This window comes from Amblyomma mixtum, chromosome 8 (assembly GCF_055824585.1).
Source record: "Amblyomma mixtum isolate Tamu chromosome 8, ASM5582458v1, whole genome shotgun sequence".
NCBI lineage: Eukaryota > Metazoa > Arthropoda > Arachnida > Ixodida > Ixodidae > Amblyomma > Amblyomma mixtum.
Genome location: NC_143019.1, coordinates 78,730,798 through 78,794,852, shown reverse-complemented (window position 1 = coordinate 78,794,852; position 64,055 = coordinate 78,730,798). Strand labels below are relative to the sequence as shown.

At 47.9% G+C, this 64,055-nt stretch overlaps 1 protein-coding gene across 1 annotated transcript; it reads left to right on the top strand.

Annotated features, from left to right (window-relative positions):
* Positions 1–33,701: 33,701 nt before the first annotated feature.
* Positions 33,702–62,359, top strand: LOC149333124 (arylsulfatase B-like). Its single transcript, XM_089557650.1, has 10 exons — positions 33,702–33,800; positions 37,792–37,951; positions 45,508–45,620; positions 50,434–50,544; positions 52,637–52,762; positions 52,885–53,011; positions 56,893–57,186; positions 58,382–58,815; positions 61,443–61,562; positions 62,160–62,359. The coding sequence occupies exons 1-10, from the start codon at positions 33,702–33,704 to the stop codon at positions 62,289–62,291; spliced, it is 1,716 nt and encodes a 571-aa protein (XP_089413776.1). The 3' UTR covers positions 62,292–62,359.
* The last annotated feature ends 1,696 nt before the right edge of the window (positions 62,360–64,055 follow it).

Genomic DNA, 64,055 nt, shown 5'->3' with positions numbered 1-64,055 from the left:
AGAACTGGATCACTCGGCGGCGGCGTAGCAACAAGCGTGCTCGGCGGTCGTCGAACAGAAGGCCTGCCGCTGTCGGCTGTGCTCTTTTTAAAGCTGATAGCGAACTTTCGAGATAAAGCTTGAGAAGTTACTAGAACATTCTGGCACATTCTGGCTCTGCCTGGATGCGATCAAACGAGACAATTCTAGGCGCGTCTTGCGCCACAAACGAAGCGATAAAGCGGCGTTCCGGCAGCTTTGAAGATTGAAGAAAATACAACAAACAAACGCTACAAAGATTCGCGGCATTACTCCCCTCTCAAAGAAGCATCGACTCGATGCTTTAGAACATAATGCGGCTATAAACAATGAAAAACGGGTTGTGCAAAAATAAGCACCGAATGTGGAAAACCGCGTCCTTTAGCGTGCATGATAGGGCTTTAGGCGTACGACATGGACTACTTCTGGTCGTACGCGGCGTCGCTGGGATGCAGTCATTTGGTCAGGGACGACTTCATAGTTCAATTCACCTAGCCGACGAAGAACCTTATACGGGCCGAAATAGCGGCGCAAAAGCTTTTCACTCAATCCTCGGCGGCGAATGGGCGTCCAAACCCAGACTCGGTCTCCTGGCTCGTATTCCGCGTTGCGTCTCCGTAGGTTGTAGTGTGTGGCGTCGGTCCGCTGCTGGTCTTTGATCCTTAATCGGGCAAGTCTTCGTGCTTCTTCTGCGCGTTGTAGGTAGGCGGCGACGTCGACGTTATCTTCCTCGGTAACGTTCGGCAGCATGGCGTCCAGCGTGGTCGTGGCCTCTCTGCCATGGACGAGCCTAAAAGGCGTCATCTGGGTGGTCTCCTGCACTGCGGTGTTGTAGGCAAAGACTACGCAAGGCAAGAACGTTCCAAGTCTTGTGTTCTGCATCGACATACATGGCGAGCATATCGGCGATGGTTTTGTTGAGGCGCTCGGTCAGTCCATTGGTCTGCGGGTGGTATGCAGTTGTTCTCTGGTGGCTGAAACATTGCGATAGCAGCTGTTTTCTGCGGGTCTGGGCATACTCCCTCCTTGCTAACAATGTGGCCTAGAAACAGCAGCTCTTCATAAGCAAAGTGGCACTTCTCTGCTTTCAAGGTTAGCCCGGACGATTTGATTGGGTCTAGTACTGTTCGAAGCCTTTTCAGGTGCTCCTCAAAGCTCAAAGCAAAGACAACGACGTCATCTAAATATACCAGACACATCTGCCACTTCAGGCCTGCCAGCACTGTATCCATTACTCGTTGAAATGTCGCTGGCGCGGAACAGAGACCAAGCGGCATCACCTTGAACTCGAAGAGGCCATCTGGAGTGATGAATGCGGTCTTCTCGCGATCTCTTTCATCGACCTTAATTTGCCAGTAGCCGCTCTTGAGGTCCATCGATGAGAAATATCTGGCGTTGCAGAGCCGGTCCAGTGTGTCGTCGATGCGAGGGAGCGGGTAGACGTCCTTCTTTGTGATGTTGTTTAAGCGCCGATAATCAACGCAGAATCGAAGTGCACCGTCTTTCTTTCTCACTAGAACAACAGGTGCCGCCCAGGGGCTCTTTGAAGGCTGGATAACGTCGTCGCGCAGCATTTCTTCCAGCCTCAAGTAGCGACCCTTGAGGAAATTGTACGCGAAGAAGTGAACCATGCGCTTGGCTCTCCGTCATCTTCGCCTCCAGCTGAAGCTCCAGCCTTAACCTTCTCGTGATCTTCGAGATGGCTCGGGCTGCTCTGACGGCTCCCAGGGGTTGAGGGCGACAGGGACATCCGTTAGCACCTCCACCAGATGTCACGTAGTGGTGACTGAAGTCCGGCGAACAGGAACACAGTGAGGATGTCTTCGAAACAAAACTCTTTATTCGGGCTGACTTGCGCCCGCAAAGAACTGAATCACTCGGCGGCGGCGTAGAAAGAGAAGTTTATTTTTTCTTTTTTAACATAGAAAATACAAAACAAAACATATGAACTTAATGCTCTGATCAGTCAAGCACATGCTCAGTGACGCAGCACTGAGCACGTCAGTAATGCAGTAAAAATGCCGATACTCGACCGCCGCGCAGGACGATAAAGTATGTCGACCATTTGCGCAAGAACTCAGCCTCGCTCATTGACAGAGCGTCCATGCATGCTTGTTCAAAGAGGCGCGTGCGCAGGCGCTGCAACATTGGGAACATTGTTCTTTGCTGACGCCCATTTAAGGATGCCACTCCACGCTGCCGCCACAAAACGAACATGCCGACACACAAGAGCATATTTTGAAACACTTCGGGAGAACTAGTGCGCGCTTCCAGGCGGGTTAAATACATGCGTGACACTAATGTCCAAAAGGTGCGCGCAACTACACACTCAAACATTGCGTGCTGCAAAGTTTCAAGCAGACCGCACTGCGGGCATCGGGCGGAGGGCGCCACGCCCCACGCCGCAAGGCGGTCTCTTGTGGGCAGGACCCGCCAGCCTCGCAGCCAGCCGAAATCCCTGACATCTGCAGGAAGCGTAGCTGAGGTCAGTTGGCGCCAGCGTGCCCGTCTCGTTTTCTGCAGTTGTTCGCGGGTCAGCGCAGCGACCGTTAGTGCTTCACACATCCTGGAGGGCGGGGTTTCATCAACATCCAGATCGGGCACGCTGGCAGTCAACGACGTCAGTGTGCGACGCACATTAACGAAAAATGCCGGGGGCTGCTCGGCTGTAGGGCCAACCACGTGTTGTGAAAAAAACACGTTACGCGCTGTACCCAGAAAGTATGTGAGGAGTGTTCTCCCGGGATAGTCTGGGTTGCGTACAAGATCTCGTACTCCTCGCAAGGCGAGCACATTGCACATGGTGCGGATACAAGGTATACCAAACCCACCCATGTACGATGGAAGGCGCATGAACATTCGTGACACAAGTTCGGTTTTGCCCGCCCAAACGAAAGAGCCACAGGCCGAGGTTAGCCTGCGCGCAAACGTGCGCGGTGGGTTTGCGACGCGGGCGACGAAAAAACATGCGGCTAGGATTTTGGACTTAACTATATAGCAGCGCTCTGCCATTGAAAGGCGGAAAGTTGACGCCACCGAGAGGAGTTTCTCAGCGTTCGTGCGGAGGTTAGTCCAGGTTTCGCGGGCTACTTCTCCGCTGGCGAGGAATACTACTCCCAGGACTTTCACTCCCTGCACCCACTCCACATCGCCCGCAAGGTTCGGTGTGAAGGTGCCAAACCTTAGTGCCTTGCTTTTTTCCCTGTTCAATAGGGCCCCAGATATCTCGCTGTACTCGAGAAACAGCCGCGAAAAAGCGGCGTAGCTATCCTCGTCCTTGAGGGAAAGCGACACGTCATCGGCGTAGGCGGATACCTTGATTTGGCCCTGGCCAGGCAGAGGGAAGCCGCGTATGGATGGGCTGTCGTTAATGCGGCGGATGAGTGGATCCAGGCATAACACGAAGAATGTTGGGGAGAGAGGACATCCTTGCCTTATGCCCCTGGTGACTGAGAAGGGAGCGCTCTGGTGGCCGTTTACGGAGAGACGAGCATTCAGGTCTGCGTAAAGTAAGCGCAGCCTGCTGACAATTTGCGGAGGGAATCCGAAGGCTTCAAGGACTCTGAACAGATACGAGTGTGCCACCCGATCGAATGCTTTCGCCTGGTCTAGTGAAACAAAGCACCCGCTGAAGCCCGTCCTGCTGGCAAATGTGAACAGGTCTCTAGTGAGTGCCAATGCATCAAACACAGAGCGGTCAGGGACGCTGCTGGTTTGAGCCCGGTGGATTAGGTGAGGTAGGATCGTCCGCATTCTTGTGTTCAGTAAAGATGTGACTATTTTGTAATCTGCGTTTAAGAGGCTTATGGGCCGCCATGCTTGCGGGTCGGAGGGGTCACCGCCCGCTTTCGGAATGAGTATGATGCGACATTCGCGGAAAGAGTTTGGACGTAACCCATCCGCGAGGAAGCCGCTGACCATCTTCAGGAGCGCTCCTTGGATCTCGTAAAAAAAGTTTGTATAAAAACTTGTTGGAATGCCGTCTGGACCGGGGCAGAGGCTGCATTCATACTCTGCAGGATGGCGTGCAGCTCTTGGCTTGTGGCTGGTGCGCAAAGGTTTTCATGCAACTCTTCAGCTACTCGTGGCAAGTTTCCAAAAAAACTTTGTAAAAGCCCGTCATAACCATATTGAAGATGTAGCCAACTGTCCGTAGAGAACAGGTCGAAAAGTGGCTTGCGAAGACCGTGCAGATATCGGCCGTGGTTTTGCTTTGGGTGCCGTCTGGGAGTGTCACGAAAGGCACAGTAGCGGGAGCGAATTCCTCTGCCGTGCCTGCGCCTACGTGTCGTAGCACAGCCGGGTCTGATATCGGCCGCCCGAGCTGCTGTGCACGACTAGCTGCCCGTGATGACTGGCAGAGCAACACGTGGTAACGTGCTTTAAGTAGACTCAGGTAATCGCTCATGGCAAAGGTTAAGGGTGCTCCCCTTTGCACTATACGGATGCGCTTGAGGGTGTCATTCAGTGCATGAGTTACCCGGCGTCTGCGGTCTTGACCGGCCGCCACCAGAGTTCCCTGCCAACGAGCCTTGAGTGTGTCCCATGAATCAGTCACAACGAAGCTCTTGCACGATGCTGCCAACGCCGTACGCAGTGACGCCATGCTTTCCGGGTCCGCCAGTAGGCTCGTGTCCATGCGCCACGTAACAGTACGTGGGGTGTCCTCACCAAAGTCGAGCCTGACTGACTAGGGGTGCTGATCGGAAATCACCGGCGTGCCTGCAGGGAACGCGAGAACTTCGCAGCTAACGACAAAAGAAGCGAGCTCTGGTGGAAAATAGAATTTGTCTATCCGACTCGCTGACTGTGCTCTCTCAAACGTCGCTCCAAAGGCATCCCCGTGAAGCTGCACCCACGCGTCAGACAAGCGGAACTGAGTCACGAGATCGCGGAGCGCGGGGGCACCGCAATAACGGCGACCGTGACCCTGTCCGCTGACGTCACGGTCGATGTTAAGTACACAATTGAAGTCACCGACGATAAAAGTGGGGTAGGGATCAAGGAGGAATGAGTCGAGGCGCTCAAAAAAATCAGAACTACTAGTCTGCCGTGCTGGCGCATATACAACCAACGCACGTACCCGCCGCTGGTTTAGTGTGAAATCGACCGCAAGAGTGCGGCCGTCCAGCCCGAAAGTGCAATGAGCACCCGCGCGCAGGCAGGGGTTTACAAAAACGACACCAACACCGCACATATGAAAATCAGTCAACGAAAAATAAGCAAAAACAGAAAACCGGGTGGTGAAATTCAGCACATCAAGTGAAGTACGGAAGTTGCATTCCTGTAAAAACAGGATGTCGACGCCCCTAGCCCTGGCAAAGTGCATCACCTCTCTCTGTCTGTCTACGGATTGAAATCCCCGAACATTCAGGGAGAGGAGATTCACAACCGCCATGACTGCCAAGAGCACCGACGATATAGCATACAACCTAAAGAGCGCTGCCATGGGCGGCGCTTGGCGCGCGCGGCACTTTTTTGCTAGAACGTTCGTTAACAGTCCCTTCGGATTCCGATGATTGGGGGTGGGCACGTTTGAAGTCTGGTCGGGAAAAGTCCATGTTTTCGGGGCCGTCGGCGCTTGTGGCCTCGCTCACCGGTTGCTGCGTGGTCTTGGCGACGCTCGCAGCTGAAGCCGATGCCGACGCCAGGGTCGCCGTTGGGAGGGTGTGGCTGGCTGGTGACGGGAAGCGCGCGTCGTCCGCACCTCCAGGAGTCGTCGGTCCTGACACCTGGCCGCACGTCAAGTCACCTGTCAGGCGAAGCGGCGTGACTTTGTCCGGTACGTCCACCAGGTCGCCCGACGCCACGCTCGACTCATCGCCGCTGCTGCTCTCGGTGTTGAAGGAAGCTGTGCGGGGTAGCGGCGGCAAGGGTTCCGCGAAAACAGCACCGAACGGCTCCACCTCGTTTGAAGGCGTCCCCTCGAGCTGCTCCTTCACGGGCACCTCCGCCGCGGGGGCGGGCTCGGGCTCCCTCGGGCTGCTGGTCGTAGGGACCACGTCGGCAACAGGCGTCCGGAGGGTTGGTGTGCTCCGTGTTTCCGCGGCCACGTTGTCTTTGCTCGGGGCCTTCCTCGAGGCGGCGGCCGCCGCATACGACCATGGCCGCAGGCAGTCCGCTGTGGCGTGGCTTCCACCGCAGCGCCTGCAAGCCGCTCCACATCCTGCCGTGTCGTGGCCGAACACCTCGCAGCGAGCGCACCGCGGCGTTCGACACGCCGCGCCGATGTGGCCGTCCTGCCCGCAGCGGGAACACACCTTCCGGACGCCTCGGTAGTCAAACATGACGCGGTGGCCCTGGACGGTCAAGAAGTTCGGCACCGCCTGCTTCATCTCGATCCGGACCACGCGCGTCCCGTTGCCGACGTGACGACGGCCCTTGAGGACGGGGTGGGTGATGTCAAGCACCTTGCCGTAGGAGCTCAGTGCCGCCGCCAGCGCCGCGTCTCTCACGAACAGCGGCACACGAAAAGCCGTCACGTGGACCACGGCAGGACCCACGCAAGCTACTGGGACGGAAGTGCCATTCACGTTGAAGGCGCCTTCCACTAGCATCTTCTCTGCCGCCGCAGCCGAGGCCATGGCGACGCAGAACTTCATGCCTCCATGGTATTGGAGGCTCTCTAGCCCATTCGGGCCGACAACCGACTCGATGCCGTCGGCGATGTCGTCAGCCGTCGCGTCGGAAGTAACTTCGAACTGGAAACAGTGCGCCTTTGGGGGCGGCGCACGAAACACCGGGGGGGGGGGGGGGGGGGGGCAGCAGGTCCCGGGCCTCCCATGACGTCACGGGTGGCCGACTGGGCTGCTGCTTGAAGGTCTCGACGTTGCCCGAGCACCGGCAAAGGCACGGCGCCTGGGCTGGGAGGCTGGTTGCGGAACCTCGGGGTCACAGTGGATCCGAGGCCCGCCTGCACTTGTCAAAACTTCTCAGCAAGCCAGCGCCGAAAATACTTCGCTGGGTCTGGACGAGCTCGGGCAGCAACAAGCGTGCTGGGCGGTCGTCGAACAGAATGCCTGCCGCTGTCGGCCGTGCTCTTTTTAAGGCTAATAGCGAACCTTCGAGATAAAGCTTGAGAAGTTACTAAAACATTCTGGCACATTCTGGCTCTGCCTGGATGCGATCAAACGAGATAATTCTAGGCGCGTCTTGCGTCACAAACGAAGCGATAAAGCGGCGTTCCGGCAGCTTTGAAGATTGAACGAAATACAACAAAGATTCGCGGCAATATCAAAGGCCACCTAATCAAAAGCCATTATTTTTTTGAAAAGCATCGGACAGCTCAAGCATACTGATATTTTCGCCCCCAGAAAAGTCTTTGCTTCAAAGTTTCACTTCAAATAGCTTAGCTTTCTTTGAATAAGTTACCACCGATGATCAAAACTGCGCTAATCGGGCACTCCACGGTACCGCTGTGTTGTCATCGATACTCGCTGAAAGGCAAGTGGATATGAAGCTCGATGTGACTCTAGGTTTCTAGCGTCGTATTTAGGAAATGCGCGTAATGCCTGCGCTGCAGCCCCTTCTATATCTCCAGTAGGATAGTTGTCGAACGCAAAACATTGCGGTCTGCTTCAGCATATTCTTGCTCTTTTGGATTCCATGTGGCTGATGCCAACTGTGGCAACCAAGCAAGTACTGTCATTATCTCGGCTAATACCACTAGCTCGGTGTTTGTCGCCCTCAAAGGAGAAGCGAAATTGAAGCCTGGCGCTGATAAAGAGACCTGACTGTCACTGCGTCATGGAACCAGTTAACAAAATGTAGGACTTTCTATTCAACAACAAGTTGACAAATATACCAATAACAGCATATAGAACTATGCTCAAATATGGCGTCTGCAAGTGAGGAATCGTACAGACAGCAGGCTTCCTGTTTTAAGGCTTATAATTTTTCTTTTAATTTTCGGGTTGCTAGGGGAGCCTGGAGGGGCCATAATTAGGATGTCAATTAAATCGCTGCAGCGGATAAATCGGGATAAATTCTCCATTCATAGATTGTCTATACATTCTTCTGCTAATTTATGACAGGGAAATGGTTCAAGGTATCACATTTATCCTTGTCAGTCAGCTTTGGAGAAGTGTTCCGAAACCAGACGTCATCTGCCTTCAGATAAAATACCCCCCCCCCCCAAAAAAAAATATTAAAGTACTTAAGGTCGCCCATAAGTGGATTACGCGCCAACGCTAATCATTATTTTCTACTTTCTTTCTTAATTATTACCTCTTTATATTTAAAAGCACTCATTAATCACATCAGTAGGCTTACTTGGAAAAGTGAGACACCAAAATTCACGCAAGATAATTCTCTAACCAACACGAACGAACGTCGCTCAATAGCCTAGCGGTAGCATATCGGATTTCTAACAAATTACAGAATTTTCCTTTCACCGTAATCAATTTAGTTTACGTCCCCACATGTCGCAATAAACGCTTCAGGCATGCTGAAACCCCCTAGTCACAATTTTCCTGTATTTTCATTCATTTTCATTCTCTTGCTTAGAGTGGGACGCCACAGCCCTCTCGACCAATCATAAATCTGTCTGACAACACGCTTGGAATTTCCCCTTAATGTCCGCACGAACGCCGCCGCGTTGAAAGCAGCACGCGGACGCGCGTGCGGTAAGCAGCCACAAAGTTTGTAACTTTCCGGAGGACAGAAAGCTGGGCGAGATTGTTTCAATTTGCCATGCTGTAAAAGTCAATGCGGCGTTCTAAGCTATCCTGATCAAGAAATTCTCAATACCGATGCTCGAATTTGCGGTATTTTAGCACGACAGCGCTTAGGAGCCCGTTTCCCGGTCTCGCGCCGTTGGCAGCATTTGAGTAACAAAACGAAGCAGTAGGAGGAAAGGAAAGGAGAAAAGCTGACCTGTGCTGAGCCGCCGATCTGGTCGCGTGCCATGTTCGCTTGCATGGTGCGCTCCGTGCGCAGCTCGGGAACATAGTGCTTGCGCAAATTTTTAATCCGAAAGCATTACTAGGCTATGTCGGCGGGGTCATTTCGTTAAAAGGTGCGGCAGCGGTTGTGGCGTTCTTAGAGGAGATAGCATAAGCGAATGATTGTAATTGATAGATCTTGATGCGAAGATGATGCGCAAAAAGTTTGATGTCAATAGCATTTTTAGTTAATTATTTAGAGCCAGAAATGCACAAAAACTGTCGAAATAGCATGGTGGACGATATAGTGAGAGGGCGGGAAAACAATCGCGGGCGGCAAAATACTGAAAAAACAAACAGGCAGAGAAGTGACAATAAAGCTTAAAATGAATTGAAATGTGTTTTTTGAGTGATAATTAATCGAACAAAAAGTTTGATTGAGATAGAATAATTAGTTAATCAATTAGAAGCAAAATTCTTTGCATGGTCGAATAAGTACGGCCAAACCGAACCACTAACAGCTTTCACTGAATAAAGCGCAAAGCCGGTAAGCTTAGCTACAATCCGCACGAATTGCAGTCACCAGTCTGCTTTATACACACAGCTCAATGTACGTCCGCCCTCGTTGTGCCAAAAGAAGTTCGGGCGCAGCAAAATCAAAGGAGTGTTTCACCGCGGTAGCGTTACAGGCCACATTACCCAGAAAATCTGGCGTCAGCGTTGTCGGCGTTGTGAGTGAAAAGTCATGAGCATGACTCTGGCGGATGATGCCCAGAGTGCAACCCAGGAGGCAGGTTTGCCACGTCGGTCACGTGACCCTGCGACGTCATCACAACCTGCCCACCGGATAGTGAGCAAAGTTCCCCCGTGGTAGGTGGCAGTTAATGATTGGTCGCTCGGGAAGAGCAACTTGGGCCGCACGCAGCAAACCGCTGGGAGCACCTGCCATCACAGCGTAGTGGCGGATCCCCTAACCGCTGCACGACTGCGCCTGAGGGTATATGAGGACTCTCAGGGATCTATGAATGTAAATTAGAAAATGACCTTAGGGCGGAGCTAATGTAATCTACAATTTTTTTCATTTATATTAAAAAAAAATTGTAGATTACATTAGCTTTTTTTTTTCCATGCCGCCGCGGTGGCTCAGCGGTTATGGTGCTCGGCTGCTGACCCGAAAGACGCGGGTTCGATCCCGGCCGCGGCGGCTGGAATTTCTTTGGAGGAGAAATTCTAGAGGCCCGTGTACTGTGCGATGTCAGTGCAGGTTAAAGAACCCCAGGTGGTCGAAATTTCCGGAGCCCTCCACTACAGCGTCTCTCATAGCCTGAGTCGCTTTGGGACGTTAAACCCCATAAACCAAACCATCATTTATATTCATGCCTCCCCCCCCCCCCCCTCCAAAAAAGAAACACTCAGCGACGAAGCGCGCACTAATCAAGGGCCCTGACTACGTTCACAGCATTATTTTAGTGATGATTTCATTTAACGACAATCTAGAAACGGTGCGCCGAAATGTGTGTTCCCTGGCCACCTCATGTTACGAAATAAGCTTGTTCCTCCACATCCCTCTCGTGGCTTTTGTGAAAATATTTCATGAAAGTTAGCCGCCTCAGTGTCACAGTGGTTATGGTGTTCCGCTGCTGAACCCAAGAGGCGGCTTCGATCCCGGCCGCTGCGGTCGAATTTCGATGGAGGCGAAATTCTAGAGGACCGTGTACTGTGTGATGTCAGTGCACGTAAATAACCCCGGTTGATCGAAATTTCCGGAGTTCTTTACTACGGCGTCCCTCATAGCTTGAGTCATTTTGGGACGTTAAACCCAGATAAAAAAACAAACAATTTTATCAAGGCACACAAGATTTTTTTACCTCACGATAATCTCAAAAATGTTTAAATGTCAACAAATCGAGGCAAGGAATTTCACGGTTTGGGTTGCGAACCTGGATGCAGCGGCTGCTCAGCCTACCAGTGAAGAAACTTGGCCGTTTGCGCAGTTGGCGGTGAAAATTCAATAACAGTTTTGGAGAGAATTTCATCTCAAATTTTCCTCTACAGACTGTGGGCGATTCCTCTGCGCGGGGACGCACAGGCAGTCACTCGAGGCAGGACTTTGTACAAAGGGTTTATTCTCACATCAGGGGGGCCGGTCGTCGTCGTGGCAGCTGGGTCAGGTGGTCCTTTCGCAGGGCTGGTCCGAGAGCGAGAGAGCGCGAGCCTTCCCGGTCTCGCCTTATAAAGGCTTTCTCCCAGCCTCGCTCCCCCCGCCCCCCCACTCGGGAAGAAGGGGTCCGAGGCTACCCGCGGTGAGCGGCGCGAGATTTGACTTGCCCGCGAGCAGACCCTACATCTCCCCCCCCCCCTCAAACGTCCGTCCCGGGGTCCGCCAGCAGGCGTTCGATGACCTCCGGGTCCGGGTCCATAGAGTCGTCGCAGGGGGGAGGGGTGCTCGCCGGGGGGCCGCTCACCGCTGGCTGGACGGGCTCCTCACGAGCCGCCTGGGGGAGCGAGGCGCCTGGCTCCGCTGGGGGCCCTGCCGGCAGCGCCCTCCAAAGCTCCTCGGCCGCCGGGGACAGCAGGTCTAGGCGGCTGGACTGGAGGATGCGGAGGGCCGCCTCCTCCGGGCTGCCCCTCTGCAGTGGCGCAGCGGGGGAAGGCGCTGCAGCCGCCAAGCGCTTTTCCGCCGCGAAGGGGCCGCGCCTGGTCCCGCCACCTGGACCGCGCGCAGTAAGAGATGGCCGCTCCGTTGGCGACCATGGTCCAGGTGGCCACGTGCCGCAGGACCCTGGGCCGCTTGGGTTGCGGCTGCTCGGCGGCCGAAGCGCCGGCTGGGTGCTGAGGGGGGCCCTGCGCCTGGTCGTCACTGGCCCTCTTGCGTTGTCCTGCACCACTGGGAGGTTCTCTCCAGTGGTCAGGCGCGCGGTTAGACTGGCGGTGGGGGCCACCGCGGCCGTGGAACCTGCGCTACTCGCGCGGCTCCTGCCGCCAGCCGGGTGGCGCGCCTTGATGGCGGCCACCGTTCGACGGTGGTCTGCCTTGCCTTCTGGAGTCCGAGCCACGGGCGTCGGTCCGCTGGAGCTTCCTAGAAGACATACTGAGAGGGCGAGAGCACTGCGAGTGATAATTGATCGAGAGACACGGGTGCTACCTGGTCCTCAGGTTGTAGCGTCGGTTGCGAACCGCACCGCTACCTGCTCGTCCTCCCGGGGGTGAGATCGCCGCATTGCGCTGATTTTCCACCGCTTCGCAGCCATCGTCCTTGCGAAGGTGGAAAGCCTTCAAATCAGCGACATGCACCGGACCGGCGGTTTCGCCGTTTGTCAACAACCGCAACTGGTAGGTGAGCGGCGTAGTCCGTGCCGTAACTTCGTACGGTCCAGCCCACTTGTGCGCTAGCGACGCGGCGAAACCGCGCGCTGCGTTACTAAGTGGGTGCGTTCTCTTGAGTACTAAGTCGCCCGTGTTGAAAACGACGTGACGGCGACCTTTGTTGTACTGATCCGCCTGCTCCATGCGCGCCACATCGAGGTTTTCGCGGGCTGCGCGCTGCGCTGCCTCCAAGCGCTCCCGGAGCCTTGCCGCGTACTGCGAAAGCGGAGGGGGCGCAGGCCCCGCCGCGTCGAGTAGGGCATTCTCTAGCGGAAAAGCGATCTCTCTCCCAAAATTCAAGTAAGCGGGTGTAATACCCACTGACCTGTTCACGGTTGTCCTTGTAGCGAACGCCAGTTCGGACAGCCGCGCGTCCCAATCTCTGTGCTGCTCGGTCGTCGCGACTAGCATGCTCTTCAGATTTCGATTCACCCGCTCGGTTATGTTGCTCTGAGCGTGGTAGGGACTCGTTCTCCTGTGGCGGATTTGAAGCGCCCGACAAGAGTCTACAAAGACTTTGCTTGTGAAATACGAAGCATTGTCTGTAATCAGGTCGGAGGGGAAACCGAAACGAGTGAAAGTCTCCAACAGGTTTTCCCAAATTCGTTCCGACACAAGCTTCCTAAGGGGGAAAACCTCAACCCACTTGGAATAGTGGTCCGTTATTACCAGGATGAATTGGTTTCCGCGCGCGGACCGAGGGAGGGGTCCCATGATATCGCACGCGACCACTTGCCAAGGGTAGTTGCTAACTACCGCCTTCATCATGCCAGCGGGCTTGCCCGCCCGAGGCTTGGCTACCTGGCATACCGGGCAGGTACGGGCGTATCCCAGCACATCCTTTCTCATGCCTGGCCAGGTCGCGACACGGCATAACTTCTCGTAAGTCTTACTGCCGCTGCCATGGCCTGCCAGCGCTGAGTCATGGAAGTACTGCAGGAACCGTTTCCGCAACCTTCTCGGGACCACGACTCGGAAAGGGGATGCTATCGCCTCTTCCTCGTCAAGTTGGGGGATGTAGCGGAGCAGCAAGCCATCATCGCCCAGCAGATACGCGTCGTACTTGCCCTCAGCGTTCCCGGTGCAAGCTGCGCTGCTCGCAAGCTCCTTCAGCACCCGCTGGCAAAGACCGTCTGCTTTCTGGGCCTCGATCAGCTCTTCTCTACTGACCGCTACTCCCCAAGACAGATTTCTTTCCGCCTCGCTCCTAGGCAGGCGAGCGGTCGCCGCCACGAGCTGCTGTGTTTCCCTTCCGTCACAGCACCGTGCGGGACCTTTGTCCGTCTCCTCTCTCTCCAAACCGGGCGCGACACTCCCGTCCGCCCTCTCCTCCTCTCCAACAGCGGTGACGCCGCTTTTTACAAAGCTGGGCTGCGCCTCTGAAGCGCTTTCGCCAGCATTCCATGGTGCGCGCGATAAAGCATCGGCCACCTTGTTCAAGCTGCCCCGGCGGTACTCGATGGCGTACGCGTAACGTTGCAACGTCAGCGCCCATCTCGCGAGTCTGCCTGCGGGGTTCTTGAGCCTCTTTAACCAAGACAATGCCTGATGATCTGTCTGCACGGTGAAGACCGCTCCGTCTAGGTACATGTCGAACTTCGACAATGCGAACATGATCGCCAGGCATTCTTTTTCGGTCACGGAGTAATTGCGCTCCGCCGATGTGAGCGTGCGACTAGCGAACGCGACAGGGCGCAGTTTGCCCTCGTGTTCCTGCAACAAAACAGCTCCAACACCGTAGTCACTAGCGTCTGTCTGCAAGACAAACTGCTTGTTCAGGTCGGGGAGGCGCAGACTAGCGGTATTCGCTATCGCGCGGGCCAAGGCAACAAATGCGTCACTCTGTTCCTTGCCCCAGACCCACTTCGAGCCTTTACGCAACAGCAGGTTCAGCGGCCTTGCAAGCTCCGAACAGCGCGGGATGAATTGCCTGTAGAACGCAACCATCCCCAAAAACCTCTGCAAGCTTTTCACATCCATGGGGCAGGGGTAGTTCAGAATTGCCTGCAGTTTGTCATCATTCGGTCTCAGTGTGCCATCATCCACGACAAAGCCCAAGAGGTTCACTCTCTTCGATGCCAACTGCACTTTCTTTGGATTTATGGTTAGACCGGCACGTCTCATTCTATCGAGAACGGAATTCAGGTGAATGAGGTGCTCCTCGAACGACTGTGAGAATATCACAACGTCGTCGAGGTACGCCATGGCGTAGTTGAACCTTGCATCGCCCAGCACGATGTCCATCAGTCGCATGAACGTGCTCGGGGCGTTAGACAAACCAAACGGGAGTCGAGTAAATTCGAAGAGCCCGCGGTGGCAGGTGAATGCGGTTTTCTCAATGTCACCTTCGGCCACCTCAATCTGCAGGTACCCTCTGCTTGCATCTAGGACTGTGAAGAACCTCGCGTTCCCTAACGCGTACATCACAGCCTCGATCGACTGAAAAGGGTACGCAACCGTAGGCGTCAGTGAGTTGAGCTTACGATAATCAACACACAGCCTGACCGATCCATCTTTCTTCGGCGCTAGAACCACTGGTGACGCCCAGGGACTTTGTGAGGGTCTCACCGCACCGGTATCAATCATCTCGTCAAGGGCACAGTCGAGAAGCTGCCTCTTATGCGCACTTAACGGCCTCGGGTTACACCTGAAAGGGCGCGTATCACCCGTCTGAATCTCGTGCTGAAGCAGGTCGGTTCTGCCCGGTTTCTCCGTGAAGCAATCCGAAAACGGGAGTAAAGTTTCCGCGAGCCTTCGGCGCTGACTACTGGGTCCTGAGAAAGACGCAATAATCGCTTCTAACGGGCCACCGTCTCTCAGCATCTCGAGGGAGCTCACCTGCCTTTCTGTCACACAGGTGTGGACAACCACCTTTTGTGCAGGACAGCCGGGCAAGGATGCGCTTTCGAAGGGAATGAGGGGGGCGAGCTGGCTGTAACGATAGCCATTCTCCCCCATGTCGAGCACAATGCCTTCGCTCGAGAGAAAATCCCTTCCCAGAATTACTGGTATCGACAAGCCAGGCAGATAGACGAAGCGATGTCTCCGCTTTCTGCCGTCAAAGCGCATCGTAAGACGCACCGCTCCCTTTGCCTTTGCCGCCCCAGCTGCTAAGCTTAACGGGGTTTGGGCCGGTCTGACACGGATGTTACCTATCCGGCAGGCCTCGTACACCTCGTCACCGACCAGTGACAGCGTTGAGCCCGTGTCTACGAGTGCAGAGTAGCATCGACCCGCTAACTGCACTAGCATAAAAGGGCTTGAGCGCGGAACGACTCCCTGAGCTCTACAGGCGAGCGGGACAAAGGCCTCCCCGTCGCCGGCGCGGGAGTTCTTTTCCTGACTAGCGCCTTGACAACCATGAAATTCTCCCGCTGACGGTGAAAGGTCGGTGCTACCAGACATCACCGCCAGCGCCTGGCGTTTCCCTGCATACGCCTAGCTTGGCATTCGCGTGCCACGTGGCCGGGCTGGTTGCAATTCCAGCAAAGCCGGTCATTCACCCGCCGCGTGGACGGAGGACCCCTCGTTCCACGAAGCGGTTGGGGACGGCTCTCCCCTTTCTCCGCGCATTCCTGACGCTCGCTCGGCGCGTGGCCTGTGAGACCGGCACGACGCCGCTGTTCGAATGCGTACGGGTCAAGCGCGCGAGGGACAACAGGGGGTTCCGCCTGCCTTTCCACGGCCATTACCTCGGCGCGCCGAGCCCTCATCGCGCATTCTCGGCCTCCATCCCATGCGCATCCCGGTTCCAGCGATTCGGCCGGCCTGGGGGGCGGCTAGTAGCGCAGTTCGGCGAGTAAATCCGCCTGCACGGTATTGGCCTCCTGCGCTAGGGCCTCGAGGTTTGTAAAACTGCGGCCCCGCAGATACGGCTTGAAGCGTGGATGGCACTGCCTAATCACACGCGCAACCTGCTCTCGGTCGGTTGCCGTCGGATCTGCCCTCTTGTACAGCTCTTGCATTGCGCGTACGTACTCGAGGAGGCTTTCCTCTGGGTGTTGGGTGCGCAACGCGAGCTCCTCCATCATCCGGCGCTCATAATCAGGCGGCAAGAACTCGGCGCGGAAACGGTCTTTGAAGTCCGCCATCGACTGGAAAGTCGGCTGGCAGCGCCTCCATCGCGCCGCGCTCTCGACGAGTGCTACAGGCAGGACCTGCCCTAGCATTACGTCATCTGGGGCGCCCAGAGCCGTCTGGTAGTCCTCGAGTTGTTGTAGAAACTCGTGGACTGATTTCGCGTCCGTGTACCCGGAAAAGGAGGGGACCTCCATATTTATCCGCGGGCGCGATGTTGTCGCCGATGCTACCGATGCTGCGGCCTGGCTGGCGCCAGCCACCGAACCGAGCTGACGGGCTAATGCGGCAAACATCTCAGTCACCTGCCCCATTACGGCCGCCGCGTCGGCCGTCTCACTACCGGCTGCCCCGCCATCCAAAGCCGTGGCTGAAACATCCTTTCTGGGAAGCATAGTTCGCGCTAACTGTCCGGCCGCACCGGCTAACTGCTCATGGCAACAAGAACATTCACATACACAACAATCTATCTACAAACACGCGGAAATACACAACAGAAAACGCCCGAAAACTACATAAATAACACAAAACCCCTAACAAATTTACAACACTACACAAGTCGCTACCCCGCGAACATTCCGCCTGACCCGCTCCTTAACCCTATCGGTCCGGCGTGGCCCTGAACAAAGAGGGCCTGCCACGAGTCTGGCTGCACATCCCAAAATCGGCAGAGAAATCGTCCACAAGGTATTAATTAAAGCCGCACGCTGGGCGCCATTATTTGTGGGCGATTCCTCTGCGCGGGGACGCACAGGCAGTCACTCGAGGCAGGACTTTGTACAAAGGGTTTATTCGCACATCAGGGGGGCCGGTCGTCGTCGTGGCAGCTGGGTCAGGTGGTCCTTTCGCAGGGCTGGTCCGAGAGCGAGAGAGCGCGAGCCTTCCCGGTCTCGCCTTATAAAGGCTTTCTCCCAGCCTCGCTCCCCCCGCCCCCCCACTCGGGAAGAAGGGGTCCGAGGCTACCCGCGGTGAGCGGCGCGAGATTTGACTTGCCCGCGAGCAGACCCTACAAGACACAGCATTGCTCACGCTACAATAAATTTTCTTTTGTGCGAACGTCACCGAGAAGCACATCGGAACGCAAGTATTTTTGGAAACATACAAAATAGGATGAGTTTTATTATGTACACCAAAACACATGTCCCTTGGTAATTTCAATTCATCTTTCTTTAAGTGATGACTGGCTCGTAAGTCGTTCACCTACGATCGAAGTTTGGCGCGTTCATACATCGACACTGATCCGCGCCGCAGTATTTCCACGACGCCTTAATGCAGAAGCCGTTTCTGCGAGCTCTAATTGCTCCTTAAGAAACCCTAATGCATCGTTATCACCATTATCTTTATCGTGATTGTAATATTAAAAAATTACAAAACATTTTCCGGGTCAATAGCCAAAGACTAGAGACAGGTACTACAAAAAAGTAGATACAGATAACAAATAGACTGTGGGAAAAGACATAAGAAAGCGTCAACTTAAAAAAAAGAAAACTTCTGGTGTGTTTTTTACGCCTAAAGCTAACGGCTACACAGATCTGCAAGAGCTAAACTAAAAACAGTCAAAAAGGCCTTTTCTCAAAAACAATGATTATACAAACCAATGTCACAGTATTTTCCTTGACATATGAGGAAGCAAAGCGGTGTCATGCGCTACACAAGGAAAGCAATGAAGTATAAAAGTGGTCTTGATTGAGAATGCAATACAACCCCAAAAATGCATTCTACCTTGCGTTGCTAACAAAATGGGATCTGAGAAATTTAAGCACAAGCAAATGAAATACTCGAAGTTCGTAATCTGCATGAAAAAAAATAATGCTGGATAAGGTAGCTGCAGATAGTGTTCCTTAAAGACGTTCGAATAATTTTAGAGTTCTTTAATATGGGTAGTACACAGTTTCATACTTCTACGACAACAAAATTCTACTACCCGTTGACAATAAATATCGGTACTATTAGCAAGGTTTAAATTATTTAATCGAGTATTTCCAGTGCAGTATGCTGAAGTGGCAAACAGTTTAGCGGGAAAGCGATGCTTAAATATTTATGAGTGCACTGTGTACACTCTCTGCTGTCCACAGCTCACATGAATTATCCAGTAGTAAAATTTTGACCTTAAAAACAACAGATTTCTTGAAAAGTCTTATTGAAAGAGCAGTTGCTCTAACCGCGCGTTTCTGTTGTATTCTGTCATGTCGAAAACATCTTCTCTATGTACATTCCCGAGTTTTAGCATGATATAATGATTGAGTTTGAAATTAACTCCAATTCATTACATGAGTGTTCATTATCACTCATTCATTATTAACAATACAGCTATTCCAAACTAGTTCTTCGCTTGTAAAAAGGTTTGGGCCAATGTACCTCACTGCGCCCTTAAGCATGGTATCGAAAACTAATCGCAAGCTCCTCAAAAGTCACGCGCTTTGGATAAAAATTGTTTTCGGCAGAGAAAGTAGTTTACACCACGATGGGTTGGACTGATCTGCATCGAACCACTACTTAACCGTCACACCCCTTGTGGAGCCATTCAGAAGGGGGACAGTTTTCATTTCAAAGCGTCTCACTTCCTTAAATTTGTTGTTCGTCCTCATGCTCACCGAAAGCAGTAAAAACTTAATGCTGCTATCCAGTGTATTCAATGTTCGCGTGGTGTGCATGGCTGTACCTCCTTACCTTTACATTTATAGCACAATTTTCGTGCTCAACGGTATTACTTTGATGACTACTACTTACACGCATAAAGAAGATAACCTAAGATCACGGTTTCTGGACGCAGAATTGCTGGCGGAGCCAGGCAGCTACGAGGACCCGAATGAAAAGTAAGATGACTGAAGCGCGAGGCATCCGGCCGCCATTACCGAGCCAATTAATCACTTCCGACACTATGTCTGTTTAGGTCACCAGGAACGCTTTCTTAATGCCAACATTGCGTAGAGAATAAACAGAACATCAATAATGAAATTACGCAACCACCAAATTAAACTATTAATTATATTGTGTCATCGAATTTTGTTATTTTTTTTAATTTAATACTTAATAGACTCTACGTACAGTAGAGTCAGGTGGTGCGGGAAAAGGCAATATTTCTTGCTTGACAAAGGACATAGCACCCCAAGCATTTATAAATTTTCCAGAAAAGTGTTTACTCTTTTCCGGAAAGAAGGAAAGGAAACAACAGCACAGCAAGTAGCGATTTTCATTCAAAAAATAAGGAAGGAAAACACAATAAACGGCATCTGGGAACGCCGGCATCTGGGAACGCAGTGATCTAGCAAGAAAGTCCAAACAAACAAACCGAAAATCTTTGTTAAACCCTTTTTAGGAAAATAAAACAAAATAAATGAGGATGTCATGTAAAAAAGTTTTGCAAAAAACAATTTTTCACACGTTTTATAAAACTCAAGTTAGAATTACATCTTTTCTGCAGCTCCTGTAGGAGATTCAAGTGATTCTTTAAAATGAATAGGTATTGAAAATTCAAAGCCTGTGTTCTGTAGTTGGTGCTTATTAGTGGTACAGAAATTGCTTCACGTCCAAAGTTTCATGACGTTTGTTTTGTGGCGGCAGTATTGCTAAAGTGTTCTTTGGCGTTCTGTCTGACACGAAATGCTTTGAGCGATACTGCAATACATACGACGGCGTTCAGCGACTTCGAAGTTGCATGCTTGCTAGCACAAAAAGAGCACCGCGCATCTAAAGTTACGTACGGATGCTTTGTTTTTTTTCAGTTCTCCATCGCAGCGGTGCGAGTAGAATGCACTCACTACTTCCCATAAAGTCTCAATTGCAATTGCAAACGCTGTCAACCGGAAAAACACTCAGAGGCTACCCATGAACAGTATAGTCTATGGGGGGTTTAACGTCCCAAAGGCACTCAGGCTATGAGGGTCGGCCTAATGAAGGGCATGGGAAATTTCGACCACCTGGGGATCTTTAAGGTGCAGTGACATCGCACAGTACACCATTCACTAGAATTTCGCCTCAATCCAAATTCGACCGGCGGGGTCGGGATCGAACCTGCGTTTTTCGGGTCAGCAGCCGAGCGCCATAACCACTGAACCACCGCGCCGGCAGGCTCCACAAGAGTAAGCCCGCCATGAGCGACCACATGTCAAGAACTGCTCATCACGTCGTGCCTGAAGAACCGATTCGCGTTATTTTCCACACCGTACTGAGTTCAGTTTACCAGCGAGCAGCGCTCTGAGCGCTGCGTTCAAGAAGGTGGTTTCTACTCTGGCATGTCAGCGCGTATTTTACTACTACTACTACTTCTTTCCAAAAGCTACCATGCTGTGGTGTTTCATCCTTAGCGGTATATCAGGCCTCTTATGGCTCCCCTAAACCTATAAATCTGTGTAAGTAAGGATAAAAGTTGTCATCTTTCGAGAACGTATGGTCCTTAGGAATGCCGTAAAAGCTACGCTATGCGGCTTAAAGACACACCCGTTGCTAGGTAACTTTTGGAAAATGTGGGACCGCGATAGGGGTGGTCGAGTAGGAATGGTGCAGTACGGGTGGTGTCGTGAGGACAATGCACAAGGTGCTAAATGCGGAGACACCAATTAGGAACCAAAGTGCGAAATCCGGATTCCTGCAGAAGCTGTTTCAACTGTACAAGAATACAAAGAAAATTACTAATGTCCCGGCGTCCCATCTCATCAGAATCTATAAAATCGTTGTATAAGTATACACGTAAACTTGACGGACGTCGAAAATTCTGAATAGACCGCCAAAATGCGCGAAAGCCCACACTGATCAATTACCCGTCATAAAAGTGGAGTTACCCGCACCGCTTTGTGCCTCTACGGAAAACAAGCATGTTTGATTACCCTCACGATGCCCATCCCGAATCAGTTTCGAGGCAACACTGTTTCCGCATGACGGCAGGCATCCATTAACGACAGATGACCAGTGTTCTGTCGGCGTGTAGTAAGATTTGTGCAAGCATTTTTTTCTTACACGCCTTACCTTAAGTAATCGCGTTAACTTCAGTCGTGTAAATCCACACTAGATGTAGTAATAATATCTGCGCGAATCGCAGCCTTATCCCACAAATCAGGATGTCTGCTGGCAGAACGTTCTCGCTGCCGTTCGAAGTTGTCGCAGATGCGGAGCCGCTTTGAGCACAAACAACGAGAGCAATGCAACCTTGTATGCTTACGCACCTGCTGTTATGAACGCCACCGCGATAGATCTAGGCGCACTGACGGGGTAGAGGGTATATGTCGAGCTCGCATGTACGATACAGGCTCGGTGCGGCAGCAATGGCGGCAGAGATTCCTGCTGCCATCCACGTACTACTACAGCTATATCATGCACATGATTGGGTAAGTTTCCTGGCCTTTTAGTGAATAGGTTACTATGCTTCTATGTGTTACTTCAGCGATATTCTACACTTCCTAACTGTATTGTAGGCGTCTATTCTTATTTGAGGTCATGCAACTCTATTATTCGCTTGGAATCGCAATTTACCGTAGGCGCAATATGAATAATCTAGGGTATGAGTAGTAAGTCTCCTTCTAACAAGGCCGCCAGTTGCGGCACTTTGATATTTCTGCTGTTCCCCCAGCATGAAAGGAAGCGCGTTAAAAAGGCATGTATGACTGGCACCTCAGAATGACTGAATGGTATTCCAATTCTTAACGCGATTGGCACATCTGCCTTCAGATTGTTGGTCCCACGTGCTATGGCAGCAACTAGCTTTTTTTTTAAGAAATCAATCTAGTGGCTATATTTTACGCAAAAAGTTTTGCTGTGTATATATAAGAAGAGCACTAGAAAAGCAAGCTAAAAGCGATCGAAACTAATTGTTTGTATTACTGGCTATTTTTTTTTCAGTGTAAGATCGCATGACATCTCATACTACAGTTGGTGTTCTGTGCCTTAGACTCCCATATGTGACCTATAGGCCGTGCAATATATTCTAAGAGGCATTGGTTATGATTAGATGTGATACTTGCATCGGCTTTTGAGTCCGCTCTCGAACTGTTGTGCTACTACTGCTTCCAGGCAAAGCGGCGACACAAAGTAGTGCAGCTGATACCTTTCTGCACACGTGCGCTGATCTACCTTCGTCGATGCATGAGCCTAAGAATTACAGATGGCGGTGTAGTTTATGCCAACGCATCGGTAACGCACGGCTGCTCGGTTGTCGCCTGGGGTGCCAACATAATAAGTTCCTGCTCTCACGAATATGTTTTACTTAAAAACGCGCGAAATACGGGACAAAAGAAGAAGACAACACAACTGCTTGTGTTGTCTCATACGTTTGTCCCGCCTTTCGGGCTGTTTTAAGCATCAACCTTCACCAACAAGCCCAGTTAGCCACACTTGTGAATCCATTATACGCTAAGTACGAGCACTCCGCTGTCGCTAGGATTGACTAGACACCGTCCTACAACAAGCTTCCGTGAGCGCTTCAGTTATGAATATATAATTGTAGTATATATAATTATATAATTATAATATATAATTATACTGCATCCAAAGAGCGGAGTGTTGGCAGGAATCATCTTCGTGAGAACGTGACGGCGCTGGACAGTCAAGTAAGGCTCACTAGGTAGCCTGCTTTGGTGAAGCAGAAGCACATAACCCATCTTGTTAAAGACGTAGTACATTCAGTACTTGTCCAATTATTATAATTAATTTTATTACGGGAACTCCACTCACTACAAACTTCGGATAAAAATAAACGCCATCCGCCCTAGCTTTATGTTCTTTATAAGTTGATGTAAGGGATGTCTTCAATTAATGTCCGAATAAACTTCTTTTCCCCTCTTATCTGGACTCAAGACCACGAGTTCCAAGCGCTAATCAGCACGCACGATGCAGCTAGAGGTCCTACTAACCGGGCCCCGACAAAACACTCAACGGCCCCTTTGCCGGTCTCACAAAAGTGCAGTGAGAACCTTATATTTAACCAGGTAAATCAGCGAATCTGGCCCCCGCAATACAAGATGGCGCAGGAAGTAGCCGTAGCTTGGAGGCAGCTGCAGACGAACACACGTCTACACCTCAGTCTCTTATACCACGTACACTTCATATACAAAAACACACGCCCGCTACGCTGGGAACGCCCTATTATGTATACTGCACAACATGGCCTTGCGAAAGTATGCAGGCCATCCCAAAAATTCCAAACCAATAGCTTGAGCAGCGGGAGCCTGGGCTGTCCAACTGACACCAAAAGGACCAAAGCCGCAGGAAAGAGCAAAGGGCGTTATGATCCCTGTATTGCCCTTTTTTGTTGAATGCTGAGTTTTTCATAATTGACTTCGCCATGAGGTCCCTGTATCCTTAGCGAATGGGGACATTGTGGTACACAGACACACACACATCAGATAACCTCCGAAATGAGGTTGCTACCGGTAGTGTCGGAATTTTGAACGTTTTTGAAGAGCTCCCAAAGCCAGCCGTTTCGTAGAACGCGTTGCACCAACTTTAGTATGTTGTGCTGTGAATTTACTTTTCTTTGAGACTTGCGGGATTGGTTTTTGTTGAAAAGGCAGCAGTAACTTTCTAACACCTTTCTGTTTGCGTGAAACAGCGGGAAAGGACATGAACGTAGTGAGGAAATGCGGTTTTCGGTAATTTCTAGGGTACTTGACCGCCTGGGTGGCTTTTATAAAGTGCGTTAAGCAGGGCGTTCAATAACTGCAAATTATAATGTAGGAGTAGCCCAGTTTTTGGAGGCAGTCTACCTGATATTGTAAGCGATTGTGAATTTGACGTACGTACGACATTAATAGAAGTTTCTCGGACTGGTGCTGATTATCCCGTTTTGGCATTTTAAATTGAGCCGAAGAGAAAAACAGAAGACTGTTTCTATCGAGAGGAATGTTTCTGACATATATGATGAAGATTCAAAGTAAGGATGAGTTCTAAAAACTGGATATTATCTTTAAGAAGAGTTTCGGTGGTGAGGGTGAGGCCGGACAAAGTAGATGAAGAAACCTGGGTAATTTCCTACACTAATTTCCTACACTGGCGGATACCTGCTGATTTCACCGCGCTTTTAGGGCTACTGTCGTGTGATGCCAGCAGCAAATCTGTGAAGACTATCGCCAAAGACGAGCCTAAGCACAGTCTGACTCGATGTCGCTACAGGGCGCCAGTAGATTGAAACACAGTGATCGTCGTTGGAGGGTTGTAATAGAGTGAAGCTACGGACGTCCGTTCCGCAGCTGTTCTTTAAATTCTCTGCACTGTGCAGGTTGATGACGTCATTTACTGCCCGCGGGACTTCCTCTTGCGGTAGGAAGCTACAGAGGTCCTATACGCGTACCAGCAGGAAAGGTCTGGAATTCTATGAGGCTATAGCATTGAACGTATTTGAAAACTTAAGCTGGGCTACTCATTGCCAGCGTCCTTTAGAGGAAGTATTGATATAATTTTGCGTAATTCCTTCCAAGGTTTCGGGCATCGCTACTTATCTACACTTTTTACCCTGGCTTGTTATGCTGTTTTGGATTCCGTTTATTACTACTGCCCCACTTTCCTTGCCCCAATCTGCCTCCAGGCTGTGCTTGAAAGGGAAAGCTGAAGTTTCTCGATTCTCGCAACTACTCTCCTCCTCCCCCTTCGGCAGGGCATGTAATGCGAAGTCAAGGTAACCGATGTTCTTTAAGTTTAACAGAGTGGATGCAAAGGGAAGGCAGCCCCGCCGTGGTGGCTCAGTGGTTACGGCGCTCGGCTGGTGGCCCGAAAGACGCGGGTTCGAGCCCGGCCGCGGCGGCCGAATTTCGATGAAGGCGAAATTCTAGAGGCCCGTGTACTGCGCGACGTCAGTGCACGTTAAAGAACCCCAGGTGGTGGAAATTTCCGGAGCCCTCCACTACGGCGTCCCTCATAGCCTGAGTTGCTTTGGGACGTTAAACCTCGAAAAGCAGCCAAACCAACCAAGCAAAGGGAAGGCAAGCGCAGCAGGGGGCGGCAGAAAGTTATGTGGTCGGATGATATTAAGAAGTTTGCGGGGATACGGGGAGCTAATTCGATAGTTCCGGGAGAGGCCACTCTCCCGCAGGGGACGTAGTCAGGCTGATAATGATGACGACGAGATTTTACTTGCAATAAGAGGCGAGTATATGTACTCTTCACAATGATTTGACCTGATATGTGACTTATCAAGATATTTTAACAGCTTCCTGCTAACAGGAGTATATACATAGAAGTAGTATACTGCCATATTCCTATTATAAAACGCTAAAGAAAGGGAAGCTCGCGAGAAAGTATTAGAGTCAGAAGGAAGTTAATATAGATTTTATAGAAGGTTAAAAAGCAGTTTTGTAAGGGTGGCAGGTGCAGAAGGCGCTCAGAATTTCTAGCCAATTGTTCGGCTTAACGTGCAGCAGAGTGCGCTGCAACTTTTTTCTGTGCTTAGTTGCGCGCTCAATGTCCCCAGCTGTTCCACAGCTTCCCGCGCCGTAGCGCTCAGCCACCACTTTTTGGCCTAATCTGTGCGGTCAGCGGGCTCTTTACTTTCCGATGCAGCAATGGCGCATGGCTACAGCATCGGCGCTATTGCCACCGAGCTTCTAGGAGCAACAAAGGGGATGAAAATTGGCAGTGACGGCAATTTAGCCGATAAAAGGTGCTTACCACTATGGTGGCATAGGACAGGCCGATGCAGAAGGATCAAATGCAAAGTAATGACGTCAGCGACTAAGCCGCTTGCAAATGCTATGCACTAAAAATAAGACTGATAAATGGGATCACGTTGATGCTCTTGCTGGTGGAGAGTTATGCCGTTTGGGCAGTCTACATAATGCGACTTCGGTATTAGGCGCGTAAAGCAGTTCTGAGGGCGGGTTGCTTTCCAGGCTACGGAAAAAAAAAAAATCTGCGGCGATGGCCAAGCTATCTGAAACGTCATGAACGAACGTGCTGTGTTTGTGGCAGTGCTGTATCTAGTCCTGTTTGAGGCTGTGGCATGTGAATTTTTTTCTGTTCGATAACATTGGGAGAAGAAAGAGGCGAGCATTCCTTCAAGATTCGGCTTTAGTTTCGGCATCAGATTCGCCATGGTATCGGGGAAGTTATGACCTGTTTCTGCGCCGCAGTGAATTAAAACGATTTCATCATGATAAAATGATTGAACTATGTCTCATTAATAATTTCACCCTTGCTTTGTCACATCTGCAACCTTCTACTTGAATGGGAGCTTTACCCAGTGAAATGAAAGCTGCAAAACAGAGGGCCAGCGCTGACTCACAACTGCAGGTTTAATCACAGGAACGAAAACAATATATTGAAAGCGCGGCCAAACTATCAAACAAGCAAGCGCACATATTTCTACATGGTGTAAAGGTATAGAACATCCATGTCATGCAGGAACAAAGACGGCTTGCTGGCGCACAACCTTGTTTTTACTTTCATGTGATAATCTTCCATAACCTCCAGTCTTAACCGGGTTGAGTGTGTGAACAATACATCGCTAGAGTGCAACGGAGGAAAGCAAGAATTGCAGTATCGGCGAAGGAAAACTAGATTAGTAGATTGATTTGGATCCAAGGCATTTGCATTTTCTTTTAGACGCGTGTTAGTGCAACGCTCTGTCTGTACAATCTAGCCTTGTCCGTGATTTCAATGTATTGTCTTTGTTCCTGTGTTCAAACCTTCATTTCTGAGTCTGTACGCTGATCCTGTGCTGTGTTTCATCTCCTTTCCGTCTGCGTCTTTCAGGCTGCTTACCATTAAGAGCGCTTATCGTTAGCTTCCACGTATCTGCCACATAGATGAATACCTGTAATATACAGCTTTTGTAAACTGCCACTGGTTTAAAAAATGTCTATACCACTCGTTGCTACTGTATGTAGGGGCTTCCTCGACATAGTCAAGCTGATTAATCAGTTTTCGTCAAGGAAACGCTCTAGCTGAACCTGTGAATAAACTTATTGATTTCAAACCCCCGAGAGTAAGGCTGAAGTAAACCGTAGGCTACAACATATTTAGCGAATCTTTGCCCAAATAAGGCAGCTCCTAACTGCGCTTAAATTTGTTGAAAAATAACTTGTTCTCAACGATAAAAGTTTCTTACGTGGTTCTGAGCTCTACGCCTGTGTCATGCTCCCGAGCTACGGTAATTTGTGAAGTACATCTCTCGTAACGTGCTTCAGTCACGAACCACACAGATTGTGAATGACAAGCTCGCTCTCTGAATTCCAGGAGGAAATTGATGACCATAAGCAAACGTTTTCAAAGACCATCAGTATGTGAAAGCATACTAAAGCATACTCTCTCTAGCAAACAGCCAATTCTGCTAAACGATTGCAGGACCGGTGGATTAAATACCATGCCAAAAGTATCCGGCTGGGCCTACAGTCGACACGGCAGGTGTTTGATGACCAAGCAGCAAGATGGTTCTTCCAAAAATTATGCGAAGTCTCCTTATCTACCTTCGACGAAGGACGCGGTGGACGATACGGGACTAACACATCTATTTAAAACATTAGAGCTGATGACTGCTATACAAGAAGCAGGCGAAAGAACAAAGCCGAGGCACGACAATTTCAATGCGAAATTATGAAGAACGTAGCACGAAAAGCTGTCATTGCTTTTTGTGGGTTTGTGTTGAATTTAGTGGCGCATAAGTAGGTAAAGCTATCGAGCGCCAAGCTAAGAAAATCTATTAATGTCCTTTTGGGTGCCATAAATTTATCTTGCAAAGGAGGAAAGTTCCCCAAAAGCGGAAACACTCGGTAATTGTCCCGATACCAAAGATTCAAAAAACCGTCCGGCAACAAACAATCAATATGGCCTATATGATTGACGCCCACAATTTATAAAACTTATGTGCAGATGTTTGACACGCGCTTACAGCGGTGCCTTGCAAATGAGCAAAAATATCATCCACGACAAATTGAGGGCAAGTCAAACCTCGGCACGGAAACAGTGTTGCCTACACTGGTAGAAGATGTGACACATGAGTTGCTTCGTAGTAGTAACCTTGTACACACGGCCGTGGCCTTGTACACACGGACCAAAGTTGTACATAACCAGCTTATCGACAGAGTATTCTCTATTGCGGTTAATGAAGAACAAATCTCGTAATTAAACTTCAAGCAGTAGAGTGCCAGAAGGCTAAGTCTTAGCACCTTCACTATTTAATATGGCTTTAGTACCACTGGCTGGGAAGTTAGGAGTAACTCCCCGTATGATACCACGATATAACTCTCTCATAATCATACTGAGGCGCAAGACTTTTAGTTGCGAGAAGCCTTAAGTACAGTGGAGAAGTACGTTCGTGAAGCGGGACTAAAGTGCCGCCACAAAAGTACACGAGTATCTATATTCAAGTGGCCAACAATAACGGTAGAAAGAAAAAGCCGGCTGCAAGGTACATGCTCAGTATTTCATACCGAACATTACAAGATGCGGATGACCTGAGGGCCCCATGGCTAAATATTCACAGGTCAAAAAATGAACGCAATGCATCCGCAGGACAAAGAAAACCGCGGTGAATACGTTACACTTGGTCAAACACATCTCATCCAGTGGTGGAGTGGCCCGGTCCGATACTGACGATTATGGGTTCAGTTCTATCTACTGATGAGCTGAATATGGACGGTGTCAGAAGCAATACAATGGAACGCAATACGCACCATCACAGCCTAGCCGAAGCGTCCACCCATCCCGATTCTGCGGAAATATGCACATTTGATCGCACTTGGTGAGCTTATGAACAGCAAGAGGCAAGATGACATATGAATAAGAAGTACTGTACGCTTTAGCTGCAAAAGTATGGGAAAAAAACAGGCACCGAAAAAAATAACGTCCCCATCGTGGAAGTACACTAAAATAACTGCTAATAAGACGACGAGCTCCATTGCGCAGCAAAGCCGACAACTCAGACAGTGGTTGATATAAGCCCACGAACGTGTATAGCTTACACGGATGCACTGGTCATAGGGAAGGGTTGAAAAATGGCGACCACTAATTCTACACAGTGGGAGGTTATCACTCATTAGGAATACGCCTCAGACCATCCGGACCCTCTTGTCATGGAGCCCTACGCTCTCCGTGATGCAATGAAGTCTATAAATAAAATATATTCTATAAAAGAAGCCCATATCCAAACGGAATCTTTAGCGCCTATTACACAACCCAAGAGAGTCGTGGAGATGCAGTATGCAGCACTCAGGAGATACATGCCCTCGATAAGAAAATAACGAAAGGCATTTTGGCACATTCGGAGCAAGAAGATAGCCAGAATGCCGACCAGGCGGAAGCAGAGAACCTTACACACCAAGTCCCAAATTCGAATGGCTTTCCCACTAGCCTCCCTTTTGTGCTCCTCTCCTACCTTCCCATCTTGTCTACCTCATAAAGGAGACGTACATGTGCCCCAACTCTACCGTGCACTTACCTGCTCCCTCATAACATAAAGAGCTTCAAGGAGGTACCCCTCACCAGGATGAGGTCGGGGGCAACTCTTAACCCGTCAGTGGCACGACGATGGGGTTCTGAAGAAGATGCAGAGCCCAACATATGTCACAATTGTTCCACGCCGGTCGCTGACGTGGACCTTCGCCGCCTTTTGTGGACGTGCATAGAAACGCGTCCCTCAAGAACAATACGATGCGCTGTCCTTGTGGCTAACTAGCAACACTAAGAGGCAGAGCCTCCACGACCTCTTTTAGATTATCGACAGCGTTTTTTACGCCAGAAGGCAGGTCTTCGTATTAAAAAAATCACAACTCTATCGCAGTAGAAAGAGGTTTCATGCCCTTCGCGATCTGCTTCATTTATCTACACATCCCTTTTGCAGAGCGCCCTTGCGAACAAAGTGATGTTCATCTATCACTTTTAAAGAAACAATAATCATAAATATCAAACTATCATAAGGCAGCCAGGTATACTTCAAATTTCGGTTCCATGTCGATGTCCATGATTAACGAGAACGCGGCAGAAGCTTCAATTACGTTTTATGTCCAGATTTTCTTTACAAAAGGCTTCCACTGCTTTCAATTTTTGCTGGAACATATGCGGTAAGTTTTAGTAACCCAGCAGCGAGTAATGAAATACAGGCAAGCTCGATCGCTGCATTTGTTAAAATGCATGTACTAGCAAGCAGCGAGGTTCTAACTGAAGCAACGCTATCACTGCTTAAACCAAGTTCATCTAACAACAGGAGCTTTGATTCACCATTGAGGCACAGTTCTAAACCCTCGGAACTTGCTGTTTTCAAGAGTACTTCCTCCGGAAAGAGTGTGATTCTCTTTCCACTCGCTATGAACTAAACATTATGCGACAACACTTTAAAAAATCAGAGAGAAATTAGGGAAAGCGTTTATAAACCTCAAAGAAAAGACTGGGTTGGCTTTTTTTTTTTTTTAATCAGTAACGGCAGCTCAGCGGCATTGACATTCAACTACTTATCGTAACGTTGTGGGTTCGATTCTGGGGTTGTGGTGATATGTTGACCGATGCGAAATTTCGAAAACGCTCTTTGTTGTGCAATGTAAGCGCACGTTGAAGAACACCGGATGGTCCGAATAAATCGTGAGCCCTAAAGTACGGCGTCCCTCGTAGCCTTAGTCGCTTCGGGAGGTTATAAACCCCGCTATTCACAAATTATTGCACTGTAAAGGTTAAAAAAAGAAACCTATTTTCAGCCGAGAGCGATGTAGCTAAAAAAAGACAGAAATTTTTTTTCTGCCATGATCACTGAATCATATTGAGCGAGGTGACCGCAGGAACCTGCTGTCGCTTCGCCGTCGACCTTTCATATGATGCAGCTGCAAAAAAAAAAACAAGAACTGGATATAATTAACTGTTGTTCGTTATGCACCCAGCAGTCAAAGCGCACTGCTGTCTAGGCAGTCACGCATCTTGCACAGGAAAGGTAAGGTTGCACATTTTAATTAGTGCGATTGTGCAGTTGAGGGAAGTAGTTCTATAAACGATCTTATAAACCGGAAACATGCAACTATTAGGTTATTACCCTATACTTGATATCAATTCAACCAGCAAAGATGGACAAGCTTAACACCGAACTAAAGCGTTTTTTTTTCGGATTTAGCGGAATATACATCCCTCGGGATCAATTATTGATATAACTGCCGCCTGCCATGGTGGTCTATTTGCTCATAGTCCGGTCGCGAGGTTGTAATTACGATCCAAGGTCACGTGATGTGGGTGGCGCCGCTATAGTCAGCGCAAGCTTTGCCAGAGTACCGGAGTTGGAAGATGGAGTATGTGACACCCGTTGCTAGTGTATCCAGTATGGCAACTACTTCTGTGATGCCGTGCCTACCCGCCTTAACAACGTAACTGTTTTATGTTATAATTTAAAACTCCCACGACTAACTCACTTTTACTCACTTAACCGACTCAATCAGTTTTACTATTTTTTTACTTTTTATGGCTAGGGTTCAAGGCTGTCGCCCTACGCTCCCTCCGCAGTTTTTTTTGTTGTTGTTGTTCCTTCATGCGGGTTTGTAGGCATGCGCCACAACAGAAGGCGCTGCGGAAAGTGTTGTGCAGACGACGTGACGCCAAGGCTACGCCCAACCTTCTCCCGTCAGTCAGAACGATGCACCAATGGAATGCCTTTAGCGAAAGTAACTCCCATGAAGTCAAAGGGGTTCAGAGTAGTGGGGCGGGGACATTTTTGTTGAAGGAAAGAAGGAGCGGGCTTTGATTTGAATTTTCGCAGCTTTTCGGGGCGCGCATGGCTCTAGTATTTTGCAGAGGTTATCTTCAATGCCTCATCTATGCAGTAGGCTTGTTTTTCAAAAATGTCGGGACCCTGGTCAGTGGCCCTTTAAGGCGCAGGTTAAGTGTGCCCTCCATTTTTTTCTAGTGTGCCCCTAGGCCCAACTACAAAGCTTCTCCGTGGCTTTTCGTTCGCATTGCAGCTGGCGACGTCGGATTTTCTACAGAAGGGGGTCCCTATCACTTTCAGCTTACTGTCATAGCTTTAACATGGTGATCCAAACAAAGTTTACATGTGGGCCTGCGATCTGAGACCCCTGCTCAGCACAAACTATGTGAAATGACCTCATTACAAACGTTAAGAGACCGGAATCAGGCAGAGTGGTTGAGAGACCAAACGCGGGTTAATGAGATCCTAGTCGACATCAAGAGGAAGAAATGGGCTTCGGCAGGGCATGTAATGCGAAGGCAAGATAACCGCTGGTCCCTATGGGTAACAGAGTGGATTCCAAGAGAAGGCAAGCACAGCAGGGGGCAGCAGAAAGTTAATTGTGAGGATGAGATTAAGAAGATTGCGAGGATATGGTGGCTGCAGCTGTGCAAAGGACAAGATTAATTGGAGAAGTGGCCTTTGCCTGCAGTGGGCGTAGTCAGGCTGATGATGATGATTATTACAAACGGCGCCTCGAATTGGATTAAGTTTACTCAACTTAATCGTACTGTTTTTAAAGTGTGTCATGCGTAGAGCAAATTTGTCTAATACCCTCATAGCTCATCTATGCAATGAGCTCATTGTTTTGTAACACGTACTGCTCAGTGAATTACCGTCTTCCTACTTTGAGCCATTCCACTCTTGGCTCCATTCCACTGAGCCAAATTCCATTGAGCCAAATTCACTCTTTTTCTCTCGATGCAGTGAAATACTTGAGGAGTCTTTTCACAGGTGCCATCCTTCGAACAAGCCTGGTTTACTTAAATACAGTGAAAGAATCACTCCCGCAATAAAACTTATTATCAGCACGCCTGCCACGTGCTGCCACAGTCTAGTAGAAACACTGAGCTTCAATTCAAATTTAAATGACATTTACGCAACAGACCACAAAGAACGTGGTGGAAATAATGTTTGTATTATCAGGGAACCTTACAACAGGCTTCGCATGATGACCCTATCTGACTGCCGTGTTCTTTTAGAAGGCCATATAATGAAGTTTCTATTTTATTCTTTAATTGTACTGACAATATTTTATTTGTACCTTTCTGCAAGATCAGATGAATGAAGTCGTATACCAGCGCTTGAATATATATACTATCACAATAAAAATTTAACTCCCCGAAATGAACAACTGCCTTTTAAAGTACATGCGTATTTCCTGACAAAGGTTCGTCTTTTCCAACACTGCCTTGAAAACTGAAGCCTTTGTGTCTGCGTTCCTTGAGACCGTAGCCTAGTGTGTACAAAGCACGCCTCATATTTTCCCGGATTATTTGGTGGGCTTCTTTTGGATATTGTTGTTGCAGTGTTCCTCAGAAGCAAGCATCTATTTTTTTGCATCAACTTAAACAGTTCTTTTTTTCTCACGTGGTTTCGCTACACCATTCAGTATTATGTCTATACTATTGAGCTCTACCATTCAGTCTCATGCGTGAACTCAGGATATTATGTAATGAAAAATTCTTCATGGACTGTCTCTTCCCAGGGGCTCAAAAATGACCACCTTTTTTCTGGCGTTTGTGCAACTTCTTCTGCCAGTTGGCCTGTGTACCAAAACGCCACCTCATATTATCATGCTGATCGCCGACGACTTGGTGCGTATTTAGCTTCACTGCTCTCTGACGTTGCTCTAACGAATGAAAACCTATAAAACTGGCATCGTGTGCAGAACATAATCCGAGGTTCCCTTTATTCACACATCTGAAAATCTTTCCAAAAAGGTCATGCATTTTGTGCGACCTTCCGGACACGTATAGGCCTTGTACTTGAACAGCAAAAACCAGTGGCTAGATCTAAGATCTAATAGCGGGGTGCATGGAATATACACAGGCCATTTTGGAATTTAATTGCTCTTTTTACATTTGGTCTCTTTTGCGTCAGAAGTTCACAAGATCTACCTTTCGCAAACTGCACTTTGGTATTGACCAAATTAAATGCAAATTAATTATAGCAGGGGTAAGGAACAGGCACTCAAAAGACCGAGCAGGGGATGGGAACCCAATCTCTTTCGTATCACGAAAACAGCACTACCCATACTAGAACGCTTGAGCGCATAATCATCCATTATCTACTTCAAACAAGATCACATATGAAGCAAACAGAACTGGCTATCCTCAGAGGCTGTAAATAGGCGGGAATACAGCCTGCCACGACGTGCAAATAAAAACAGCAACAAAACAAGGCAAACGTCTATGTCTACGACAACCACATGTGTGCCCTAGAAGCAATGAAGACCACAGTAAAGAAAAGCAGTCACTATGTCAAATAACTGTCACTCTGTAGAACAAGAGACATCGCAAAAACCGAAACAAAATGTAATTAAGTTGAAAGTCGTGCCTACGTATGAAAAAATATCAAAACATCGAAATGAAGGTAAAGTGAAGCAGAAATCTGAAAAAGAACTTCCAAAAGCGCATGCGTGACAAAACGAAAAAGGCATGGGACAGAAACGATACGTGCATCAAGTGTGAAATGAAGCGAAAAACGAGGACAGAAAAAAGAGCATAAAAACAGGTTATCCACCTTTGGAACATTCCAAAGCAACAGATTTTTGTCTGAGTACCACTCTTCAATATTGCGCGGAAAGTAAGAAAGGCTATTGTTGGTGACATTTAAACTCAATTTCTCGCTAATTATTCATGCTGAGATGTCAGTCTACGTCGACGACTACGTTTCTTGTGACTTTGAATGTCGCTTCCATGTGCTTCAACGCAGCGAATGCTCCACTACGTGCCGTTCCCGTTTTTATCATATTGGTACTTTGAGAGTATTTGTGTTTTCATTTTTTTTTAATTTCTCCTCCCTAGTTGTCGACTACCACGGTGATGCCTTTTGCTATGCTTCTATTTTTACACTCCTTTACACTCTCTTGGGTAGCTTAAGTGCAGTGAGACACTACTTTTATTTTGCAGGCTTTGTTCTTAACGCCCCACTGACAGGAACTTTCGCTGCTGTCCTATGTGCTTCCTTCTACTCGTGTGCTGATTTTGTAGGATTTCTGCCGTGTCTTCACCTTTGCATTATTTATTATTAGGTTGCAATTTACATACACGGTTTTTAGGCTTAGTTTTTTATTGAGACCTCCACTTCATTCATGCCAGTTTCCTTTTTTTTTGTTTCCGTGGATGCTGCTATTCCTAGTAATCATATTTTTTGCCTCCTTTGTAGTCTTGCTTGCTGAACGCTTGTGCAGATTTGAAGGAGTTCAAGTCTAAATGTACTTTGCCTGCTATAGTACACTACAACTGATGGAAGTTAAGCTGTTTCTTTTTTTTATTTTTTTTTTCTGTGAAGAATATGGCTGGCTATTTCAGGTTCACTTGTTTTTAATTTAACGACAGACTATGACTATAGATAATGACGTGGTCACGTTGTCGAGTTTGTTGGCATGGGTTTCTACGATTAGCAGGAAGGATTCAGCCATTGCGTAAAGATAGATCATCTTCCTGGCGTCCGTGAGGAATGCGGCTGCAATTTCCCAACGAATAAAAAAAAATTCAGTGCCGATAGAATTGAATAATCAAGCCTGGGTGTGGCCTGATCCCGAAAAAGAGAACCGATAACACACCCTTTCAGCATGCTCAGAGTTTTTTTAGCGCACAAAAAGACGACACGTGAACACAAGAAAAACTGAACAGAGTGCTTTTTGATGTCTTTATTGCCTTCACGCGTCGTCTCTTTGTGCGCTAAAAGGGCTCTTAGAATGAATTGGACCAACTAGTCCCACAGCGCATTTTACTGAATTACCCTTTCAGCAGAACAAATAATCCCCCCGGATGGGGTGCTTGACCATGAACTCATTTGTGAGGAGCACACCAGTTATCATTACGGATGGTCCAATACATGTTCCGTTTAGGGCATCCGTAGAAAAACGTAGTGCCCGACATCTTGTGGCGGGAAACAGTCAAAACACTTCCCGTTCTGTCCATCATAGCATCAAGCAGGCAGTCGACCTCCGCCTATGTCCATGTTACACTCAGCCTGCTAAATTCACTGATGGAAGCGGACAGCGTTCGAAGTAAGAATTCTAGATAGTTCTATGCATCCTGAGGGCTCCTTTAAGTGATGTCCTTGTGGTAGAGCATCCGCCTCGCCTTCTGGATCTGCTGGGTTTGCGACCAGACCGGGCAAATCGGAGTGTTCTCTCTCGAAGTGTATATAAAGGAAGCCAAGTGCTTCTCTTTTCAACAAAATTAGAGTGTGCTGAGGCCATTTTCGGTCAACACTTGAGGTTTGGTAACGTCGCGTGACCTTGTGGAATTATCGAGCCATTGACGAACCAAGGAATTTTATCAGAACAGATGGTTGAACTTAAATTCAGGGCAACGCGGCGGGCTTTGGAAAGGGAAATGGTAGGCATAACGTTATGGGACAGAAAGAGGGCAGAACAAACGCGGTTTAATGATATCCTCGTAGAAAAAAAAAACACCTTAATAGCGAGTTTCATGTTGTCCACAACGTTCTTTATGGCCAAGTTATATCACAAAAATTCTATGTAGGCTACACTTGTATATTGTGCACAAGTCGCGAAAATTTAATTTTTAGTTAGGTAAAGTTCGCGGGCTTCATGTTTCATTTACTGATTAAAAATTGTAAGTAGTGCATTGTGGACAGCGCGAGCCAGGTCTTTTTGTGGGTATGCCGGATTGGATGCCTTTGAAATGACGGCGAGCGTCTGGGGCCCCTTCACATACACGTGTCTCCGGACCAAATGAAGTGAAATCTTAAAGCAGCTGCTTTCTAGGAGCATCTGCATTGTCTGTGGAACTCAGTACCTGCCTTAAAATTCAGCTTCCTTCCCTCCTCGGTACCCCGGCGAGTGGTCTAGAAAAGTGTGGTCACCTATGTACACTAAACAGTCAGGTGTTAATGACTTACACTTGTTTCTCACGTTCTGATTTTCTGTAATTGTTTGTATTTTGCTGTGTGGCCTTCCTTACTGCTGTCTCTGCGGTCATTTTTATTCTGGGCGCTGAAACATGCGAGCTTCTGTTAATTGGTAGTTTGGTTTAGTTTATGGGGTTTAACGCCCTTTAGCGACTAAAGCTATGAGGGACGCCGCATTAGAGGGCGCCGGATAATTTCGACCACCTGGGGTTGCATAGCGGGCATTCACATCGCACAGTACATGGGCCTCTAGCATTTCGCCTCTATTGAACGGTGACACCAGCGGCCGCGATGAAACCCGCGTCTTTCGCGTCATCAGCAGAACGCCAGAACCACTGAGCCACCGCGGCGGCACAGCATGTGGGGATAGTCAGCGCTTGTGTCTTCTTCTGCGACGACTCGCCTTTGTGTGCGCTGGTTGTACACAATCAATTTCCAACAAGGATGCATTGACGTACTAATATATGAGTTTGACCATTTTCATTTGGTCTCGAAAAAAAATGCGGTCCCAAAGCAGGAATTAAATTCCTGACATCTTGCTCAGTAGTAGAAGCAATATCCAGTATCATATCTTGACGCCGGGGAAGAGTAGGTAACTTGAGTTTAACCATTCACAGCTCCGGCTGCAGGTGAAGGCACTGCGTTGGCATGGCCCGCTGATGTACTGAAGTGCTTCTGCACTTTCACTGAATATTGCAGGGATGGGACGACGTCAGTTTCCATGGGTCGTCCCAGATCCCCACGCCTAATCTGGATGCTTTGGCGGCGGATGGCATCATTCTTAACAGCCACTATGTGCAGTCCTCCTGTGCACCTTCGAGGGCAGCTCTCATGACGGGCCTGTATCCCATACGCACAGGTAATCACAGCATATAATGCACACGAGACTTCTTGTTGGCGCTTATGACGCCACCGTAGAGTGAATAGAGGCTCCAGTAGGGGCTGCCCGAGTGCGCGGCGTTGTCTGTAACCTATAGGTATAGTGCTCAAAAGATGTCACTCACAACTCACAAAATGTGACAGCATTTGATCACTTTGTACACCGCCACTGTGCATACTGGTGCCATAAGAATAAGCTGCGGCACGTACTATTGCGCTCAATATAGCTCGCAAAGCGTCCAACAGGAACGAACTGATGTTCCCGCGTTGTAGTAAATCAATGTCCGTTATCAAAAAGCGCCCCACTTCTCAAACGTTTAGTGTATTTTGTATGCATCGAAAGCTAACTCTAACGATTTCTAGCGCTATTGTGCTGGCGCTGCTTCACGAAGTGACCTGGTATCACATTTTGCGCAAAGAAGTTAATTTTGAGAGTAAAGTTTCAGGCTCTTTGACTTCCTTGCGCCAGGGGTGCCCGGTCGGAGACGGTTTGATGTCTTGAAAGCAGAATGTCTAGCAGACAATATTCGGCAACAACAGAGGACTTGCAAGTGATAGAAACTGATGATTTATGTAGATGAATTTACATATTTACAACAAGTTCAGCCGTGAGCACAACAACATGGAACTGGCTAACATTAGGACAGGCCCCTACTCGGCCTAGGTGAAGATGCATTACATCCTAACGTAGCCCAGAACCCTTTTCCCGGGCTCCGGGACCCAGGCTTGAAGACCCCTGGGCCCGACCCATATTCTTCAGGATCCAATCATGTCAAACTCTTAATAGGATTGGTTATCAGCCGTGTGGCCCGCCCTCCAATTTGCGTAAGGCACATAACCCTCTCTCAAATATACATATACTGTAAAAAGGACATCACTTTCCCTTCAAGCATCGTACATTCCGAGAATGGACACATAAACGGATTCGATTCCTGGGTTACGTGCCACGCCCCACACTTCCACTGTAATAGACAAACTCTCTCCCTATGAAAGAAAAACTAAAAGACATAAAAACACATAGCAAAACACTTCCACGGTTGCGCCGGCCTCCCCAGGACCCGTAACCTTATCGGCTCTTGAAATTAAGGTAGTTATCGGTCTGAAACGCGAGCCGCGACCGTCTCATTAATTAACTTTTCATTAATTAATAGCACAAAACAAAAATACATAAACCTTGCTCTATGCTTTCCACGATGTTAGTGAATGTTGACTTTCTTTATCTTTTGTGAATGCATGTCAATGAAAGGCAATCGGCTATTGTCGCTTGGTAGGTAGTGCACACAAAAAGGACCACACGCAAAAAAATACTTGATTTGCTTTCTGAAGTTTCAGTTCTTAAAACTTTTTTGGTTAATTATGCGGAAGTGGTACCGTATGAAGATCACCAACACGCTGTCCAAAATATTGGCACGCACTTCCTCGCAGGTACATCGCACGGCGGAAGGTGTAGTCTCGGGATTTGTACGGGAGCAGACTTTCGGAGCTAAAACAACGGCATAGGCTTACCGACGGCGCTTAACGTCTTTAATTTATAGGGTGCGCCGCATGTGTTTGCAGCTCCGCACCAAGGCAGACGCGCACACACACGTAGAGTAATAAGGGAGCAAATAACTAATCGGCATCCACCCAAGCGCAGCCATGGGTCTACAAAGAAAGCTGTACATCTTCCACAGAAGCCTCGTGGTTCAAGAAAAATTCGTCCTGCTCCCGGGTTCTAATCCCGGACCAGGGCAAATATCTAACTACAAGGTTTCTGTGGAAGCATATAGCTTTCCTTTGTAGCCGTATGGCTGTGCTTTGGTGGATGGCCATCAGTAATTTGTTCCCTTATTACAAATTTACTCCACCTTGCGGTTTCCAGTAAACATTTGACCAGCACACGACGCGTCCACAGTACAAACGCGTCTCTAACCCTCTGGCAAGGCGCGCGTCGCCTTCAGTCAGGCTTGGTGACAGGTTCTGGAAGACTGCATTCGTTCGTTTCGAAATCGAATCCGTCGCTTGTGAGCAAATTGGAGAGGCCATCACAGCACGCAAAAGGTTACGCGCTCTCCGTGGCTCATGGGTGGATTTAGCTCGATCGTTGTCGACCCTGCCACATCGTACGAGGAAGTGTTTATGTTTGCGCCGCGTCAGCTTCCTAAATTATTTCAGAAGAGTTGCAGTCTCAGTCATTTGTTGCACGGTCTTCTAGAAATAAACGAGTTCAACGTGGGAGGACAGAGAAGAGACCAGGTATACACTTCGACTGGAGCCCAGTCGCAATCGGCGCCTCCTCTTTAGTCTGTGCTTCGCAGTGTGTCTGGTACTTGTTAAAGGCTTCCTAAATGTGCGCCAAATTTTGTGGCAGCTTTTATAACCGGGTTTGTGCATTGCATGAAACATTGATATTCTTATCAATGCCGACATAAGGACTGCTTCGTATGCTGCCGACATTTTGAAAAGCCCGAAAATTGTGTTGGTAAATGCGTCCACCATCTGAATAGTTTTGCCGAGATTCGATAGGCGTTTACGGTCTTTCTCATTTGATAAAAAAAAAACCCTCAATATTTTTGTACAGAAAGGGGAAACAATTAGAGCTTAGAAGACTTGGCATGGTGGGCTAGGCAAGTAGCTTAATTGAGCCAAGAACATCATCGAATAGGAGATGATAGTGGCTGGGAATGTAAGCGGGCAGTGGAGTACGGGTGGTCGCTTATGGTAACGGAATGGATTCGGAGGGAAGAAACTTCTAGCACAGTCGACAGATTGAGAAAGGCAGGTTATACTGAAAGTTTTGGGGACAAGTTTGCCGCAGCTCGCGCTGGACTGGATTAATTGGAGATACGAAGAAGGGGCAATTGTCCTGCAGTGGACATGGTAAGGTTCCTGTTGCTGATGATACTTCTAACGGCTCGTTTGCCCGATACAGGCAGCACACGTTTCTGCATGATTGGTTTGGTACACTCAGAATCAGTGTCCTGTAGCGATTCAGGCTATGAGGAACTGCCGTAGTGGAGAGCACTGATTTAAAGCCGAGCCAATTTATAGCGGCCACAGTTAAGACGAATGCTCGAATATTGCGAATGCGGACGGCGCTTACGTCAAAATATGTATAAGGACAATGCCACTGCGTCTCGGATGTAACGAAAAAACGCAGCCTTACCACTTCGTTACAAAGAATGAGGTAGCGCCATAAATTCGCCCGAGCAGCCGAAATATTTTCGCTTCCTGCAAGCGAGAGGCGAGAGAGGCTGGAGAGGATCTGTCGGGCTCACGACACTTCGACTCGCACACGTCTTTGTCACTTTACAAGCGCGGCGGTTCCCCACAAAAGCGATAAAAGACGCAAATAACCCCCTACAACCAGCGGCTCAGCGCTCATCGACGGACTGCATGGTAAATAAGTCCGGGCCTGAAGGCTGTGCAAAAGGATATAAAGCTGAAGGAGAAGCGTGGCTAGCGCCAGAGTGGCACTATAGCAAACGCTCCCTAATCAACCAATGGCAGCGATGTGATAAGTTCACGTGCCGGTTGCGTGCGGCGGCTTCTAGCCCGGCCTGTCAGGTGGCATGCGTCTCCTTGTGCGCTACTCGTCGCGAGCACTGCTAGTGGTACATACTACACACATGGGCGCTGCGCACTATTCGCCTTTGCATCCTTACAGCTCACCTCCAATTCGAGACTCTAAACGGCTGCATCGCACGAGTGCAAGGGGTGCAATTGTGCGGAATGGGTCGGTGTACTGAATGCTAAGAGCTCCCTCGACAGCGAAAAGACTTTCGACGCCTCAACAAAGACAGCCACTCGTAATGGTTTTGCTTAAAAGGGCTCTGAAACACCTTGCGTGGAGAGCACATCAGCTCGCTCAATCACTACATTTTGTTGTCATGAGAACCTGAGCCAAGGAATACACTTCTAGTCGAAGCAGTGAATCCACAATCACGGGCGAATGTTGGAGAACCCTTCCTGGCGACTTTTACATAATGGAGTGCATATTGCAACCGCGCAAAACGACGCAGGACGAAGAGAGGAAAACACAGGACAAGACGCGGAACTTCAACTAAAGTTTACTACAGGAAAACCACATTTATACAAGAACCGTAATCACACCTGATGAACAGCCGAAACCATCAAATAACACAGGCACGTGGGCGCGTGTGGCACAAGTTAGCATCTAGATAGTTTAACTCTTTCTTAGATAAATACTGAAGTGGAGCTGATGCACCGGTCATTTTCTTTTTTTATGCAGTAGGCTTCGAAGATTTCCTTGCTAAGCTGGGTCGTCAATTTTTTTATGACAATTGTGTCGCGGAACCTGGGTGTGCAATTACTACAATGGCAACAATGTTTTGCCAGTTCCCCGCCCCCCGCCAATGATTCAACAGCGGCGCGATGCTCCTGAAGTCTGACATTCAGGCATCGTCCAGTTTGCCCTATGTAGCAATTCCCACATGTGAGGGGTATTTTGTACACCACCCCCGTTTCGCCGGGAACGAACCTGTCTACGTGCTTAGTGCGGCACTCGTTTTTTTTCCCTTCCCTGCACCATATTGCACATGCCCGAAAGCTTTTTGGGCGCCCTGAAGACCACCGGGACATCACATTTCATGGCCACTTTTTTGAGGCGATGGGAGATCTGGTGGAAGTATGGCATTGCCACGGGTCTCCGGCGTTGCGGTTCTTCACTTTTACATGACCGCGCCCTCCTGTCGCTCTCATCTGCGTATACAAGTTGAGAGGTGGCTATTGGTTAGATTCTTTCAGACGTCAGCCAGCTACCACTGTCGCGGCCAATAAGCCGAGTAGCTCCGGCGGGTCAGGAAGCTCCGCCCCCTGGAGGTGGGGCCTGTGGAAGAGCGCCGAACTTCCAGCGTGCAAAAAGTGACGAGAGAAGAGGGAAAGGCGCGAAGGCGCTGGAATTTAAATTTTGACTACAGATAACTCAGCCTCTACAAAGCGCATTAAAAGAAATCTTTGCTAGACATATTTGTGAAGCGGCTTGCTTCAACATACCAGGCATAGCGTAACTTTATTAAACTATTGTCAGAGCCGCTTTAAGGCGAGCAAAAATTCAGCCGCTGGTAATGGGCACCATTCGTAATCACAAGGTGACCCATCATCCAGGGCAAGTTGACAACAGCTAATCGACCAGTTGCTGATGTCCCGAGTGGGACATAGTTGCCTGGAGGTGAAATGATTAAAGCTGTGTGGTTGGCATTTAACGCGTAGCGCACTGCGAATTGTTTCCTAAAGGCTGGCTCACATGCATGTGGCTGAGCGATGTAGCCGTGCGTCAGAGCGAAAATTTCCAACTTGATGAAACCTCGCCGCTCATCGCGGTGACGAATAAAAACAAGTTTTTTCCGATGCGGTGGCAGTATTCGCTAGCGTTTTCGCTTGCATGTGAAACAGGTTTTAGGCGATGTTTACGGGGTTTAAACATGTGCAGGACGCCGTCGAACCCCACATGACCGCAGGAGTGCGGATTCGTGATAGCGCGGCGGTGGTGCGCAGCTGGCTTGTTTTTTTTCGCCTGAGATGATTTCGTTGGTGCGAACAATGACGCCAGCAATTAAGTGCCATGCACTGGTAGTACATGAAATACGAGCTCTCTGCGACTGTAAGGAATCTGTTTAAGACGAAGTCAAGAAGCTATGATTTATATTGTGACCATAAAGCAGTTCATACGCATCAGGATTACGGCCAGGAGCACATCTCCACCGAGAGCTTGGAAAGCTCCTTTATAGGGCCTGCTTTGAAAAAACAAGCACGCATAACGCATGTTTTAGGGAAATGAAGACCATCTTTGCCTGTCTATGTATTTTTGTCTGAAATATGGTACGTCCTCGCAGTGCGATCTTCCGATACAGACAACACAATCTGCGCGTCAGTCAGTTTCACTAAAACTGGGCTCAATTGCATTTTCGGCCGCCCGGAGGTCTTTAACGTGCGCTCACCTCCCACAGTACACAGGCCTCTAGCATTTCGACTCCACCAAAATGCAACCACATGCTGGTCTTTAACGCGCAATAACACTGCACCGTAGACGGGCCTCTAGCATTTCGTCTCCATCGAAAAATGACCACCGCGGCCGGGATCGAGAAGCCGAACCCCAAAACCCGTTCGCCTTCATGGCCGCTGTTTCTGCATGAAGTTTGTTGTACTTCAAACGGTCGCCAACGCCGACGCCATGCAAATTTTTCTGGCATAGAGGTACTAACGCTCTCGAGTTGAAATTGGCTATACTTGCGACAACTTGAGTTAACCAATTGGCATAAGCCAGAGGCAGCTTTTTGCTAACGCTTCCCACACATGATCTCCGGCGCAGCCCTCCTAGCTCGAACCTCAGCCGAGACGGGAGTGCCCGAAGTTGCAAGTTCACCATCTGCGCCGTGTCGTCGGCGCCGCTCTTTGCTGCTACGAGGCCTTCGTCGCTCGCCTTTCCCCCGTTTGGCTACGCCGCCGACCAGCTGCTCGCTCGACCACCCAAACTGGGTTTTGTCGACGGCGAGCGTTGCGAGCTCGAGTGCGAAGAGCACCCATTGCATTTCTTTTGTATTCACTTTAAGCACAGGCAAAGCTATCCTTCTGGTGGTTCCCTCTCTCTTTCATTTCTTTTCTTTTATCCCTCTCTTAAGAGGACTAATAAAAGGGTAGCAAAATGGCTGCTAATCCGCCTTCCCCGCGCGCTGATTTTTCGGCTTGTTATTGTGTTTATCCGGCCTCCCGCAGAGAGAATATAGGCTGCAGTCCCTGCCAGCAAACTCTTTGCTTCCCAACTGCATCCTCTTGAGGGAAGCGAAAACACAGAACAGATTAGACCGACACACGTGGTCGATGGCCTTAGCGGCTCTGGCAGCGAGTGGCGGGCAGCAGAGCTGAGTTCATCGCTTTTCTCAGTGTCTCTGTCGGCAACACCGTTCCTACGTCGTCTCACCCTACCTCTTCCTCTCTTTCTCCGTCGCCACTCTTCCATTCGGTACCTTATTTTGCTCCACTGGCGGCTTTGAAACGTCACCTTGGACGGGCTTCATCCACGCGGCGGCTAGAGGTGTGCACCGGATAAGTGCTCACGCTGTACAACCATAATTTTAATTACTGACCTTCATCTTCTCTTCACCCCGCTTGCAATGAATGCCCACAGCTGCGATCAATTTGATGTAGTCGTGATTTGTTTTGCATTCTTTGTTAAACAGAGATGTTCCAGTCGGCAAATTTCTCGTTTCTTGGAGAATATCAGGAGTAAACTTTGGTGAAAGGGAAGTTTCCGTATTTTCGGCATTCCGAAGAAAAAAAAATGGCTCTCTCTTCTACAAATATCTTCTTTTCTAAGCTGCTGCAATAATATAGAAACCTTGAAATATGCAGTTTCACGACTATATTTCAGAGTTTTATCGGTTCTGTCATATACAATCAGAGCTCTTAAACCAGGTTGGCATGTCAAACGGTGTGGCATGAACTTATATATCTTCCTGCGCCATGAATCTTTCATGGCTTGCAGGCTCTTGGCCATCCGTTTGTCCTAATCTGTGTAATCCGTTTGTGTCCTGAAAGGCATGCAGGCAATCCTCCCTGGAATAGAGGGGCCTTGGGGATTGCCTCTCAACGTGCGTATTCTGCCTCAGTACCTGAAAGAACGCGGCTACGATACTCACTTGGTTGGAAAGGTATGCATTAATTTGCGTTTGGGCGGTTTATTTTCTTCATCACATAACCGCATTTATTAACTCTCATTTATTTTATGCGAAGCATATTACTAGAGCTACACTACAGCCCGTCGAGCGCGGCGGTGGAGCTACCATTGACCTTTAGCGTGAACACGTGACACCACGTGACAACATGACGTCACAGCAGAGGAAAGATGGGCTGCCGGCTCGCGCGGCCGGCCGCGGCGGTGGAGGCTCCACATAAGAGGTGTGGTGGCTGACCACGTGACAACATGACGTCACAGCAGAGGAGAGATGGGCTGCCAGCTCGCGCGGTCGGCCGCGGCGGTGGAGGCTCCACATCAGAGGCGCTGCAGCTGACCACGTGACGCTATAGCAGCATTATAAAGCTGAGCTTGCCTCGCTCTCCGGGCACTTACGAGGCGGCCAGGTGTTGAGATGCCGCCTAGAAGCAGGGCTGATTTGAACGAGAAGCGAAAGCTTCAGCGTGCCACAGAGACCGATGAAGAGCGGGATGAACGTCAACCAAGGAAAGCCATGTATTACCAAGTCTAGCCATCAATATGCTTCACATCTGACTAGGCTTAACCTTAGCTAAGCCTCAGCCATTTTTTATTTTATATTTTGTATTTTGTTTACCTCTTGTCATATATTTTTCTTATGTATTATGTATATTACCTGTTATGGAGATGCCATTGCACTGAAACGGTTTTCCTGGCCTCGCCATGCTGCAAAAGCAGCTTCATGCCCTGAAATCCCTCCCGTAGTTCTGTTAAAATAAATGCAGTACAGTTAAGTTCAATACTAGCGTAATGAAAATGCGTGTTTTTACACCATCACGAGTGCGGCTCAGTGTCTGGAGCTGGGAAATTAACAAAGTAATTGTCACTTAAGCCATTTCGCCATTTATCATGTTTCACATTAGCAAACCATAAAGCAGTGTACACTAAGTGCGACGAACTACACCATCCAAAGAAAATTCAGAGCACTCGCGAAAGCTGCGTAACTACCCACGGAGGCACACAAGATGGGGAAGTAAGCAGGACTTCGTGCCACTTCTTCTACTGAACGGTGTCGACAGCCTACGCTTGGGGATGCTTTTGAAAATCACGCGTCCGACGAGCCGAATCTGAATCTTAGTAGTTGCCAGTTAAGAACACCGTCACTTCTATGCTGCATTTCAGGGGACATAAAAAATATTTACTTTTCCTGCCGTTAGGTCAGCCATGCCGTCCTCTCGGCAAGAAGTTAACGCCATCACAGTTTAAAAAAAATTATTTCATTTTGTTTTGCACTGAGCACTTCAATCACTCCGCGTTGTGCAATTGTTTCAGGAAGTTACGGGGGCTCTGACTGATTATTTACGACAGGAAACATGTTGTTGAGTATAGAATGGGTTATTTACAGATGCATATCAGGCAGTCTAGGGGAAGTGGAGTAGGTAGCCAAAAGAATGTGCCTCACGGATCTTCAACAGCTTCCACATGCAGCGCCGCCATTGCAATGCGTGAAAATTCATAAACGCACATGCCGCGAACCACAGCACACCAGATGAAAAAAGAACGCCTCGGTGCCTTACCAATGTGGTCTAAAGACCATGCTTCAGCCTTGATTCCAGACGATGCAGTTCTCAAGGTGCCGCGTACAGGCGTGGGGATAGTGGAGCACGTGCCAGGTAAAACACAGCCCAGCATTGTCCTTAATAATTCTTATGTTCGACAAGCAACCTCTACTGAAGCATATTCTCCGTTTCAACTCGTACTGGGCGTCGTCTACCTAACCTACCTGGCTTTCCGCTCATATTTCCCTCTCTCCCTCTTGACGGAATTGCTCATGAAGTGGACAAACGGCAGAAAGATTTTAAAATGCGGTTGTAGTGCACTCATGGAACCTAGATACCATTTCGCGGAAAGTATAGAACAGTGAAGCGAAATTTATATAAAAATCTCATTTCGTTCGCTGCAGAGTATTGCAAAAAATGGCTGAGGCTTAGCTAAGGTTAAGCCTAGTCAGATGCGAAGCATATTGATGGCTAGGCTTGGTCGTCGCTCAAATCAGCCCTGCTTCTAGGCGGCATCCCAACACCTGGCCGCCTCGTAAGTGCCCGGAGAGCGAGGCAAGCTCAGCTTTATACCGCTGCTGTAGCGTCACGTGGTCAGCCGCCGCGCCTATGATGTGGAGCCTCCACCGCCGCGGCCGACCGCGCGAGCCGGCAGCCCATCTCTCCTCTGCTGTGACGTCATGTTGTCACGTGGTCAGCCGCCGCGCCTCTGATGTGGAGCCTCCACCGCCGCGGCCGACCACGCGAGCCGGCAGCCCATTTCTCCTCTGTTGTGACGTCATGTTGTCACGTGGTCAGCCGCCGCGCCTCTGATGTGGAGCCTCCACCGCCGCGGCCGACCACGCGAGCCGGCAGCTCATCTCTCCTCTGCTGTGACGTCATGTTGTCACGTGGTGTCACGTGGTCATGGTAGCTCCACCGCCGCGCTCGACGGGCTGTAGTGTAGCTCTAGTAATATGCTTCGCAGAAAAATCTTCTACGTTTCATCGAATCTCCTCTGACATTGAGTTACACATTATTTTCCCTCAACAATCAAAGGTTTCAAAGCTGTGTCGTGTGCACAAAACTCGCACTAGCGAACACATCAAACGAACATTGCTGCTCTGCTTCGCCCCTTCCTATTGCAAGAGAGAAGACGTAAAACGCGCGCGGTATTTGTGAGATACCAACAAACTTACAAGAGAAAAATAGCGGGCCTATCCCTCACGCGCAGACCACGCGATTAAGATTGGTCAATGACGATGGTGAAGCGCAGCGGAAAAAAAAAACACAAAAGTTGTACGGCCGAGCTCCTCCAGTCTTTGATAGGCTGGCGCTAGTTTCGAATTTCTAGGGGTTTCCATGTCAAATATTTTTCGGCAAAAATTTTTATTATTGAACATTTGTAAGGTACTGTTACCAAAATATTGAAGGCAATGGTCCATACCTTCTCTATGTAGCAAAACATTCCTTTAAAGTTTTTCCACCGCTCGCATCGAGCAGAAAAAACAATTAGGAATACTTTTGGCGATAGCAAAAACTTCAAGTGCAAAAACTCCAAGCCTTTCGACGAAACACTTGCGAACATCGTTGTCTCACCTTGGATTTTACACAATTTTTTAAAATAGGTTTTTGGGTTTGAAGAGCGCTTTTTTCTGTTAATGTTGTTGTTGCCTTGGTGGCATGGCACAGCATTGTCAGCGGTACAGTACACCACACTAGAGCTTGGACGGGCTAACTATCAGGCAGGTTAACTAATACTGAATTTTTAACTTCCTAACTAGCAGCGTTAGGCTCTCTAATTACTGAGAGGCGTGTAGCCCACCGAAACCAATATCCTAATCAGTTTCTAGAATTTGAAAAACATGGTTACATTCAACACTGTAGCCGAAGAAATTCCGGCTACATCGCGCTAAAATGGATGCGCTTTCGAGAAGCTTGCAGGCAAAGCAACCTCTCCAGTGCACGTAACTCGTCGAAATATCCACAATTTGTCTGTCCACAGCGCCGAGGGTAACTGCATTGTCGAAATTCTAAAACTGATATGGATATTAATTACGATGAGCTACGCGCTTCTGAATAATTACAGACCCTAACAGTAATATTTAGAACGTTAACTATTCAATATTAGTTAATCAGCTGGCTGGTTAGCACGCCTTAGCTGTATTCTGATGCACTACACCTCTGGCCATGCTATGCAGAAAATAGCCCTGGTCTAACTCAAAAAGGCTATTTTTAAAACTGTCTAAAATCGTAGGTGAAACACCCTATATTGATTGTTGTAGATATATCTTACAGTATACGAAATAATTGCGTTTATAAACTCTTTTTGGTTTAAAAATGTTTTTCTTCAGAATCGTTGGTTGTGCAGTTGGGCCACGGCTGCTTATGTGCGCTGTTTGCTTGCACCCGCGCCCGTGCGTATTAAAATTCACCGCTGTGCGCGCTCTGAACACTGCTTGAATTCAGTGCTCTTCTACTCCATAAGTGCAACGTTGCGCATTCGCGTTCAGTTCCAAGTAATTAACTGCGAAATTTGGGAGAAATATTCTTTTTAAACGTCAAAACAATTTTTCCCGTTGAAAGCAATGTTTTCTTATGTGTTTTGTGGAGTGTAAAAATTCACAGGTGCATATCACTACCCCTTACAAAAATGGCAGATATGGGCCAGATATATTTTATATCTGGCTTTATACACCCATATATGGGATCATATACAGTTAAATAGGTCCATATATGGTCGTATATACGGCCAGATATGACCATGGGAAACCTGATATGCCGCCATATACTGCTATATATGGGCGTATAAGACCACAGATAGGGGCAGATACGGCCATAAAGTACCATTTACAAAGTGCCATATACTGCTATATATAGTCGTTTTTGCATCCTTATATAGATGCTCTTTCTTTATATGGGGACCTTCGAATCCTTATATGGAAACAATCTCGCAGATATGGAACATATCCTACCTCATATATGGGATGCTTGTGCCATACCGTATGTGTTCGAAATGCCATTGCATTATCAGCTGTTTAAGGCTTTTAACGGAAGTGACATCAGTTGGGGTCTGGCAACGTCACATCCCTTTCTTTAGCCAATCGGAGACTGTTGTAAGCGGAGGCATCTTTCTTATTCGTGGCGAATCTTTTAATGCTGTCGAATTAAAAGTGTATATAACGGAGCACTTGTTTATTGGTTCCCTGAAAAGTAATGTGGTCATGTTCACAATGATTTTTCAGCGCTTTCTATGTGCCTTTCTTCCACTAGTGGCACCTGGGATATTACATGGAGAGTTTTACGCCAACCTTCAGGGGCTTCGACAGCTTTTATGGATTCTACAACGGCGATGAAGACTACTACAGCCACGACATCCCATATGTGCGTGAAGTCTCCTTAGAAATATCTTAACACCTTCCCAAAGAGGCTCGCATTCATTTATGTACGCGTATCAATTGGTGAAGCTCTATTAAGGGCCCCTTTGTATAATGAAAACTGTACCTGAAATGCAAAGAAACGCTTCTTTTCTTGCAAACCCAACTTGCAAGAACACACATTAAAAGTTTCCTTTGCAAACTGCCTTCGAATCCACTAAGCCGAATGCCGTACCCAATCTGTAAAGGCTCTGATAGGATCACGCTGTATTATGTGTATTTCTATGCGGTCTTTTTTTGCAGTTTCCACAGATGATCTGTTTTATGCGCCTCATGCTCATCTCCTTAAGGCATGCATTGGTAAAATTGGTTCAGTTTGGTTCATGGGGCTTAACGTCCCAAAGCGACTCAGGCTATGAGATTCTTGTACACAGAGAACATTAGCTAGAGAGTATATATATGGTAATTTCTTTGATTACACTATTTTCTAGATCTACTCTGATGCTAGCATCTTTAAAGCGTCTGCTACTTTCTCATTGTTATCATGTTTTTATGCACACCAGTATGCTCATCGAAGAATACAGCTCAGCTTTGCTTCAGTATTTGTGCTTTGCTTCTGTGTCTGCTTTCGTTTAAAGGCAGCATGCAGACTATCTGCTCAGAGAAAGCCGTGTCTTAAGGACAAAGGAAACATTTTAATTAAAAATACACTGTTAAAAAGGCAGAAGAAGTAAAAAAATCTTATACAGATACCGCCACTATTGATGGTTTTCGCATCCATACTGCTGTGCAGAAAGATAATTCTTTGTACGCGGATCCCTTAGGCTAGATCGCCCCATAATTAGCTTCCGAACATCCACCAAGATGTAGTTCATAGTATTGATGTCAGGAGTGGTAGGAGAATTTGGCGCTACAGCTTTCTCAGCAACTAAGGCATATTTTGCTGCCCAAAAAGTCAGCATTGCCAGGTTGAGGGATAAATTAATTTATACTGAAAACAAAAACTATATACAGTTGTATTCGTCAGTATTTTTCACGGACAATGCGCACTGTGAGGAAAAAAACTGTGTATAGCCCAGGAAGGTATCATATTCTATAACAGGACATAGCCCCATGAACAAGAATGACGAGTGCGCACCTAAATAATGTAATGGTTGCGCGTTTTTCCCAGCCAGCGAGAATGAAAGTTTGCTTACTGTGGACAAGAAATAATGCTTGCAATGCGCAGGTTTAATAACCGGTGAGTTTAATGCGCACTGAACACGCTGTTTCATTATTCTTCTGTTTTGTGAGCCGTTTCGGAAGATGCAGCTTGCTGCATCTGATGATGATGATGCTGATGTCAGCCCACCTCCCCCACTCCCCCCTTTTCCTGCCCCCAGAGAAGGCCGTATCTTATTGAAAGCGTCTCGTGTATAGCACTGGTTGTTACAGGTTTAAATTAACATATAGATGGTGCACCGTTGAGCTCTTGTTTCGCTTACTCCTGCCGCGGTGGCGCAGCGAACTCAGGGCTCCGCTGGTCATCGAAGGTCGCTGGATCGAATCCAAGCTGCGTCACCTGCATTTAGGTGAAAGCGAAATGCGCAACGCGACCGTGTGCTGTGTTATCTCAGTGCACGTCAAAGAACCACAGGGGGTCTAAGTTAATTCAGAGCTCTTCATTGCTGCCCCCCCCCCCTAGCCCAGCCTGTGCGTCGCTTTGGGAAGTTAGACTCCACGCACCAATGGACCAGGTTCTTCAGGTTGCGAATCACTTCGGCGGAGCGAGACCTGAACTCCTTCAGGCGTAAGACATTTAACGCTAACCACGGTAATGTACAGAGTGTCAGTAAAGACGAGCTTGAACAAAAATTATATGGAGGTCCAGTACAATGCACATTATTACAAAGAGGTTGCAACAGCAAGTCTACTGCGCATTGAACTGAATTCTATAGGGCAGGTTTTCTTTCCGTTTACGCCGTTGTAATCCGAGGAATGTTTTCTTGATCAAAACCACTTCAAAATGTGCATTTAGCTTTTGAGTGAAGTGGTACGTGCTGTTTTCTCCGATTCAAATAATTCCTGTTCGGATGTTTTTCCTCTAACTTCTTGTGCAGGAAAACGATGCCTGTCTTGATTTTTGGTTGAACACGGATCCTATCCGTTCAGAAAATGGATCATATTCCACCACGCTATTCACCGAAAGAGCCCAAAATCTGATTCGCCAGCGGGACAAGTCCAAGGTAAATAAATGAATCAGTTCGGCACAGCTTTGCAGCGTAAACGGCAAACCCGACGCTTTTCTTTTTCTTATCGTCAGAGAACTTCCATCACGTCATATATTTTTCCGCATGTCTACACACAGCCACTTTTTCTGATGGTGAACTACCAGACACCACACGGGACGCCAGGTCAGGTGCAACTTCAGGCGCCACAGGAGAACGTCGAGAAGTTCCCTTACATTGAAGAGAGAAACAGAACAATCTTTGCAGGTAAGGAGCATGATAACAAAGTAGGAATCTCAGCAGCTCAAGAGGCCCTATTAGGTTTTTGCGATTCGTTTAGGATAAATGTGAAAAAAAGTAGTGGTCCTGATGATATCCCTAATGTATTTCAGCATCGTTACTCTCTTTGGACCAGCCGCTATTTGACTACCATCTTCCAGAAATCGTTATCATCCGCAACCGTCCCCGTAGCCTGGAAGCTTGCAAAAGTTATTCCCCTGTTTAAAGCTGGCAGCACCCAAATCTTGTCCAACTATCGCCCCATTTCGCTAACTTCACACTCATGCAAATTACTAGAACATATCATTCATAAGCACATTACAGAATTTCTTGAAGCTAACAATATCTTGTGCAAATTTCAGCATGGGTTTCGGCGCGGGCTCAGTACCATTTCACAACTTGTAGAATTCACGCACGACATTGCTAGTTCCCTCGACACGGGCTCACAAATCGACGCTTTATTTATCGACCTTTCTAAAGCTTTTTACACCGTTCTCCACAGTAAACTTCTTTGTAAACTTAATGCAATACTCAAAAACCCGTTACTGGTAGACTGGATATCAAGCTTTCTTTCTAATCGTACACAGTATGTTTCTTTCAACTCCTGTTCATCTGAAACTGTTAATGTATCATCCGGTGTACCACAAGGATCCGTGCTCGGGCCACTGTTGTTCTTATTATACATTAATGATTTGCCAGAAAATATTATTTCTAAAATTCGGTTGTATGCAGACGATTGTGTCATATACAGTTCAATTAACACCCCTGAGGATCACGCGCAACTAAATCAGTCATTCGTGTCATTCTGCTCATGGTGTGAAACATGGCAAATGCAAATAAACTTTCGTAAATCTGTATACATGTCATTCTGTAATCGCACAATACCATCTTCTTACACCTACTCATTCAAAGATAACTCTCTGAATCAAGTGTCCGAGTACAAATATTTAGGTCTTCTTTTTTCTTCTAACTTGTCCTGGTCAAAGCATATTAACACAATATCCAATAATGCAATGCGGAGGCTCGGTTATCTAAAACGTACACTAAGTGTTGCCCCACAAGAAACTAAACTGGTAACATACAAAGCTTTAATTCGCCACTTTTGGAGTATGGGTCAATAATCTGGAATCCTCATAAACAGTCCGATATCAGTAAGCTGGAATCCGTCCAAAGAAAGCAGTACGGTTTATTTGCCGACGGTATGACAGACATTTTTCACCTTCATCCACTCTTCCTGCCATAGGCCTTTCCCTCCTTCGTACCCGCCGCGACAATGAATGTTTAAAATATTTTCATGGTATTGTTAATTCATCCCGCTTTGCTTCACTGTCTGAGTATTTGCATTTTTCAGCATCTTCATCTACAAGGAGCTACCACCCATTGAATGTAACACCCATTCACGCGCGCACTGATATGTTCAAATTTAGTTTTTTTTCCTCGTGTTATCGAACGATGGAATTCTTTACCCGGTGATATACGCTCCCTGGAACCAAACCTATTTTTCAATGTTGTTGCAAATCTGTGATTAGTCTGTTGCATTTCTGTTCTGTATTTTAATGGTGTTCACTTCTGAATATGTTGTCCCTCTCTGCCTTTTTTTTTCTTCCCCCACTTCTGCAATAGCCCCATCGGGGCTGCAGTATATGTAAATAAAATAAATAAAATAAATAAATAAAAAGCGGCTACTCTAGTGCCAAAAACTACCATGCATGTAACTTAAGGTTTTGTTGCAAACTTAACTGCTAAGGGGGAAAAGAGGATGGTGAACTGGACTACTGTTTTTGGTCTGAAAGAGGGTTATTAAGGGCGCTTGGTCGTGCCATATTGTTGGCTCGAGGAACAACAGAACTTCATATAAGTGTTTCACTCGCATGACCAACTATGCAAACTATTTATTTCGCAGGAAAAATAAGGACAGCTAGTTTTTTGCACCAGTTTGTTGTTCATGGGCAGGTGGGTTTAGGCTTTGGAGGATGTATTCTTCCATGCAGGTGCTATTTAAGCATCCATTTCTCGTCCTCGATGGGTGAAAAGTAACTTTTTGTCCATGAGAGGCAAAGATGAGAGGTTCTTGAGTGCTCAGTAAAGACGTAGAAATCTTGTTGTAAGCGATTCGTAGTCATTAAGTTTCATGCATGGATACCAAGTCCGCAAGTGTATGCAGTTTTAAAGTGAAAGCTCTTTATAGGAGAGTTCTCGGAAATGATCAAGCCTTGCCCCGCACCATGCTAACCACGGAAAGCGATGAGGCTGTGGGCGCAAGCTTGGAGAGGCAATCACACCAGCGCTTTCGGCCGTTGTTCCGCGTGACTGAGGTAGAGAGGGAAATGGTGAGAATGTAAGTAGGAGGGGAAGTGCACACTTCTCACAGGTGTGCTCAGCCCTTGTTGAAGACATAAGGGGGGTGGGGGGAGTACGCATGAGGGCAACCAGGACTGGAGGCTAACTCGCAGTGCCACCGTGCTCCTTTCTCGTAGTGGGCATTGGTGACGTTATGGTAATGGTAAGTTTTTCAGTGTTCAGGCTGAAGGCCGTTGCTGAGGCTGCTGGAAAAAGCGCGCTTTGGCCGCTCAGGCGCCGTTTACTTGAGAGTTCAAAGGCCTCATCTCTGCAGCGAGGAGTTTGGGCGCCTGGATGGCGCCGACACCAAACTTCGCCGCACCACCGCCTAATTCGATAAAGGCGATGACTGCCTCGCCGAAGCGTTCACTTCTTAGCTGTCTTAATTTGCTTGTCGAGCGTGTAAGTAAGGTTACCTATCTTTCACACTTTTTTATACGACCTTAGTTGGAATAAGAAATGTATTCCAGTGCACAACAAATTGGCTACCAACGCATATTTTAAGCGATAGCACGAGGAACTAGTTGTACTGAAAATCCAGCGTCATCGTCCTGCATCATTTGGAAAAAATCACAAAATCCTGAATTCAGAATATAGAAAAAGAAATTGGCCTGAATTGAGGCTCGAATTCAGGCCCGCTGCATGCCAGGCAGGCACGGAGGGTCGCTGGTGCAAGCGTGTGATAAGGGCACCTAGTGAACGCTTAGTCGAGTGTATGACTCAGTAACGTGTTTCTGGGATGTTTACTGATGTTAGAAACATTTTAAAAACTAATAAATATGCTAATTAGGCGTCAGTGATTGCGCGGAATGAAAATTAGTTATGGTGCTTCATTGTAGTAAAACAATAGTGTGTATGTGTAAGACTATTTCCGGCAGTTTAACCTAGACAGTGAATTGATTGGCAGTCGACAATTGTAATTGCTCATTGGTAATCGATGACCACGATCGCTAATACTACTGTAGATTAGCAATGGATGAGAAAGGAAAAATTATATATAAAAAGAGAAAAAAGGAGAACGCGTTATCCCGTCTACTTTTAGGCGAAGCAAGCCGCCGCGGGTGCTCAGTGGTTATAGCGCTCGGCTGCCGACCTGAAAGACGCGGGTTCGATCCCGGCCACGGCGCTCGAATTTCGATGGAGGCGGAATTCTAGAGGCCCGTGTGCTGTGCGATGCCATTGCACGTTGAAGATCCCCTGGTAGTCGTAATTTCGAGAGCCCTTCGCTAGGGTGTCCCTCATTGCCTGAGTCGCTTTGGGACCTTAAACCCCCATAAACCACCAAAAAATCTTAAGGCGGAGCTTAATCATCTTCCTAAGTTTTGCGTTCATATAATTATTAACATGGTTTCCTGAAAAGTAACCATTTTTTATTTAAGTGCTTGGAAGGAAACGAATATTTTTAACCATAAAATGAAAGTTTATTACCGTGACTGTTGCGACTTCAATGGTATACGCAAGCTTTTCAGGGAATCAATGCAGAGCAAAACGGAGGATTTGTTTCTACTTTTGATCTGTCTTTTTTGCAGGGATGGTGGATGCATTGGACCAATCAGTAGGTGAAATATTCCAGGCGCTACACGAGGGTGACATGCTGGACAACATAGTTGTTCTGTTCAGCAGCGACAATGGCGGTGTCCAGTGGGGGCCACACGGAAGCCGCTCCTTCAACTGGCCACTACGTGGATCCAAAAATACGCTCTGGGAGGGGGGCACACGAGCAGCCGCTTTCGTCTGGAGTCCCCTGCTCGGACGCAATAGGACTGTCTCCAACCAACTCATGCACATAACGGATTGGCTTCCCACTCTCTACTCATTAGCAGGTTGGTGCCTTGATTCCCATTTACAACGCCCCTGTCCAGGTGAAAGCACCTTCATTTTGAGAAATTGCGGTAAATTTCTTAGTCCATGAACTATGATGTTTATAATAGTACTTCATCTCAAATGAAGGTAACTAAGCACTCTAATAATGACATGAATTACGTTAAAATGTTCTAAATTTTGAGATAAATTCTTATTTGCAAGGAGCGCGTTAATTGGAGAGACATGGCAGAGGCCTTTGCCCTGCAGTGGGCGTAATCAGGCTGATGGTAATTTGGGAAATTAGGTCTATGATTAAATCTGAACAAAACATAAAAGATATCTCCGCATGTAAGCAGAAAAAAAACAGCAAAGAAACTTTGAAATATACAAAGTATCTGCCTACTCAATATCAAATAACTGCACAAAAATGCAAGTTCCAGTTTGCACAGTTTTAGAGTGAAAGGACCATGTGTGCGCTGGAAACAGGGAGTACACATTGATGCTTTATATGCACAAAGTCGCTCAGATTATAAAGAAAATGTTAAACATACATGGTCTCCCAGTGATGAAAGGTCCGGTGATTTAGCATTGCTAAACACGAAACATTGTGCGAAAGCAAAGTGCCGTGTTCTGTCACAGCGTTGTCCACTGCGCCACAAAGATCAAAGAACGAAAGTTGATGGAAAACACGATGTGCAATGCAGAGCGCGCTAGTTTGTTGCAGTTTAACACGGGGCGTGTTCGTCTGCGGCGATGGCCCAATGCTCTCGAGCAGTGGCGAGCTAAGCTGGTCTGATCGTGCTGCCACGGGTTCGAATTGCAGTCGCGGATATTTATTTGATTGCTTCTTATTTACTTAACTTGGCACAAGCTCACAAACATCGCAATATCCTGGTCGGCGTTTACCCGTCAGAATAGCTCTTCCGCACTCTAAATCATCGTCGAGCTGTAGGAGCCACGGTAAAGCGAAATTAAGTGGTGCAAATTTCAGGCAGTGAGGTAGTTAAAAAAGGGAAAACATGAAATGGAAAAGCACGATCTTAAAAGCGTATTCTTCTTCCGCAGTTGGTCTCATCATTTTGTTTCGGCGTCTGTTAACTCTTTTTCTCGCAACATCTAGCGGTTCGACATGTTCTGCAAGCATAGAGTTGATGCTTTTTGCTGTGGTTGTACATTCGGTCCTCGTCAGTAATGATTTACGACGCGTCTTTTCAGGTGGAAACATAGCGGAACTAGGCGAACTAGACGGGAAGAATATGTGGCCATACTTGTCCGACGGATCTCCCTCACCCCGAGAGGAGTTCCTGTACGACATCACTGAGATGATCACATACGCCCGCGCTGTGCGCCACTCACGGTACAAGCTGGTTGTCGACAGCAGCGGCTACTTTGTTGATCGGTACCACCCCCCACCTGGCAGCGCTCCGTATCAAGCCCTCGACAGCCTTCTCGGAAGGTCGATGGTCGCAAAAGTTCTTAAGCGCTTTTACAGAAAGGAGGACCTGGGACTGACGAAGGACTGGAGAGAACGAGCGACTATCAACTGCCGAGGCAGCAAAGAAAACTTTCATTCGAATGATTCCGTGTACCTTTTCGACATCGAGGCTGATCCATGCGAGCTCAACAACATAGCCAGCTCCCGACCAGATGTAAGTGCTAATGTGGTATTGTGTAATGACTTACGGTTGGGTAGTAGAGCTTTCAAACATTCGCCTCTATCACTGAGGTAAGCTTGCATGGTGTCTAAGCTAGCGCCTGCTCATGCTCTTTTTTTGTTCGCGGGCATGCCACGTCTATATTTGTCATGCGCACAGCGATGTTCCAGACCTTCCGGTTGATGACGGTTTGATGGGCTCGAACTCGCACATTTTGCATCATCTATTACCTTGTTCGAACTCTTGGCAGGCTACGGCAAATGCCGCGCATACGCGTTCTTATTGTTCGCAATTTCCCTTAATTCACGTGCATTCTTTGCTCTGTGATGTATGAAAGAAGGTAAGCTGGAGAGTGTTGGTCAAATGATTAGGGAGATTTCCTTTGTAGCGGTATGGCTGCGCTTGGCTGGATGACAGTCAGTAATTACACCCTTATAAGGTACTCTGAATTCTACCAGTGCATGTCTGGCAAAATAGTACTGCTTATTAATCAGAAGGTATTTCAATAATATTTCAGTACGTATGACTAACGGCTTCACATGACCAAAAGACAATCTCAAAGTATAAATGAACAATCATGACCTTTCCACAGAGCGGCTAACATGTTCCTGAAAATCCACTCTATTATCTTTCTCCCGCCCATTTCAAAGGACGCGGACCGCCAGAATACGTTATGCAACGTGTTTCCGCTGGTTTAGTGGGAGAGTTAGTTGGTCACCGTTGCTGAGGCACTACGTGAATGTACAATACACGGCGCAAATGCCGAAGCCGCAAAGTGCCCTTTCTCAGTAGTATGCCTCCAGATAACCTGCTCGATGCACTGCGTAGAGAAGGAAATACAAAGGACAGATAAGGAAAGAAATGCTAGTTTTTCCTAGGTAGCGAATGGAGCAGGGTTAAAACGTGGCAGCCAAAACAACTTGCACTGAGTGCAAGCAGTTTTGAGAGGTACACATTAACTATCCATGGATTTCTGCAGTCGCTTAGAGGTAAACAATTATTTTGAAAGACTACTTATTGTGAAAATGAGAAGCTTAGTGTGACAAACTAGAAAAGCCATAGCTTCTTGAAAAACCAACCATTTTCTAAGTTTTTGTAATAAATAGCGTTTTAAAGGCGTCTCGAAGCCATAGAGGAAATAAACATGTTAATTCATGTTAAGAGAATTAAAATATGCACATCTAAGATCTCCATTGTTTTCATTGCAGCATACACACTGAAACTTTTGCATATTTATTTCAGGATGTGCTAAAGACCCAGCTCCATAAGGAGGGGAGGTATAGATTAAAAATAAACCGTTAGTACATAAACTACCTAACCCAAAATAAAATAGCGCCGAATTTTGAAAAAAAAAACTTATTTTTCCATTACCAAAACGAACTAAGACTACACCCCAGACTACATAGTGCATATTGCCACCCTACCCCTGTCCTTACTTACTATCATGGCTCACTTTCTTTCCCTTTTCCTGACTTCTCCCTGTCCTTCCACTGCCGTTAGCCGCAGCTCAGGTGCTTCAAGATGTGATGGCAAGATGCCGCGGCTAGTAACATTTTTATTAATAAATAGCCACTAACAACAACAACCATTATAGATGCTTGGTGCAAAGTACGCCTTGACAAAAGCGCGGCCTGGTCATTCAATATTTGTTTCCTAAATAAGTCATATCGGACAGGCTTATAACGGTTGCATTCAGGGTAAACCAAGGCCTCAGATAATCAATGCAGCTGCTTCACGGTTGTCAGCGTGTATGTTGGCTCGGAAGACACTGCTTGCACTCGGCGTGCCTGGTGAATTGAATTTCAAATCTGTCTTCCTGTGTAGGAACGACGAATTGCAGAGCAGTCAGGCTTGGTGTTGTTCTTGTTGTTGTTGTAGCCTTTGACAGAATGGCACATACCCACACTGGGGGATTGACCAAGAATCGGAAGGTAAAGGTTGCTATTCACCTGTACATGGTAAAGGCAAAAGAAAAACACACGGGAGAGCAACACCGGGGCAGTCTATCACAAGGAGGGCAGAGAGTGAAAAAAAAGTAGGAGTTTGGATCGGAGAGAGAGAAAAAGAGAAAACAGGATAGGGATTAATTTGAAATGTAATAAAGCATAAAAAAGAAAATTCTGTAGGCTTTAGCAAGGCAGTCGATGAGATTCCAGCAAGAAATTTTGAACAGCGTCACAAACAGACCTGTGGCTGAACCAAGCGTGGTGGCGCCAAATGATAGCAAGAGTGGGCTGCTCAAACTAAAGCCAAGAGGCTGCAAGGGCAACTCCAGCAGTCTTCTTCTCAAAGTGGTGAAACGACGACAATGGAGCCAAAAATGATCGATAGATTCCGGCTCACGGCAAAATGCACAGAGGGGAGGGGAGGCTTGGTGACCAATATATTTTAAGCACAGTGCGCGGACCTTCATCATGATCGGTAAATATTCTTCATCATCGCTCATCTTTGTTTTCGGAGAACTGGCCGCCATTCTTGCGACTGAAAGCTCACTCCGTCCTCAGTCTCACAAGCGGTGGGGGTTAGACAAAATGAAAGGAAAAATGGCGTTTTTAATCCGCAGTGGTGTTTTCAAACAAGTTGCGTGTGCTTCCCTCAATTCATGTTTTTTTTTTTTGCAGGTACTGCAGTTTATGAAGAAACGTCTTGAAGCCTACCAGGCGTCTGCCGCCGTCCCTCTGAGCAAAAGAGAACGCACTTCATCTCCTTTCCGCATACGAGACGGACTTTGTGCCCCTTGGGTGAGCGAAAATGCGCAAACATTACATAATGGCGCTACACTGGGTTACGCGTCCTTCACTGCATGTATAAACTTCCGCCACCTCCTCTCCCCCTCCCCCGTTGAACACGCTAATATACATCTCCTGTGCCTCTTCTGCTACCAAGTATACTTCTGTAGTACCAAACACAAGCTGCATGTGACTGACCCAAGCAGAGTTATCCTACGTTGCTTGTAGTTAAGTTGGAGATCGTAGTTCCGTGAGGTGACTTAGTTCGCTGGTGGCGCACCTGTGCCTTCAGTGGAGCATGTGCTCTTGCCTCTTCTGCTACCAAGTATACTTCCATGGTACCAAACGCAAGCTGCATGCGACTGACCCAAGCAGAGTTATCCTACGTTGCTTGTAGTTAAGTTGGACATCGTAGTTCCGTTAGGTGACGTAGTTCGCTGGTGGCGCACCTGTGTCTTTAGTGGAGCATGTGCTCCTGTTTACCAGACATCATGACTTGCCTCTCATGAAGCGCTTCTCGTCCTTTGTGTATTCACTGGCATGGGCGAAAATGACATTGCTTATTGTATTCATGACTGTTTTGTTTGCAATCATTCTTTTCTCTTCCAGCACACGGCCAAAGAGGAGGCAGTGCCTGGCGCAAGCACCACGCATCATGGGACAACTCACAGACAAGCACTACTTTTTTACACATTCGGGGGGTGGAGTTTCAAGCACTTGTTTAAAATTGGGATTGCCTGAATTCACTCGACAGAACCGAACATGCGCCTGGACACTCCTGGAATTATTTTTACATTATTAATACCCTCATTTTTCGGGAAGGAAGAAATAAAAAACGCCATTACAAAAGCATTAGTGGTTGATGGAATCACTTGCCTGTCTAGGTGTGTGCGAATTCGTTGCTGACGTTTCGCACTACATTAGGTCGGCAGCGAATAGGTGTGAGGAACAATTATCACTCATTTTACATTACGATAGAAAGCCACATCGCGCGGCATTATCATCCTTTAAATGGAGAAACTTGATTGCGATTTACCAAGGGAAAAATTAACCGTTCCTGCATTTTCGGTTGCTCTTATTTTTGAAGTAAGAGACCAGTGATCGTGTGTTTGTGTTTTCTTTCTACGGAGGAGCGTTTCAACAGCCTTCAAATTTCAAAGATTTTAGGTTTTGAGCTGCGAAGAGATTCCTCTTGCTACCCGACATGATCGGAAGAAGCGTCCGGAGTTTGGAAACGCGCATCCAGGATCTAACTTTTTAGAAATTTGTGATGAAAGAGCGCTTCACAACAAGTTCTAATATGACCGGCTAATTGACGCACTGCGCGAACCGATAACCAGCAGCCATTTCGATGCCAATCAAAGCGATCATGACCGCAATTAGACAGCCTGCCTGCTTGCAGATAACATTCGTTCACGTGCAAATAACGCATCATGACCAGGTAGCGGACGGAACATTCTTCATCCTAAAAATAACCCGGAGTAATGGCGAGCTTTCATCTGTTCCACATAACGCAACTGCGCGCAGAAACATCAGCTGCGTAATCTGTAAATCTGACAAACTGCGCCGCGTTGCGCGCGCACTCGACGGTTATATGAAAGCCCTTGGCTAAACAAAATTTGCCGCGCAGAAATCCACCACAGGCCAGGAACTGCAACGTAGGCAGTGGCACCCTGGAATCGCCACGTGACGGCGACGCATTAAGTGTTATGAGGCATTGTTTCCCTTTTGCTTTTCATGATATTTACGACGGTGAAATATTTTAGGTCGACGTTAGAGTTAAGAACATGCGAGTAATTCTGGACTCTTGCTACTGTCTTTCGATCACTGCGCCAACTTCAGCTTTAGTCAGTATGACGTAATGCATATAGCGATATCTCGCAATTCCTAATCCTCCATTATCGCCACCGGCGATTTTAACCACCCGTCAATCCAGCCCTAAATTAGCGTCGTCGCTGTGCGAAAAACTGAATTCAGAAAAGTATAATCGGTGTCCACTCAGCCTAGCTACCTTCGAGTTATCTTCCGGTTGCCCCGTCCCAGACGCGGCAAGCTTCCTAATGAACGAAATAACCAGGCATTACACTAGATGGTTATTTCCACCGAATAGAAAGCAAAGCTGGAGTTGTCAATAGCTTTCCCGTTCATGTTCGTCCGTTTCCGCGTAACTTTACCAGCACAATGCCGAAGCAACGGCAGCAATGAGAGTCCTTGCTGACCGATTTTCCGCCGTGCCCGATCTAAGCAGTCATGTTAAAGCTGACGTCGGCAAAACTCTACAAGGACAGGAAGCAGCGCTCGAGGCAAAGGTCGCTCCATCTGTACTCGTCTTCGCACTTGCCTAAGGACTCAACAATTACACGACTAGTGACAGTAATACATTCGCTCACTTCATGTCTTGATGAGAACGGCCAGATTGATGAAATATTTCTGGACTTCAGCAAAGCTTTCAATAGAGTTGCCCATGACAAACTGATATTGAAACTCAGACGCATTGGCCCCCCG

Bases quoted from the DNA above. Each gene is read 5' to 3' on its own strand.
- LOC149333124 (XM_089557650.1), top strand. From the start codon at position 33,702: ATGACCACCTTTTTTCTGGCGTTTGTGCAACTTCTTCTGCCAGTTGGC. The intron at 33,801-37,791 runs GTGCGTATTTAG...TGAATATTGCAG, and splicing joins TGCTGATCGCCGACGACTTG to GGATGGGACGACGTCAGTTT. The intron at 52,763-52,884 runs GTAAATAAATGA...GTCTACACACAG, and splicing joins GCCAGCGGGACAAGTCCAAG to CCACTTTTTCTGATGGTGAA.